This window comes from Narcine bancroftii, chromosome 4 (assembly GCF_036971445.1).
Source record: "Narcine bancroftii isolate sNarBan1 chromosome 4, sNarBan1.hap1, whole genome shotgun sequence".
Taxonomy (NCBI): domain Eukaryota; kingdom Metazoa; phylum Chordata; class Chondrichthyes; order Torpediniformes; family Narcinidae; genus Narcine; species Narcine bancroftii.
In genome coordinates, this window is record NC_091472.1 from 149,250,512 (window position 1) to 149,322,600 (window position 72,089).

A 72,089-nucleotide genomic window follows, 5' to 3' on the forward strand; every position below is an offset into this window, starting at 1 on the left:
CCGCCTCTGTTTCCCCGCCTCTGATTCCCCGCCTCTGATTCCCCATATCTGATTCCCTGCCTCTGATTCCCCAACTCTGATTCCCCGCCTCTGATTCCCCAGCTCTGAATCCCCGCCTCTGATTCCCCGTGTCTGATTCCCTGCCTCTGATTCCCCGCCTTGATTCCCCATCTCTGATTCACAACCTCTGATTCCCCGCCTCTGATTCCCCATCTCTGATTCACCGCCTTTGATTCTCCGCCTCTGATTCTCCATATCTCATTCCCCGCCTCTGAATCCCCATCTCTGATTCCCGGACTCTGATTCCACACCTCTGATTCCCGGCCTCTTATTCCCAGCATCTGATTCCCGGCCTCTGATTCCCGGCCTCTGATTCCCCGCTTCTGATTCTGATTCCCTGCCTCTGATTCCCCATCTCTGATTCCGCACATCTGATTCCCTGCCTCTGATTCCCCACCTCTGATTCCCCATATCTGATTCCCCGCCTCTGTTTCCCCGCCTCTGATTCCCCACCTCTGTTTCCCTATATCTAATTCCCCACCTCTGATGCCCCAACTCTGATTCCCCGCCTCTGTTTCACCAGCTCTGATTCCCCGCCTCTGATTCCCCGCATCCGATTCCCCATATCTGATTCCCCGCCTCTGTTTCCCCGCCTCTGATTCCCCGCCTCTGTTTCCCCATATCTGATTCCCCGCCTCTGATTCCCAACTATGATTCCCCGCCTCTGATTCCCCAGCTCTGATTCCCTGCGTCTGATTCCCTGCGTTCTATTCCCTGCCTCTGATTCCCCGCCTGTGATTCCCCATCACTGATTCACCACCTCTGATTCCCCACCTCTGATTCTCCATATCTAATTCCCCGCCTCTGTTTGCCCGCCTCTGATTCCCCGCCTCTGTTTCCCCATATCTGATTCCCCGTCTCTGAATCCCCAACTCTGATTCCCTGCCTCTGATTCCCCAGCTCTGATTCCCCGCCTTTGATTCCTCCCGTCTGATTCCCAGCCTCTGAATCCCCGTGTCTGATTTCCTGCCTCTGATTCCCCGCCTCTGATTCCCCATCTCTGATTCCTCTGATTCCTCACATCTGATTCCCCATCTCTGATTCCGCACATCCGATTCCCTGCCTCTGATTCCCCAACTCTGATTCCCCACCTCTGATTCCCCAGCTCTGATTCCCCGCCTCAGATTCCCCGCATCTGATTCCCTGCCTCTGATTCCCCGGCTCTGATTCCCCATCTCTGATTCCCCACCTCTGATTCCCCGTGTCTGATTCCCTGCCTCTGATTCCCCGCCTCTGAATCCCAGCCTCTGATTCCCCATATCTGATTCCCCGCCTCTGATTCCCTGCCTCTGATTCCCCAGCTCTGATTCCCCGCCTTTGATTCCCCCCGTCTAATTCCCAGCCTCTGAATCCCCGTGTCTGACTTCCTGCCTCTGATTCCCCGCCTCTGATTCCCCATCTCTGATTCACCGCCTCTGATTCCCCATCTCTGATTCCCCACCTCTGATTCCCCGTGTCTGATTCCCCGTGTCTGATTCCCTGCCTCTGATTCCACGCCTCTGATTCCCCATATCTGATTCCCTGCCACTTATTCCCCGCCTCTGATTCCCCATCTCTGATTCACCACCTCTGATTCCCGGCCTCTGATTGCCCACCTCTGATTCCCCGCCTCTGATTCGCCAGCTCTGATTCCCCGCCTCTGATTCCCCGCATCTGATTCCCTGCCTCTGATTCCCCGCCTCTGATGCCCCATCTCTGATTCCCCGCCTGTGATTCCCCAGCTCTGATTCCCAGCCTCTGATTCCCCGTGTTTGATCCCCTGCCTCTGATTACCTTCCTCTGATTCCCGGCCTCTGATACCCCGCTTCTGATTCTGATTCCCTGCCTCTGATTCCCCATCTCTGATTCACCACATCTAATTCCCTGCCTCTGATTCCACGCCCCTGATTCCCCACCTCTGATTCCCCATATCTGAATCCCCGCCTCTGTTTCCACGCCTCTGATTCCCTGCCTCTGATTCCCAACCTCTGATTCCCCACCCCTGATTCCCCATATCTGATTCCCCGCCTCTGTATCCCTGCCTCTGATTCTCCGCCCCTGTTTCCCCATATCTGATTCCCCGCCTCTGATACCCCAACTCTGATTCCCCACCTCTGATTCCCCAGCTCTGATTCCCCGCCTCTGATTCCCCGTGTTTTATTCCCTGCCTCTGATTCCCCGCCTCTGATTCCCCATCTCTGATTCACCGCCTTTGATTCGACACCTCTGATTCCCCATATCTGATTCCCCACCTCTGTTACCCCGCCTCTGATTCCCCGCCTCTGATTCCCCATATATCATTCCCCGCCTCTGAATCCCCATCTCTGATTCCCGGACTCTGATTCCCCACCTCTGATTCCCGGCCTCTTATTCCCGGCATCTGAATCCCGGCCTCTGATTCCCGGCCTCTGATTCCCCGCTTCTGATTCTGATTCCCTGCCTCTGATTCCCCATCTCTGATTCCGCACATCTGATTCCCTGCCTCTGATTCCCCACCTCTGATTCCCCATATCTGATTCCCTACCTCTGTTTCCCCGCCTCTGATTCCCCGCCTCTGTTTCCCTATATCTAATTCCCCACCTCTGATGCCCAAACTCTGATACCCCGCCTCTGATTCCCCAGCTCTGATTCCCCGCCTCTGATTCCCCGCCTCTGATTCGCCAGCTCTGATTCCCCGCCTCTGATTCCCCGCATCTGATTCCCTGCCTCTGATTCCCCGCCTCTGATTCCCCATCTCTGATTCACCGCCTTTGATTCGCCACCTCTGATTCCCCATATCTGATTCCCCACCTCTGTTTCCCGGCCTCTGATTCCCCGCCTCTGATTCTCCATATCTCATTCCCCGCCTCTGAATCCCCATCTCTGATTCCCGGACTCTGATTCCACACCTCTGATTCCCGGCCTCTTATTCCAAGCATCTGATTCCCGGCCTCTGATTCCCGGCCTCTGATTCCCCGCTTCTGATTCTGATTCCCTGCCTCTGATTCCCCATCTCTGATTCCGCACATCTGATTCCCTGCCTCTGATTCCCCACCTCTGATTCCCCATATCTGATTCCCCGCCTCTGTTTCCCCGCCTCTGATTCCCCACCTCTGTTTCCCTATATCTAATTCCCCACCTCTGATGCCCCAACTCTGATTCCCCGCCTCTGTTTCACCAGCTCTGATTCCCCTACTCTGATTCCCCGCATCCGATTCCCCATATCTGATTCCCCGCCTCTGTTTCCCCGCCTCTGATTCCCCGCCTCTGTTTCCCCATATCTGATTCCCCGCCTCTGATTCCCAACTATGATTCCCCGCCTCTGATTCCCCAGCTCTGATTCCCTGCGTCTGATTCCCTGCGTTCTATTCCCTGCCTCTGATTCCCCGCCTGTGATTCCCCATCACTGATTCACCACCTCTGATTCCCCACCTCTGATTCCCCATATCTAATTCCCCGCCTCTGTTTGCCCGCCTCTGATTCCCCGCCTCTGTTTCCCCATATCTGATTCCCCGTCTCTGAATCCCCAACTCTGATTCCCTGCCTCTGATTCCCCAGCTCTGATTCCCCGCCTTTGATTCCTCCCGTCTGATTCCCAGCCTCTGAATCCCCGTGTCTGATTTCCTGCCTCTGATTCCCCGCCTCTGATTCCCCATCACTGATTCCTCTGATTCCTCACATCTGATTCCCCATCTCTGATTCCGCACATCCGATTCCCTGCCTCTGATTCCCCAACTCTGATTCCCCACCTCTGATTCCCCAGCTCTGATTCCCCGCCTCAGATTCCCCGCGTCTGATTCCCTGCCTCTGATTCCCCGCCTCTGATTCCCCATCTCTGATTCCCCACCTCTGATTCCCCGTGTCTGATTCCCTGCCTCTGATTCCCCGCCTCTGAATCCCAGCCTCTGATTCCCCATATCTGATTCCCCGCCTCTGATTCCCTGCCTCTGATTCCCCAGCTCTGATTCCCCGCCTTTGATTCCCCCCGTCTAATTCCCAGCCTCTGAATCCCCGTGTCTGACTTCCTGCCTCTGATTCCCCTCCTCTGATTCCCCATCTCTGATTCACCGCCTCTGATTCCCCATCTCTGATTCCCCACCTCTGATTCCCCGTGTCTGATTCCCCGTGTCTGATTCCCTGCCTCTGATTCCACGCCTCTGATTCCCCATATCTGATTCCCTGCCACTGATTCCCCGCCTCTGATTCCCCATCTCTGATTCACCACCTCTGATTCCCGGCCTCTGATTGCCCACCTCTGATTCCCCGCCTCTGATTCGCCAGCTCTGATTCCCCGCCTCTGATTCCCCGCATCTGATTCCCTGCCTCTGATTCCCCGCCTCTGATTCCCCATCTCTGATTCCCCGCCTGTGATTCCCCAGCTCTGATTCCCAGCCTCTGATTCCCCGTGTTTGATCCCCTGCCTCTGATTACCTTCCTCTGATTCCCGGCCTCTGATACCCCGCTTCTGATTCTGATTCCCTGCCTCTGATTCCCCATCTCTGATTCACCACATCTAATTCCCTGCCTCTGATTCCACGCCCCTGATTCCCCACCTCTGATTCCCCATATCTGAATCCCCGCCTCTGTTTCCACGCCTCTGATTCCCTGCCTCTGATTCCCAACCTCTGATTCCCCACCCCTGATTCCCCATATCTGATTCCCCGCCTCTGTTTCCCTGCCTCTGATTCTCCGCCCCTGTTTCCCCATATCTGATTCCCCGCCTCTGATTCCCCAACTCTGATTCCCCACCTCTGATTCCCCAGCTCTGATTCCCCGCCTCTGATTCCGCGTGTTTTATTCCCTGCCTCTGATTCCCCGCCTCTGATTCCCCATCTCTGATTCACCACCTTTAATTCGACACCTCTGATTCCCCATATCTGATTCCCCACCTCTGTTACCCCGCCTCTGATTCCCCGCCTCTGATTCCCCATATATCATTCCCCGCCTCTGAATCCCCATCTCTGATTCCCGGACTCTGATTCCCCACCTCTGATTCCCGGCCTCTTATTCCCGGCATCTGAATCCCGGCCTCTGATTCCCGGCCTCTGATTCCCCGCTTCTGATTCTGATTCCCTGCCTCTGATTCCCCATCTCTGATTCCGCACATCTGATTCCCTGCCTCTGATTCCCCACCTCTGATTCCCCATATCTGATTCCCTGCCTCTGTTTACCCGCCTCTGATTCCCCGCCTCTGTTTCCCCATATCTAATTCCCCACCTCTGATGCCCAAACTCTGATACCCCGCCTCTGATTCCCCAGCTCTGATTCCCCGCCTCTGATTCCCCGCATCCGATTCCCCATATCTGATTCCCCGCCTCTGTTTCCCCGCCTTTGATTCCCCGCCTCTGTTTCCCCATATCTGATTCCCCGCCTCTGATTCCCAACTATGATTCCCCGCCTCTGATTCCCCAGCTCTGATTCCCCGCCTCCGATTCCCCGCGTTCTATTCCCTGCCTCTGATTCCCCGCCTGTGATTCCCCATCTCTGATTCACCACCTCTGATTCCCCACCTCTGATTCCCCTTATCTAATTCCCCGCCTCTGTTTGCCCGCCTCTGATTCCCCGCCTCTGTTTCCCCATATCTGATTCCCCGTGTCTGATTCCCTGCCTCTGATTCCCCGCCTCTGATTCCCCGCCTCTGATTCCCTGCCACTGATTCCCTGCCCCTGATACCCCACCTCTGATTCCCCATATCTGATTCCCTGCCTCTGTTTCCCCGCCTCTGATTCCCCGCCTCTGATACCCCGCCTCTGATTCCCCGCCTCTGATTCCCCAACTCTGATTCCCCGCCTCTGATCCCCCAGCTCTGATACCCGCCTCTGATTCCCCGCGTCTGTTTCCCCGCCTCTGATTCCCTGCCTCTGTTTCCCCATATCTAAGTCCCCGACTCTGATTCCCCAACTCTGATTCCCCACCTCTGATTCCCCAGCTCTGCTTCCCCGCCTCTGATTCCCCGCATCTGATTCCCTGCATCTGATTCCCAGCATCTGATTCCCTGCCTCTGATTCCCAACCTCTGATTCCCCACCTCTGATTCCCCATATCTGATTCCCCGCCTCTGTTTCCCCGCCTCTGATTCCCCGCCTCTGTTTCCCCATATCTGATTCCCGGCCTCTGATTCCCCGCCTCTGATTCCCCGCCTCTGATTCCCTGCCTCTGATTCCCCATCTCCGATTCCGCACATCGGATTTCCTGCCTCTGATTCCCCGCTTCTGATTCCCTGCCTCTGATTCCCTGCTTCTGATTCCCAACCTCTGATTCCCCACCTCTGATTCCCCATATCTGATTCCCCGCCTCTGTTTCCCCGCCTCTGATTCTCCGCCTCTGATTCCCCAACTCTGAATCCCCGCCTCTGATTCCCCGCCTCTGTTTCCCCGCCTCTGATTCCCCGCCTCTGATTCCCCAACTCTGAATCCCCGACTCTGATTCCCCAGCTCTGATTCCACGCCTCTGATTCCCCGTGTTTGATTCCCTGCCTCTGATTCCCTGCCCTGATTCCCCATCTCTGATTCACCGCCTTTAATTCGCCACCTCTGATTCCCCATATCTGATTCCCCTCCTCTGTTTCCCCGCCTCTGATTCCCAACCTCTGATTCCACACCTCTGATTCCCCATATCTGATTCCCCGCCTCTGTTTCCCCGCCTCTGATTCCCCGCCCCTGTTTCCCCATATCTGATTCCCCACCTCTGATTCTCCTACTCTGCTTCCCCGCCTCTGATACCCCAGCTCTGATTCCCCGCCTCTGATTCGCCGTTTTTGATTCCCTGCCTCTGATTCCCCGCCTCTGATTCGCCAGCTCTGATTCCCCGCCTCTGATTCCCCGCATCTGATTCCCTGCCTCTGATTCCCCGCCTCTGATTCCCCATCTCTGATTCACCGCCTTTGATTCGCCACCTCTGATTCCCCATATCTGATTCCCCACCTCTGTTTCCCGGCCTCTGATTCCCCGCCTCTGATTCTCCATATCTCATTCCCCGCCTCTGAATCCCCATCTCTGATTCCCGGACTCTGATTCCACACCTCTGATTCCCGGCCTCTTATTCCAAGCATCTGATTCCCGGCCTCTGATTCCCGGCCTCTGATTCCCCGCTTCTGATTCTGATTCCCTGCCTCTGATTCCCCATCTCTGATTCCGCACATCTGATTCCCTGCCTCTGATTCCCCACCTCTGATTCCCCATATCTGATTCCCCGCCTCTGTTTCCCCGCCTCTGATTCCCCACCTCTGTTTCCCTATATCTAATTCCCCACCTCTGATGCCCCAACTCTGATTCCCCGCCTCTGTTTCACCAGTTCTGATTCCCCTACACTGATTCCCCGCATCCGATTCCCCATATCTGATTCCCCGCCTCTGTTTCCCCGCCTCTGATTCCCCGCCTCTGTTTCCCCATATCTGATTCCCCGCCTCTGATTCCCAACTATGATTCCCCGCCTCTGATTCCCCAGCTCTGATTCCCTGCGTCTGATTCCCTGCGTTCTATTCCCTGCCTCTGATTCCCCGCCTGTGATTCCCCATCACTGATTCACCACCTCTGATTCCCCACCTCTGATTCCCCATATCTAATTCCCCGCCTCTGTTTGCCCGCCTCTGATTCCCCGCCTCTGTTTCCCCATATCTGATTCCCCGTCTCTGAATCCCCAACTCTGATTCCCTGCCTCTGATTCCCCAGCTCTGATTCCCCGCCTTTGATTCCTCCCGTCTGATTCCCAGCCTCTGAATCCCCGTGTCTGATTTCCTGCCTCTGATTCCCCGCCTCTGATTCCCCATCACTGATTCCTCTGATTCCTCACATCTGATTCCCCATCTCTGATTCCGCACATCCGATTCCCTGCCTCTGATTCCCCAACTCTGATTCCCCACCTCTGATTCCCCAGCTCTGATTCCCCGCCTCAGATTCCCCGCGTCTGATTCCCTGCCTCTGATTCCCCGCCTCTGATTCCCCATCTCTGATTCCCCACCTCTGATTGCCCGTGTCTGATTCCCTGCCTCTGATTCCCCGCCTCTGAATCCCAGCCTCTGATTCCCCATATCTGATTCCCCGCCTCTGATTCCCTGCCTCTGATTCCCCAGCTCTGATTCCCCGCCTTTGATTCCCCCCGTCTAATTCCCAGCCTCTGAATCCCCGTGTCTGACTTCCTGCCTCTGATTCCCCGCCTCTGATTCCCCATCTCTGATTCACCGCCTCTGATTCCCCATCTCTGATTCCCCACCTCTGATTCCCCGTGTCTGATTCCCCGTGTCTGATTCCCTGCCTCTGATTCCACGCCTCTGATTCCCCATATCTGATTCCCTGCCACTGATTCCCCGCCTCTGATTCCCCATCTCTGATTCACCACCTCTGATTCCCGGCCTCTGATTGCCCACCTCTGATTCCCCGCCTCTGATTCGCCAGCTCTGATTCCCCGCCTCTGATTCCCCGCATCTGATTCCCTGCCTCTGATTCCCCGCCTCTGATTCCCCATCTCTGATTCCCCGCCTGTGATTCCCCAGCTCTGATTCCCAGGCTCTGATTCCCCGTGTTCGATCCCCTGCCTCTGATTACCTTCCTCTGATTCCCGGCCTCTGATACCCCGCTTCTGATTCTGATTCCCTGCCTCTGATTCCCCATCTCTGATTCACCACATCTAATTCCCTGCCTCTGATTCCACGCCCCTGATTCCCCACCTCTGATTCCCCATATCTGAATCCCCGCCTCTGTTTCCACGCCTCTGATTCCCTGCCTCTGATTCCCAACCTCTGATTCCCCACCCCTGATTCCCCATATCTGATTCCCCGCCTCTGTTTCCCTGCCTCTGATTCTCCGCCCCTGTTTCCCCATATCTGATTCCCCGCCTCTGATTCCCCAACTCTGATTCCCCACCTCTGATTCCCCAGCTCTGATTCCCCGCCTCTGATTCCGCGTGTTTTATTCCCTGCCTCTGATTCCCCGCCTCTGATTCCCCATCTCTGATTCACCGCCTTTGATTCGACACCTCTGATTCCCCATATCTGATTCCCCACCTCTGTTACCCCGCCTCTGATTCCCCGCCTCTGATTCCCCATATATCATTCCCCGCCTCTGAATCCCCATATCTGATTCCCGGACTCTGATTCCCCACCTCTGATTCCCGGCCTCTTATTCCCGGCATCTGAATCCCGGCCTCTGATTCCCGGCCTCTGATTCCCGGCTTCTGATTCTGATTCCCTGCCTCTGATTCCCCATCTCTGATTCCGCACATCTGATTCCCTGCCTCTGATTCCCCACCTCTGATTCCCCATATCTGATTCCCTACCTCTGTTTCCCCGCCTCTGATTCCCCGCCTCTGTTTCCCCATATCTAATTCCCCACCTCTGATGCCCAAACTCTGATACCCCGCCTCTGATTCCCCAGCTCTGATTCCCCGCCTCTGATTCCCCGCATCCGATTCCCCATATCTGATTCCCCGCCTCTGTTTCCCCGCCTTTGATTCCCCGCCTCTGTTTCCCCATATCTGATTCCCCGCCTCTGATTCCCAACTATGATTCCCCGCCTCTGATTCCCCAGCTCTGATTCCCCGCCTCCGATTCCCCGCGTTCTATTCCCTGCCTCTGATTCCCCGCCTGTGATTCCCCATCTCTGATACACCACCTCTGATTCCCCACCTCTGATTCCCCTTATCTAATTCCCCGCCTCTGTTTGCCCGCCTCTGATTCCCCGCCTCTGTTTCCCCATATCTGATTCCCCGTGTCTGATTCCCTGCCTCTGATTCCCCGCCTCTGATTCCCCGCCTCTGATTCCCTGCCACTGATTCCCTGCCCCTGATACCCCACCTCTGATTCCCCATATCTGATTCCCTGCCTCTGTTTCCCCGCCTCTGATTCCCCGCCTCTGATACCCCGCCTCTGATTCCCCGCCTCTGATTCCCCAACTCTGATTCCCCGCCTCTGATCCCCCAGCTCTGATACCCGCCTCTGATGCCCCGCGTCTGTTTCCCCGCCTCTGATTCCCTGCCTCTGTTTCCCCATATCTAAGTCCCCGACTCTGATTCCCCAACTCTGATTCCCCACCTCTGATTCCCCAGCTCTGCTTCCCCGCCTCTGATTCCCCGCATCTGATTCCCTGCATCTGATTCCCAGCATCTGATTCCCTGCCTCTGATTCCCAACCTCTGATTCCCCACCTCTGATTCCCCATATCTGATTCCCCGCCTCTGTTTCCCCGCCTCTGATTCCCCGCCTCTGTTTCCCCATATCTGATTCCCGGCCTCTGATTCCCCGCCTCTGATTCCCCGCCTCTGATTACCTGCCTCTGATTCCCCATCTCCGATTCCGCACATCGGATTTCCTGCCTCTGATTCCCCGCTTCTGATTCCCTGCCTCTGATTCCCTGCTTCTGATTCCCAACCTCTGATTCCCCACCTCTGATTCCCCATATCTGATTCCCCGCCTCTGTTTCCCCGCCTCTGATTCTCCGCCTCTGATTCCCCAACTCTGAATCCCCGCCTCTGATTCCCCGCCTCTGTTTCCCCGCCTCTGATTCCCCGCCTCTGATTCCCCAACTCTGAATCCCCGACTCTGATTCCCCAGCTCTGATTCCACGCCTCTGATTCCCCGTGTTTGATTCCCTGCCTCTGATTCCCTGCCCTGATTCCCCATCTCTGATTCACCGCCTTTAATTCGCCACCTCTGATTCCCCATATCTGATTCCCCTCCTCTGTTTCCCCGCCTCTGATTCCCAACCTCTGATTCCACACCTCTGATTCCCCATATCTGATTCCCCGCCTCTGTTTCCCCGCCTCTGATTCCCCGCCCCTGTTTCCCCATATCTGATTCCCCACCTCTGATTCTCCTACTCTGCTTCCCCGCCTCTGATACCCCAGCTCTGATTCCCCGCCTCTGATTCCCCGTTTTTGATTCCCTGCCTCTGATTCCCCGCCTCTGATTCCCCATCTCTGATTCACCGCCTTTGATTCGCCACCTCTGTTTCCCCATATCTGATTCCCCACCTCTGTTTCCCCGCCTCTGATTCCCCGCCTCTGATTCCCCATATCTGATTCCCCGCCTCTGATTGCCCACCTCTGATTCCCCGCCTCTGATTCGCCAGCTCTGATTCCTCGCCTCTGATTCCCCGCATCTGATTCCCTGCCTCTGATTCCCCGCCTCTGATTCCCCATCTCTGATTCACCGCCTTTGATTGGCCACCTCTGATTCCCCATATCTGATTCCCCACCTCTGTTTCCAGGCCTCTGATTCCCCGCCTCTGATTCTCCATATCTCATTCCCCGCCTCTGAATCCCCATCGCTGATTCCCGGACTCTGATTCGCCACCTCTGATTCCCGGCCTCTTCTTCCCAGCATCTGATTCCCGGCCTCTGATTCCCGGCCTCTGATTCCCCGCTTCTGATTCTGATTCCCTGCCTCTGATTCCCCATCTCTGATTCCACACATCTGCTTCCCTGCCTCTGATTCCCCACCTCTGATTCCCCATATCTGATTCCCCGCCTCTGTTTCCCCGCCTCTGATTCCCCGCCTCTGTTTCCCTATATCTAATTCCCCACCTCTGATGCCCCAACTCTGATTCCCCACCTCTGATTCCCCAGCTCTGAATCCCCGCCTCTGATTCCCCGCATCCGATTCCCCATATCTGATTCCCTGCCTCTGTTTCCCCGCCTCTGATTCCCCGCCTCTGTTTCCCCATATCTGATTCCCCGCCTCTGATTCCCAACTATGAATCCCCGCCTCTGATTCCCCAGCTCTGATTCCCTGCCTCTGATTCCCTGCGTTCTATTCCCTGCCTCTGATTCCCCGCCTGTGATTCCCCATCACTGATTCACCACCTCTGATTCCCCACATCTGATTCCCCATATCTAATTCCCCGCCTCTGTTTGCCCGCCTCTGATTCCCCGCCTCTGTTTCCCCATATCTGATTCCCCGTCTCTGAATCCCCAACTCTGATTCCCTGCCTCTGATTCCCCAGCTCTGATTCCCCGCCTTTGATTCCCCCCGTCTGATTCCCAGCCTCTGAATCCCCGTGTCTGATTTCCTGCCTCTGATTCCCCGCCTCTGATTCCCCATCTCTGATTCACCGCCTCTGATTCCCCACCTCTGATTCCCCATCTCTGATTCCGCACATCCGATTCCCTGCCTCTGATTCCCCAACTCTGATTCCCCGCCTCTGATTCCCCATCTCTGATTCCCCACCTCTGATTCCCCGTGTCTGATTCCCTGCCTCTGATTCCCCGCCTCTGAATACCAGCCTCTGATTCCCCATATCTGATTCCCCGCCTCTGATTCCCTGCCTCTGATTCCCCAGCTCTGATTCCCCGCCTTTGATTCCCCCCGTCTGATTCCCAGCCTCTGAATCCCCGTGTCTGATTTCCTGCCTCTGATTCCCCGCCTCTGATTCCCCATCTCTGATTCACCGCCTCTGATTCCCCATCTCTGATTCCCCACCTCTGATTCCCCGTGTCTGATTCCCCGTGTCTGATTCCCTGCCTCTGATTCCACGCCTCTGATTCCCCATATCTGATTCCCTGCCACTGATTCCCCGCCTCTGATTCCCCATCTCTGATTCACCACCTCTGATTCCCGGCCTCTGATTGCCCACCTCTGATTCCCCGCCTCTGATTCGCCAGCTATGATTCCCCCCCTCTGATTCCCCGCGTCTGATTCCCCGGCTCTGATTCCCCAACTCTAATACCCCGCCTCTGATTCCCCAGCTCTGATTCCCCTCCTCTGATTCCCCGCATCTGATTCCCTGCCTCTGATTCCCCGCCTCTGATTCCAGGCCTCTGATTCCCAACCTCTGATTCCCAACCTCTGATTCCCAATATCTGATTCCCCGCCTCTGTTTCACCGCCTCTGATTCCCCGCCTCTGTTTCCCCATATCTGATTCCCCGCCTCTGATTCCCCAACTCTGATTCCCCGCCTGTGATTCCCCAGCTCTGATTCCCCGCATCTGATTCCCCATATCTGATTCCCATCCTCTGATTGCCCACCTCTGATTCCCCGCCTCTGATTCGCCAGCTCTGATTCCCCGCCTCTGATTCCCCGCATCTGATTCCCTGCCTCTGATTCCCCGCCTCTGATTTCCCATCTCTGATTCCCCGCCTGTGATTCCCCAGCTCTGATTCCCCGCCTCTGATTCCCCAGCTCTGATTCCCAGCCTCTGATTCCCCGTGTTTGATCCCCTGCCTCTGATTACCTTCCTCTGATTCCCGGCCACTGATACCCCGCTTCTGATTCTGATACCCTGCCTCTGATTCCCCATCTCTGATTCACCACATCTAATTTCCTGCCTCTGATTCCACGCCCATGATTCCCCACCTCTGATTCCCCATATCTGAATCCCCGCCTCTGTTTCCACGCCACTGATTCCCTGCCTCTGATTCCCAACCTCTGATTCCCCACCCCTGATTCCCCATATCTGATTCCCCGCCTCTGTTTCCCTGCCTCTGATTCCCCGCCCCTGTTTCCCCATATCTGATTCCCCGCCTCTGATTCCCCAACTCTGATTCCCCGCCTCTGATTCCCCAGCTCTGATTCCCCGCCTCAGATTCCCCGTGTTTGATTCCCTGCCTCTGATTCCCCGCCTCTGATTCCCCATCTCTGATTCACCGCCTTTGATTCGCCACCTCTGATTCCCCATATCTGATTCCCCACCTCTGTTACCCCGCCTCTGATTCCCCGCCTCTGATTCCACATATATCATTCCCCGCCTCTGAATCCCCATCTCTGATTCCCGGACTCTGATTCCCCACCTCTGATTCCCGGCCTCTTATTCCCGGCATCTGAATCCCGGCCTCTGATTCCCGGCCTCTGATTCCCCGCTTCTGATTCTGATTCCCTGCCTCTGATTCCCCATCTCTGATTCCGCACATCTGATTCCCTGCCTCTGATTCCCCACCTCTGATTCCCCATATCTGATTCCTCGCCTCTGTTTCCCCGCCTCTGATTCCCCGCCTCTGTTTCCCCATATCTAATTCCCCACCTCAGATGCCCCAACTCTGATACCCCGCCTCTGATTCCCCAGCTCTGATTCCCCGCCTCTGATTCCCCGCATCCGATTCCCCATATCTGATTCCCCGCCTCTGTTTCCCCGCCTTTGATTCGCCGCCTCTGTTTCCCCATATCTGATTCCCCGCCTCTGATTCCCAACTATGATTCCCCGCCTCTGATTCCCCAGCTCTGATTCCCCGCCTCTGATTCCACACGTTCTATTCCCTGCCTCTGATTCCCCGCCTGTGATTCCCAATCTCTGATTCACCACCTCTGATTCCCCACCTCTGATTCCCCATATCTAATTCCCCGCCTCTGTTTGCCCGCCTCTGATTCCCCGCCTCTGTTTCCCCATATCTGATTCCCCGTGTCTGATTCCCTGCCTCTGATTCCCCGCCTCTGATTCCCCGCCTCTGATTCCCTTCCACTGATTCCCTGCCCCTGATACCCCACCTCTGATTCCCCATATCTGATTCCCTGCCTCTGTTCCCCGCCTCTGATTCCCCGCCTCTGATTCCCCATATCTGATTCCCCGCCTCTGATTCCCCAACTCTGATTCCCCGCCTCTGATTCCCCAGCTCTGAATCCCCGCCTCTGATTCCCCGCGTCTGTATCCCCGCCTCTGATTCCCCACCTCTGTTTCGCCATATCTAAGTCCCCGACTCTGATTCCCCAACTCTGATTCCCCACCTCTGATTCCCCAGCTCTGATTCCCCGCCTCTGATTCCCCGCATCTGATTCCCTGCATCTGATTCCCAGCCTCTGATTCCCTGCCTCTGATTCCCAACCTCTGATTCCCCACCTCTGATTCCCCATATCTGATTCCCCGCCTCTGTTTCCCCGCCTCTGATTCCCCGCCTCTGTTTCCCCATATCTGATTCCCGGCCTCTGATTCTCCGCCTCTGATTCCCCGCCTCTGATTCCCTGCCTCTGATTCCCCATCTCCGATTCCGCACATCGGATTCCCTGCCTCTGATTCCCCTCCTCTGATTCCCCGCCTCTGATTCCCTGCTTCTGATTCCCAACCTCTGATTCCCCACCTCTGATTCCCCATATCTGATTCCCCGCCTCTGTTTCCCCGCCTCTGATTCCCCGCCTCTGATTCCCCAACTCTGAATCCCCCCCTCTGATTCCCCAGCTCTGATTCCCCGCCTCCGATTCCCCGCATCTGATTCCCTGCCTCTGATTCCCCGCCTCTGATTCCAGGCCTCTGATTCCCAGCATCTGATTCCGGCCTCTGATTCCCGGCCTCTGATTCCCTGCTTCTGATTCTGATTCCCTGCCTCTGATTCCCCATCTCTGATTCCGCACATCTGATTGCTTGCCTCTGATTCCCCTCCTCTGATTCCCCATATCTGATTCCACGCCTGGGTTTCCCCGCCTCTGATTCCCCGCCTCTGTTTCCCAACCTCTGATTCCCCGCGTCTGATTCCCCAAATCTGATTCCCCACCTCTGTTTCCCCGCCTCGGATTCCCCGCCTCTGTTTACCCATATCTGATTCCCGGCCTCTGATTCCCCGCCTCTGATTCCCCGCCTCTGATTCCCTGCCTCTGATTCCCCATCTCCGATTCCGCACATCTGATTCCCTTCCTCTGATTCCCCGCCTCTGATTTTCCGCCTCTGATTCTCTGCCTATGATTCCCAACCTCGGATTCCCCACCTCTGATTCCCCATATCTGATTCCCCGCCTCTGTTTCCCCGCCTCTGATTCCCCGCCTCTGATTCCCAACTCTGATAACCCGCCTCTGATTCCCCAGCTCTGATTCCCCGTGTTTGATTCCCTGCCTCTGATTCCCTGCCCTGATTCCCCATCTCTGTTTCACCGCCTTTGATTCGCCACCTCTGATTCCCCATATCTGATTCCCCGCCTCTGTTTCCCCGACTCTGATTCCCTGCCTCTGATTCCCAACCTCTGATTCCACACCTCTGATTCCCCATATCTGATTCCCCGCCTCTATTTCCCCATATCTGATTCCCCGCCTCTGATTCCCCAACTCTGAATCCCCGCCTCTGATTCCCCAGCTCTGATTCCCCGACTCTGATTCCCGGCATCCGATTCCCTGCATCTGATTCCCCGCCTCTGATTCCCCATCTCTGATTCCCCGCCTCTGATTCGCCGTGTCTGATTCCCTGCCTTTGATTCCCCGCCTCTGATTCCCCGCCTCTGATTCCCTGCCACTGATTCCCTGCCCCTGATTCCCCACCTCTGATTCCCCACATCTGATTCCCCGCCTCTGTTTCCCCGCCTCTGATTCCCCGCCTCTGATTCCCCATATCTGATTCCCTGCCTCTGATTCCCCAACTCTGATTCCCCGCCTCTGATTCCCCAGCTCTGAATCCCCGCCTCTGATTCCCCGCGTCTGATTCCCTGCCTCTGATTCCCCGCCTTGATTCCCCATCTCTGATTCACAACCTCTGATTACCCACCTCTGATTCCCTATATTTGATTCCCCGCCTCTGTTTCCCCGCCTCTGATTCCCCGCCTCTGATTCCCCATATCTGATTCCCCGCCTCTGATTGCCCACCTCTGATTCCCAGCCTCTGATTCGCCAGCTCTGATTCCCCGCCTCTGATTCCCCGCATCTGATTCCCTGCCTCTGATTCCCCGCCTCTGATTCCCCATCTCTGATTCACCGCCTTTGATTCGCCACCTCTGATTCCCCATATCTGATTCCCCACCTCTGATTCCCGGCCTCTTATTCCCAGCATCTGATTCCCGGCCTCTGATTCCCGGCCTCTGATTCCCCGCTTCTGATTCTGATTCCCTGCCTCTTATTCCCCATCTCTGATTCCGCACATCTGATTCCCTGCCTCTGATTCCCCACCTCTGATTCCCCATATCTGATTCCCCGCCTCTGTTTCCCCGCCTCTGATTACCCGCCTCTGTTTCCCTATATCTAATTCCCCACCTCTGATGCCCCAACTCTGATTCCCCGCCTCTGATTCCCCAGCTCTGATTCCCCGCCTCTGATTCCCTGCATCCGATTCCCCATATCTGATTCCCCGCCTCTGTTTCACCGCCTCTGATTCCCCGCCTCTGATTCCCCGCCTCTGTTTCCCCATATCTAATTCCCCACCTCAGATGCCCCAACTCTGATACCCCGCCTCTGATTCCCCAGCTCTGATTCCCCGCCTCTGATTCCCCGCATCCGATTCCCCATATCTGATTCCCCGCCTCTGTTTCCCCGCCTTTGATTCGCCGCCTCTGTTTCCCCATATCTGATTCCCCGCCTCTGATTCCCAACTATGATTCCCCGCCTCTGATTCCCCAGCTCTGATTCCCCGCCTCTGATTCCCCGCGTTCTATTCCCTGCCTCTGATTCCCCGCCTGTGATTCCCCATCTCTGATTCACCACCTCTGATTCCCCACCTCTGATTCCCCATATCTAATTCCCCGCCTCTGTTTGCCCGCCTCTGATTCCCCGCCTCTGTTTCCCCATATCTGATTCCCCGTGTCTGATTCCCTGCCTCTGATTCCCCGCCTCTGATTCCCCGCCTCTGATTCCCTGCCACTGATTCCCTGCCCCTGATACCCCACCTCTGATTCCCCATATCTGATTCCCTGCCTCTGTTTCCCCGCCTCTGATTCCCCGCCTCTGATTCCCCATATCTGATTCCCCGCCTCTGATTCCCCAACTCTGATTCCCCGCCAATGATTCCCCAGCTCTGAATCCCCGCCTCTGATTCCCCGCGTCTGTATCCCCGCCTCTGATTCCCCGCCTCTGTTTCCCCATATCTAAGTCCCCGACTCTGATTCCCCAACTCTGATTCCCCACCTCTGATTCCCCAGCTCTGATTCCCCGCCTCTGATTCCCCGCATCTGATTCCCTGCATCTGATTCCCAGCCTCTGATTCCCTGCCTCTGATTCCCAACCTCTGATTCCCCACCTCTGATTCCCCGCCTCTGTTTCCCCGCCTCTGATTCCCCGCCTCTGATTCCCCAACTCTGAATCCCCCCCTCTGATTCCCCAGCTCTGATTCCCCGCCTCCGATTCCCCGCATCTGATTCCCTGCCTCTGATTCCCCGCCTCTGATTCCAGGCCTCTGATTCCCAGCATCTGATTCCGGCCTCTGATTCCCGGCCTCTGATTCCCTGCCTCTGATTCTGATTCCCTGCCTCTGATTCCCCATCTCTGATTCCGCACATCTGATTCCTTGCCTCTGATTCCCCACCTCTGATTCCCCATATCTGATTCCCCGCCTGGGTTTCCCCGCCTCTGATTCCCCGCCTCGGTTTCCCAATATCTAAGTCCCCGCCTCTGATTCCCCAAATCTGATTCCCCACCTCTGATTCCCCAGCTCTGATTCCCCGCCTCTGATTCCCCGCATCTGATTCCCTGCATCTGATTCCAAGCCTCTGATTCCCTGCCTCTGATTCCCAACCTCTGATTCCCCACCTCTGCTTCCCCATATCTGATTCCCCGCCTCTGTTTCCCCGCCTCGGATTCCCCGCCTCTGTTTACCCATATCTGATTCCCGGCCTCTGATTCCCCGCCTCTGATTCCCCGCCTCTGATTCCCTGCCTCTGATTCCCCATCTCCGATTCCGCACATCTGATTCCCTTCCTCTGATTCCCCGCCTCTGATTTTCCGCCTCTGATTCTCTGCCTCTGATTCCCAACCTCGGATTCCCCACCTCTGATTCCCCATATCTGATTCCCCGCCTCTGTTTCCCCGCCTCTGATTCCCCGCCTCTGATTCCCAACTCTGATAACCCGCCTCTGATTCCCCAGCTCTGATTCCCCGTGTTTGATTCCCTGCCTCTGATTCCCTGCCCTGATTCCCCATCTCTGTTTCACCGCCTTTGATTCGCCACCTCCGATTCCCCATATCTGATTCCCCGCCTCTGTTTCCCCGACTCTGATTCCCTGCCTCTGATTCCCAACCTCTGATTCCACACCTCTGATACCCCATATCTGATTCCCCGCCTCTATTTCCCCATATCTGATTCCCCGCCTCTGATTCCCCAACTCTGGTTCCCCGCCTCTGATTCCCCAGCTCTGATTCCCCGACTCTGATTCCCGGCATCCGATTCCCTGCATCTGATTCCCCGCCTCTGATTCCCCATCTCTGATTCCCCGCCTCTGATTCGCCGTGTCTGATTCCCTGCCTTTGATTCCCCGCCTCTGATTCCCCGCCTCTGATTCCCTGCCACTGATTCCCTGCCCCTGATTCCCCACCTCTGATTCCCCACATCTGATTCCCCGCCTCTGTTTCCCCGCCTCTGATTCCCCGCCTCTGATTCCCCATATCTGATTCCCTGCCTCTGATTCCCCAACTCTGATTCCCCGCCTCTGATTCCCCAGCTCTGAATCCCCGCCTCTGATTCCCCGCGTCTGATTCCCTGCCTCTGATTCCCCGCCTTGATTCCCCATCTCTGATTCACAACCTCTGATTCCCCACCTCTGATTCCCTATATTTGATTCCCCGCCTCTGTTTCCCCGCCTCTGATTCCCCGCCTCTGATTCCCCATATCTGATTCCCCGCCTCTGATTGCCCACCTCTGATTCCCAGCCTCTGATTCGCCAGCTCTGATTCCCCGCCTCTGATTCCCCGCATCTGATTCCCTGCCTCTGATTCCCCGCCTCTGATTCCCCATCTCTGATTCACCGCCTTTGATTCGCCACCTCTGATTCCCCATATCTGATTCCCCACCTCTGATTCCCGGCCTCTTATTCCCAGCATCTGATTCCCGGCCTCTGATTCCCGGCCTCTGATTCCCCGCTTCTGATTCTGATTCCCTGCCTCTTATTCCCCATCTCTGATTCCGCACATCTGATTCCCTGCCTCTGATTCCCCACCTCTGATTCCCCATATCTGATTCCCCGCCTCTGTTTCCCCGCCTCTGATTCCCCGCCTCTGTTTCCCTATATCTAATTCCCCACCTCTGATGCCCCAACTCTGATTCCCCGCCTCTGATTCCCCAGCTCTGATTCCCCGCCTCTGATTCCCTGCATCCGATTCCCCATATCTGATTCCCCGCCTCTGTTTCACCGTCTCTGATTCACCACATCTAATTCCCTGCCTCTGATTCCACATCTCTGATTCACCACATCTAATTCCCTGCCTCTGATTCCACGCCCCTGATTCCCCACCTCTGATTCCCCATATCTGAATCCCCGCCTCTGTTTCCACGCCTCTGATTCCCTGCCTCTGATTCCCAACCTCTGATTCCCCACCCCTGATTCCCCATATCTGATTCCCCGCCTCTGTTTCCCTGCCTCTGATTCTCCGCCCCTGTTTCCCCATATCTGATTCCCCGCCTCTGATTCCCCAACTCTGATTCCCCACCTCTGATTCCCCAGCTCTGATTCCCCGCCTCTGATTCCGCGTGTTTTATTCCCTGCCTCTGATTCCCCGCCTCTGATTCCCCATCTCTGATTCACCGCCTTTAATTCGACACCTCTGATTCCCCATATCTGATTCCCCACCTCTGTTACCCCGCCTCTGATTCCCCGCCTCTGATTCCCCATATATCATTCCCCGCCTCTGAATCCCCATCTCTGATTCCCGGACTCTGATTCCCCACCTCTGATTCCCGGCCTCTTATTCCCGGCATCTGAATCCCGGCCTCTGATTCCCGGCCTCTGATTCCCCGCTTCTGATTCTGATTCCCTGCCTCTGATTCCCCATCTCTGATTCCGCACATCTGATTCCCTGCCTCTGATTCCCCACCTCTGATTCCCCATATCTGATTCCCTGCCTCTGTTTACCCGCCTCTGATTCCCCGCCTCTGTTTCCCCATATCTAATTCCCCACCTCTGATGCCCAAACTCTGATACCCCGCCTCTGATTCCCCAGCTCTGATTCCCCGCCTCTGATTCCCCGCATCCGATTCCCCATATCTGATTCCCCGCCTCTGTTTCCCCGCCTTTGATTCCCCGCCTCTGTTTCCCCATATCTGATTCCCCGCCTCTGATTCCCAACTATGATTCCCCGCCTCTGATTCCCCAGCTCTGATTCCCCGCCTCCGATTCCCCGCGTTCTATTCCCTGCCTCTGATTCCCCGCCTGTGATTCCCCATCTCTGATTCACCACCTCTGATTCCCCACCTCTGATTCCCCTTATCTAATTCCCCGCCTCTGTTTGCCCGCCTCTGATTCCCCGCCTCTGTTTCCCCATATCTGATTCCCCGTGTCTGATTCCCTGCCTCTGATTCCCCGCCTCTGATTCCCCGCCTCTGATTCCCTGCCACTGATTCCCTGCCCCTGATACCCCACCTCTGATTCCCCATATCTGATTCCCTGCCTCTGTTTCCCCGCCTCTGATTCCCCGCCTCTGATACCCCGCCTCTGATTCCCCGCCTCTGATTCCCCAACTCTGATTCCCCGCCTCTGATCACCCAGCTCTGATACCCGCCTCTGATTCCCCGCGTCTGTTTCCCCGCCTCTGATTCCCTGCCTCTGTTTCCCCATATCTAAGTCCCCGACTCTGATTCCCCAACTCTGATTCCCCACCTCTGATTCCCCAGCTCTGCTTCCCCGCCTCTGATTCCCCGCATCTGATTCCCTGCATCTGATTCCCAGCATCTGATTCCCTGCCTCTGATTCCCAACCTCTGATTCCCCACCTCTGATTCCCCATATCTGATTCCCCGCCTCTGTTTCCCCGCCTCTGATTCCCCGCCTCTGTTTCCCCATATCTGATTCCCGGCCTCTGATTCCCCGCCTCTGATTCCCCGCCTCTGATTCCCTGCATCTGATTCCCCATCTCCGATTCCGCACATCGGATTTCCTGCCTCTGATTCCCCGCTTCTGATTCCCTGCCTCTGATTCCCTGCTTCTGATTCCCAACCTCTGATTCCCCACCTCTGATTCCCCATATCTGATTCCCCGCCTCTGTTTCCCCGCCTCTGATTCTCCGCCTCTGATTCCCCAACTCTGAATCCCCGCCTCTGATTCCCCGCCTCTGTTTCCCCGCCTCTGATTCCCCGCCTCTGATTCCCCAACTCTGAATCCCCGACTCTGATTCCCCAGCTCTGATTCCACGCCTCTGATTCCCCGTGTTTGATTCCCTGCCTCTGATTCCCTGCCCTGATTCCCCATCTCTGATTCACCGCCTTTAATTCGCCACCTCTGATTCCCCATATCTGATTCCCCTCCTCTGTTTCCCCGCCTCTGATTCCCAACCTCTGATTCCACACCTCTGATTCCCCATATCTGATTCCCCGCCTCTGTTTCCCCGCCTCTGATTCCCCGCCCCTGTTTCCCCATATCTGATTCCCCACCTCTGATTCTCCTACTCTGCTTCCCCGCCTCTGATACCCCAGCTCTGATTCCCCGCCTCTGATTCCCCGTTTTTGATTCCCTGCCTCTGATTCCCCGCCTCTGATTCGCCAGCTCTGATTCCCCGCCTCTGATTCCCCGCATCTGATTCCCTGCCTCTGATTCCCCGCCTCTGATTCCCCATCTCTGATTCACCGCCTTTGATTCGCCACCTCTGATTCCCCATATCTGATTCCCCACCTCTGTTTCCCGGCCTCTGATTCCCCGCCTCTGATTCTCCATATCTCATTCCCCGCCTCTGAATCCCCATCTCTGATTCCCGGACTCTGATTCCACACCTCTGATTCCCGGCCTCTTATTCCAAGCATCTGATTCCCGGCCTCTGATTCCCGGCCTCTGATTCCCCGCTTCTGATTCTGATTCCCTGCCTCTGATTCCCCATCTCTGATTCCGCACATCTGATTCCCTGCCTCTGATTCCCCACCTCTGATTCCCCATATCTGATTCCCCGCCTCTGTTTCCCCGCCTCTGATTCCCCACCTCTGTTTCCCTATATCTAATTCCCCACCTCTGATGCCCCAACTCTGATTCCCCGCCTCTGTTTCACCAGTTCTGATTCCCCTACTCTGATTCCCCGCATCCGATTCCCCATATCTGATTCCCCGCCTCTGTTTCCCCGCCTCTGATTCCCCGCCTCTGTTTCCCCATATCTGATTCCCCGCCTCTGATTCCCAACTATGATTCCCCGCCTCTGATTCCCCAGCTCTGATTCCCTGCGTCTGATTCCCTGCGTTCTATTCCCTGCCTCTGATTCCCCGCCTGTGATTCCCCATCACTGATTCACCACCTCTGATTCCCCACCTCTGATTCCCCATATCTAATTCCCCGCCTCTGTTTGCCCGCCTCTGATTCCCCGCCTCTGTTTCCCCATATCTGATTCCCCGTCTCTGAATCCCCAACTCTGATTCCCTGCCTCTGATTCCCCAGCTCTGATTCCCCGCCTTTGATTCCTCCCGTCTGATTCCCAGCCTCTGAATCCCCGTGTCTGATTTCCTGCCTCTGATTCCCCGCCTCTGATTCCCCATCACTGATTCCTCTGATTCCTCACATCTGATTCCCCATCTCTGATTCCGCACATCCGATTCCCTGCCTCTGATTCCCCAACTCTGATTCCCCACCTCTGATTCCCCAGCTCTGATTCCCCGCCTCAGATTCCCCGCGTCTGATTCCCTGCCTCTGATTCCCCGCCTCTGATTCCCCATCTCTGATTCCCCACCTCTGATTCCCCGTGTCTGATTCCCTGCCTCTGATTCCCCGCCTCTGAATCCCAGCCTCTGATTCCCCATATCTGATTCCCCGCCTCTGATTCCCTGCCTCTGATTCCCCAGCTCTGATTCCCCGCCTTTGATTCCCCCCGTCTAATTCCCAGCCTCTGAATCCCCGTGTCTGACTTCCTGCCTCTGATTCCCCGCCTCTGATTCCCCATCTCTGATTCACCGCCTCTGATTCCCCATCTCTGATTCCCCACCTCTGATTCCCCGTGTCTGATTCCCCGTGTCTGATTCCCTGCCTCTGATTCCACGCCTCTGATTCCCCATATCTGATTCCCTGCCACTGATTCCCCGCCTCTGATTCCCCATCTCTGATTCACCACCTCTGATTCCCGGCCTCTGATTGCCCACCTCTGATTCCCCGCCTCTGATTCGCCAGCTCTGATTCCCCGCCTCTGATTCCCCGCATCTGATTCCCTGCCTCTGATTCCCCGCCTCTGATTCCCCATCTCTGATTCCCCGCCTGTGATTCCCCAGCTCTGATTCCCAGGCTCTGATTCCCCGTGTTTGATCCCCTGCCTCTGATTACCTTCCTCTGATTCCCGGCCTCTGATACCCCGCTTCTGATTCTGATTCCCTGCCTCTGATTCCCCATCTCTGATTCACCACATCTAATTCCCTGCCTCTGATTCCACGCCCCTGATTCCCCACCTCTGATTCCCCATATCTGAATCCCCGCCTCTGTTTCCACGCCTCTGATTCCCTGCCTCTGATTCCCAACCTCTGATTCCCCACCCCTGATTCCCCATATCTGATTCCCCGCCTCTGTTTCCCTGCCTCTGATTCTCCGCCCCTGTTTCCCCATATCTGATTCCCCGCCTCTGATTCCCCAACTCTGATTCCCCACCTCTGATTCCCCAGCTCTGATTCCCCGCCTCTGATTCCGCGTGTTTTATTCCCTGCCTCTGATTCCCCGCCTCTGATTCCCCATCTCTGATTCACCGCCTTTGATTCGACACCTCTGATTCCCCATATCTGATTCCCCACCTCTGTTACCCCGCCTCTGATTCCCCGCCTCTGATTCCCCATATATCATTCCCCGCCTCTGAATCCCCATCTCTGATTCCCGGACTCTGATTCCCCACCTCTGATTCCCGGCCTCTTATTCCCGGCATCTGAATCCCGGCCTCTGATTCCCGGCCTCTGATTCCCGGCTTCTGATTCTGATTCCCTGCCTCTGATTCCCCATCTCTGATTCCGCACATCTGATTCCCTGCCTCTGATTCCCCACCTCTGATTCCCCATATCTGATTCCCTACCTCTGTTTCCCCGCCTCTGATTCCCCGCCTCTGTTTCCCCATATCTAATTCCCCACCTCTGATGCCCAAACTCTGATACCCCGCCTCTGATTCCCCAGCTCTGATTCCCCGCCTCTGATTCCCCGCATCCGATTCCCCATATCTGATTCCCCGCCTCTGTTTCCCCGCCTTTGATTCCCCGCCTCTGTTTCCCCATATCTGATTCCCCGCCTCTGATTCCCAACTATGATTCCCCGCCTCTGATTCCCCAGCTCTGATTCCCCGCCTCCGATTCCCCGCGTTCTATTCCCTGCCTCTGATTCCCCGCCTGTGATTCCCCATCTCTGATACACCACCTCTGATTCCCCACCTCTGATTCCCCTTATCTAATTCCCCGCCTCTGTTTGCCCGCCTCTGATTCCCCGCCTCTGTTTCCCCATATCTGATTCCCCGTGTCTGATTCCCTGCCTCTGATTCCCCGCCTCTGATTCCCCGCCTCTGATTCCCTGCCACTGATTCCCTGCCCCTGATACCCCACCTCTGATTCCCCATATATGATTCCCTGCCTCTGTTTCCCCGCCTCTGATTCCCCGCCTCTGATACCCCGCCTCTGATTCCCCGCCTCTGATTCCCCAACTCTGATTCCCCGCCTCTGATCCCCCAGCTCTGATACCCGCCTCTGATTCCCCGCGTCTGTTTCCCCGCCTCTGATTCCCTGCCTCTGTTTCCCAATATCTAAGTCCCCGACTCTGATTCCCCAACTCTGATTCCCCACCTCTGATTCCCCAGCTCTGCTTCCCCGCCTCTGATTCCCCGCATCTGATTCCCTGCATCTGATTCCCAGCATCTGATTCCCTGCCTCTGATTCCCAACCTCTGATTCCCCACCTCTGATTCCCCATATCTGATTCCCCGCCTCTGTTTCCCCGCCTCTGATTCCCCGCCTCTGTTTCCCCATATCTGATTCCCGGCCTCTGATTCCCCGCCTCTGATTCCCCGCCTCTGATTCCCTGCCTCTGATTCCCCATCTCCGATTCCGCACATCGGATTTCCTGCCTCTGATTCCCCGCTTCTGATTCCCTGCCTCTGATTCCCTGCTTCTGATTCCCAACCTCTGATTCCCCACCTCTGATTCCCCATATCTGATTCCCCGCCTCTGTTTCCCCGCCTCTGATTCTCCGCCTCTGATTCCCCAACTCTGAATCCCCGCCTCTGATTCCCCGCCTCTGTTTCCCCGCCTCTGATTCCCCGCCTCTGATTCCCCAACTCTGAATCCCCGACTCTGATTCCCCAGCTCTGATTCCACGCCTCTGATTCCCCGTGTTTGATTCCCTGCCTCTGATTCCCTGCCCTGATTCCCCATCTCTGATTCACCGCCTTTAATTCGCCACCTCTGATTCCCCATATCTGATTCCCCTCCTCTGTTTCCCCGCCTCTGATTCCCAACCTCTGATTCCACACCTCTGATTCCCCATATCTGATTCCCCGCCTCTGTTTCCCCGCCTCTGATTCCCCGCCCCTGTTTCCCCATATCTGATTCCCCACCTCTGATTCTCCTACTCTGCTTCCCCGCCTCTGATACCCCAGCTCTGATTCCCCGCCTCTGATTCCCCGTTTTTGATTCCCTGCCTCTGATTCCCCGCCTCTGATTCCCCATCTCTGATTCACCGCCTTTGATTCGCCACCTCTGTTTCCCCATATCTGATTCCCCACCTCTGTTTCCCCGCCTCTGATTCCCCGCCTCTGATTCCCCATATCTGATTCCCCGCCTCTGATTGCCCACCTCTGATTCCCCGCCTCTGATTCGCCAGCTCTGATTCCTCGCCTCTGATTCCCCGCATCTGATTCCCTGCCTCTGATTCCCCGCCTCTGATTCCCCATCTCTGATTCACCGCCTTTGATTGGCCACCTCTGATTCCCCATATCTGATTCCCCACCTCTGTTTCCAGGCCTCTGATTCCCCGCCTCTGATTCTCCATATCTCATTCCCCGCCTCTGAATCCCCATCGCTGATTCCCGGACTCTGATTCGCCACCTCTGATTCCCGGCCTCTTATTCCCAGCATCTGATTCCCGGCCTCTGATTCCCGGCCTCTGATTCCCCGCTTCTGATTCTGATTCCCTGCCTCTGATTCCCCATCTCTGATTCCACACATCTGCTTCCCTGCCTCTGATTCCCCACCTCTGATTCCCCATATCTGATTCCCCGCCTCTGTTTCCCCGCCTCTGATTCCCCGCCTCTGTTTCCCTATATCTAATTCCCCACCTCTGATGCCCCAACTCTGATTCCCCACCTCTGATTCCCCAGCTCTGAATCCCCGCCTCTGATTCCCCGCATCCGATTCCCCATATCTGATTCCCTGCCTCTGTTTCCCCGCCTCTGATTCCCCGCCTCTGTTTCCCCATATCTGATTCCCCGCCTCTGATTCCCAACTATGAATCCCCGCCTCTGATTCCCCAGCTCTGATTCCCTGCCTCTGATTCCCTGCGTTCTATTCCCTGCCTCTGATTCCCCGCCTGTGATTCCCCATCACTGATTCACCACCTCTGATTCCCCACATCTGATTCCCCATATCTAATTCCCCGCCTCTGTTTGCCCGCCTCTGATTCCCCGCCTCTGTTTCCCCATATCTGATTCCCCGTCTCTGAATCCCCAACTCTGATTCCCTGCCTCTGATTCCCCAGCTCTGATTCCCCGCCTTTGATTCCCCCCGTCTGATTCCCAGCCTCTGAATCCCCGTGTCTGATTTCCTGCCTCTGATTCCCCGCCTCTGATTCCCCATCTCTGATTCACCGCCTCTGATTCCCCACATCTGATTCCCCATCTCTGATTCCGCACATCCGATTCCCTGCCTCTGATTCCCCAACTCTGATTCCCCGCCTCTGATTCCCCATCTCTGATTCCCCACCTCTGATTCCCCGTGTCTGATTCCCTGCCTCTGATTCCCCGCCTCTGAATACCAGCCTCTGATTCCCCATATCTGATTCCCCGCCTCTGATTCCCTGCCTCTGATTCCCCAGCTCTGATTCCCCGCCTTTGATTCCCCCCGTCTGATTCCCAGCCTCTGAATCCCCGTGTCTGATTTCCTGCCTCTGATTCCCCGCCTCTGATTCCCCATCTCTGATTCACCGCCTCTGATTCCCCATCTCTGATTCCCCACCTCTGATTCCCCGTGTCTGATTCCCCGTGTCTGATTCCCTGCCTCTGATTCCACGCCTCTGATTCCCCATATCTGATTCCCTGCCACTGATTCCCCGCCTCTGATTCCCCATCTCTGATTCACCACCTCTGATTCCCGGCCTCTGATTGCCCACCTCTGATTCCCCGCCTCTGATTCGCCAGCTATGATTCCCCCCCTCTGATTCCCCGCGTCTGATTCCCCGGCTCTGATTCCCCAACTCTAATACCCCGCCTCTGATTCCCCAGCTCTGATTCCCCTCCTCTGATTCCCCGCATCTGATTCCCTGCCTCTGATTCCCCGCCTCTGATTCCAGGCCTCTGATTCCCAACCTCTGATTCCCAACCTCTGATTCCCAATATCTGATTCCCCGCCTCTGTTTCACCGCCTCTGATTCCCCGCCTCTGTTTCCCCATATCTGATTCCCCGCCTCTGATTCCCCAACTCTGATTCCCCGCCTGTGATTCCCCAGCTCTGATTCCCCGCATCTGATTCCCCATATCTGATTCCCATCCTCTGATTGCCCACCTCTGATTCCCCGCCTCTGATTCGCCAGCTCTGATTCCCCGCCTCTGATTCCCCGCATCTGATTCCCTGCCTCTGATTCCCCGCCTCTGATTTCCCATCTCTGATTCCCCGCCTGTGATTCCCCAGCTCTGATTCCCCGCCTCTGATTCCCCAGCTCTGATTCCCAGCCTCTGATTCCCCGTGTTTGATCCCCTGCCTCTGATTACCTTCCTCTGATTCCCGGCCACTGATACCCCGCTTCTGATTCTGATACCCTGCCTCTGATTCCCCATCTCTGATTCACCACATCTAATTTCCTGCCTCTGATTCCACGCCCATGATTCCCCACCTCTGATTCCCCATATCTGAATCCCCGCCTCTGTTTCCACGCCACTGATTCCCTGCCTCTGATTCCCAACCTCTGATTCCCCACCCCTGATTCCCCATATCTGATTCCCCGCCTCTGTTTCCCTGCCTCTGATTCCCCGCCCCTGTTTCCCCATATCTGATTCCCCGCCTCTGATTCCCCAACTCTGATTCCCCGCCTCTGATTCCCCAGCTCTGATTCCCCGCCTCAGATTCCCCGTGTTTGATTCCCTGCCTCTGATTCCCCGCCTCTGATTCCCCATCTCTGATTCACCGCCTTTGATTCGCCACCTCTGATTCCCCATATCTGATTCCCCACCTCTGTTACCCCGCCTCTGATTCCCCGCCTCTGATTCCACATATATCATTCCCCGCCTCTGAATCCCCATCTCTGATTCCCGGACTCTGATTCCCCACCTCTGATTCCCGGCCTCTTATTCCCGGCATCTGAATCCCGGCCTCTGATTCCCGGCCTCTGATTCCCCGCTTCTGATTCTGATTCCCTGCCTCTGATTCCCCATCTCTGATTCCGCACATCTGATTCCCTGCCTCTGATTCCCCACCTCTGATTCCCCATATCTGATTCCTCGCCTCTGTTTCCCCGCCTCTGATTCCCCGCCTCTGTTTCCCCATATCTAATTCCCCACCTCAGATGCCCCAACTCTGATACCCCGCCTCTGATTCCCCAGCTCTGATTCCCCGCCTCTGATTCCCCGCATCCGATTCCCCATATCTGATTCCCCGCCTCTGTTTCCCCGCCTTTGATTCGCCGCCTCTGTTTCCCCATATCTGATTCCCCGCCTCTGATTCCCAACTATGATTCCCCGCCTCTGATTCCCCAGCTCTGATTCCCCGCCTCTGATTCCACACGTTCTATTCCCTGCCTCTGATTCCCCGCCTGTGATTCCCAATCTCTGATTCACCACCTCTGATTCCCCACCTCTGATTCCCCATATCTAATTCCCCGCCTCTGTTTGCCCGCCTCTGATTCCCCGCCTCTGTTTCCCCATATCTGATTCCCCGTGTCTGATTCCCTGCCTCTGATTCCCCGCCTCTGATTCCCCGCCTCTGATTCCCTTCCACTGATTCCCTGCCCCTGATACCCCACCTCTGATTCCCCATATCTGATTCCCTGCCTCTGTTCCCCGCCTCTGATTCCCCGCCTCTGATTCCCCATATCTGATTCCCCGCCTCTGATTCCCCAACTCTGATTCCCCGCCTCTGATTCCCCAGCTCTGAATCCCCGCCTCTGATTCCCCGCGTCTGTATCCCCGCCTCTGATTCCCCACCTCTGTTTCGCCATATCTAAGTCCCCGACTCTGATTCCCCAACTCTGATTCCCCACCTCTGATTCCCCAGCTCTGATTCCCCGCCTCTGATTCCCCGCATCTGATTCCCTGCATCTGATTCCCAGCCTCTGATTCCCTGCCTCTGATTCCCAACCTCTGATTCCCCACCTCTGATTCCCCATATCTGATTCCCCGCCTCTGTTTCCCCGCCTCTGATTCCCCGCCTCTGTTTCCCCATATCTGATTCCCGGCCTCTGATTCTCCGCCTCTGATTCCCCGCCTCTGATTCCCTGCCTCTGATTCCCCATCTCCGATTCCGCACATCGGATTCCCTGCCTCTGATTCCCCTCCTCTGATTCCCCGCCTCTGATTCCCTGCTTCTGATTCCCAACCTCTGATTCCCCACCTCTGATTCCCCATATCTGATTCCCCGCCTCTGTTTCCCCGCCTCTGATTCCCCGCCTCTGATTCCCCAACTCTGAATCCCCCCCTCTGATTCCCCAGCTCTGATTCCCCGCCTCCGATTCCCCGCATCTGATTCCCTGCCTCTGATTCCCCGCCTCTGATTCCAGGCCTCTGATTCCCAGCATCTGATTCCGGCCTCTGATTCCCGGCCTCTGATTCCCTGCTTCTGATTCTGATTCCCTGCCTCTGATTCCCCATCTCTGATTCCGCACATCTGATTGCTTGCCTCTGATTCCCCTCCTCTGATTCCCCATATCTGATTCCACGCCTGGGTTTCCCCGCCTCTGATTCCCCGCCTCTGTTTCCCAACCTCTGATTCCCCGCGTCTGATTCCCCAAATCTGATTCCCCACCTCTGTTTCCCCGCCTCGGATTCCCCGCCTCTGTTTACCCATATCTGATTCCCGGCCTCTGATTCCCCGCCTCTGATTCCCCGCCTCTGATTCCCTGCCTCTGATTCCCCATCTCCGATTCCGCACATCTGATTCCCTTCCTCTGATTCCCCGCCTCTGATTTTCCGCCTCTGATTCTCTGCCTATGATTCCCAACCTCGGATTCCCCACCTCTGATTCCCCATATCTGATTCCCCGCCTCTGTTTCCCCGCCTCTGATTCCCCGCCTCTGATTCCCAACTCTGATAACCCGCCTCTGATTCCCCAGCTCTGATTCCCCGTGTTTGATTCCCTGCCTCTGATTCCCTGCCCTGATTCCCCATCTCTGTTTCACCGCCTTTGATTCGCCACCTCTGATTCCCCATATCTGATTCCCCGCCTCTGTTTCCCCGACTCTGATTCCCTGCCTCTGATTCCCAACCTCTGATTCCACACCTCTGATTCCCCATATCTGATTCCCCGCCTCTATTTCCCCATATCTGATTCCCCGCCTCTGATTCCCCAACTCTGAATCCCCGCCTCTGATTCCCCAGCTCTGATTCCCCGACTCTGATTCCCGGCATCCGATTCCCTGCATCTGATTCCCCGCCTCTGATTCCCCATCTCTGATTCCCCGCCTCTGATTCGCCGTGTCTGATTCCCTGCCTTTGATTCCCCGCCTCTGATTCCCCGCCTCTGATTCCCTGCCACTGATTCCCTGCCCCTGATTCCCCACCTCTGATTCCCCACATCTGATTCCCCGCCTCTGTTTCCCCGCCTCTGATTCCCCGCCTCTGATTCCCCATATCTGATTCCCTGCCTCTGATTCCCCAACTCTGATTCCCCGCCTCTGATTCCCCAGCTCTGAATCCCCGCCTCTGATTCCCCGCGTCTGATTCCCTGCCTCTGATTCCCCGCCTTGATTCCCCATCTCTGATTCACAACCTCTGATTCCCCACCTCTGATTCCCTATATTTGATTCCCCGCCTCTGTTTCCCCGCCTCTGATTCCCCGCCTCTGATTCCCCATATCTGATTCCCCGCCTCTGATTGCCCACCTCTGATTCCCAGCCTCTGATTCGCCAGCTCTGATTCCCCGCCTCTGATTCCCCGCATCTGATTCCCTGCCTCTGATTCCCCGCCTCTGATTCCCCATCTCTGATTCACCGCCTTTGATTCGCCACCTCTGATTCCCCATATCTGATTCCCCACCTCTGATTCCCGGCCTCTTATTCCCAGCATCTGATTCCCGGCCTCTGATTCCCGGCCTCTGATTCCCCGCTTCTGATTCTGATTCCCTGCCTCTTATTCCCCATCTCTGATTCCGCACATCTGATTCCCTGCCTCTGATTCCCCACCTCTGATTCCCCATATCTGATTCCCCGCCTCTGTTTCCCCGCCTCTGATTACCCGCCTCTGTTTCCCTATATCTAATTCCCCACCTCTGATGCCCCAACTCTGATTCCCCGCCTCTGATTCCCCAGCTCTGATTCCCCGCCTCTGATTCCCTGCATCCGATTCCCCATATCTGATTCCCCGCCTCTGTTTCACCGCCTCTGATTCCCCGCCTCTGATTCCCCGCCTCTGTTTCCCCATATCTAATTCCCCACCTCAGATGCCCCAACTCTGATACCCCGCCTCTGATTCCCCAGCTCTGATTCCCCGCCTCTGATTCCCCGCATCCGATTCCCCATATCTGATTCCCCGCCTCTGTTTCCCCGCCTTTGATTCGCCGCCTCTGTTTCCCCATATCTGATTCCCCGCCTCTGATTCCCAACTATGATTCCCCGCCTCTGATTCCCCAGCTCTGATTCCCCGCCTCTGATTCCCCGCGTTCTATTCCCTGCCTCTGATTCCCCGCCTGTGATTCCCCATCTCTGATTCACCACCTCTGATTCCCCACCTCTGATTCCCCATATCTAATTCCCCGCCTCTGTTTGCCCGCCTCTGATTCCCCGCCTCTGTTTCCCCATATCTGATTCCCCGTGTCTGATTCCCTGCCTCTGATTCCCCGCCTCTGATTCCCCGCCTCTGATTCCCTGCCACTGATTCCCTGCCCCTGATACCCCACCTCTGATTCCCCATATCTGATTCCCTGCCTCTGTTTCCCCGCCTCTGATTCCCCGCCTCTGATTCCCCATATCTGATTCCCCGCCTCTGATTCCCCAACTCTGATTCCCCGCCAATGATTCCCCAGCTCTGAATCCCCGCCTCTGATTCCCCGCGTCTGTATCCCCGCCTCTGATTCCCCGCCTCTGTTTCCCCATATCTAAGTCCCCGACTCTGATTCCCCAACTCTGATTCCCCACCTCTGATTCCCCAGCTCTGATTCCCCGCCTCTGATTCCCCGCATCTGATTCCCTGCATCTGATTCCCAGCCTCTGATTCCCTGCCTCTGATTCCCAACCTCTGATTCCCCACCTCTGATTCCCCGCCTCTGTTTCCCCGCCTCTGATTCCCCGCCTCTGATTCCCCAACTCTGAATCCCCCCCTCTGATTCCCCAGCTCTGATTCCCCGCCTCCGATTCCCCGCATCTGATTCCCTGCCTCTGATTCCCCGCCTCTGATTCCAGGCCTCTGATTCCCAGCATCTGATTCCGGCCTCTGATTCCCGGCCTCTGATTCCCTGCCTCTGATTCTGATTCCCTGCCTCTGATTCCCCATCTCTGATTCCGCACATCTGATTCCTTGCCTCTGATTCCCCACCTCTGATTCCCCATATCTGATTCCCCGCCTGGGTTTCCCCGCCTCTGATTCCCCGCCTCGGTTTCCCAATATCTAAGTCCCCGCCTCTGATTCCCCAAATCTGATTCCCCACCTCTGATTCCCCAGCTCTGATTCCCCGCCTCTGATTCCCCGCATCTGATTCCCTGCATCTGATTCCAAGCCTCTGATTCCCTGCCTCTGATTCCCAACCTCTGATTCCCCACCTCTGCTTCCCCATATCTGATTCCCCGCCTCTGTTTCCCCGCCTCGGATTCCCCGCCTCTGTTTACCCATATCTGATTCCCGGCCTCTGATTCCCCGCCTCTGATTCCCCGCCTCTGATTCCCTGCCTCTGATTCCCCATCTCCGATTCCGCACATCTGATTCCCTTCCTCTGATTCCCCGCCTCTGATTTTCCGCCTCTGATTCTCTGCCTCTGATTCCCAACCTCGGATTCCCCACCTCTGATTCCCCATATCTGATTCCCCGCCTCTGTTTCCCCGCCTCTGATTCCCCGCCTCTGATTCCCAACTCTGATAACCCGCCTCTGATTCCCCAGCTCTGATTCCCCGTGTTTGATTCCCTGCCTCTGATTCCCTGCCCTGATTCCCCATCTCTGTTTCACCGCCTTTGATTCGCCACCTCCGATTCCCCATATCTGATTCCCCGCCTCTGTTTCCCCGACTCTGATTCCCTGCCTCTGATTCCCAACCTCTGATTCCACACCTCTGATTCCCCATATCTGATTCCCCGCCTCTATTTCCCCATATCTGATTCCCCGCCTCTGATTCCCCAACTCTGATTCCCCGCCTCTGATTCCCCAGCTCTGATTCCCCGACTCTGATTCCCGGCATCCGATTCCCTGCATCTGATTCCCCGCCTCTGATTCCCCATCTCTGATTCCCCGCCTCTGATTCGCCGTGTCTGATTCCCTGCCTTTGATTCCCCGCCTCTGATTCCCCGCCTCTGATTCCCTGCCACTGATTCCCTGCCCCTGATTCCCCACCTCTGATTCCCCACATCTGATTCCCCGCCTCTGTTTCCCCGCCTCTGATTCCCCGCCTCTGATTCCCCATATCTGATTCCCTGCCTCTGATTCCCCAACTCTGATTCCCCGCCTCTGATTCCCCAGCTCTGAATCCCCGCCTCTGATTCCCCGCGTCTGATTCCCTGCCTCTGATTCCCCGCCTTGATTCCCCATCTCTGATTCACAACCTCTGATTCCCCACCTCTGATTCCCTATATTTGATTCCCCGCCTCTGTTTCCCCGCCTCTGATTCCCTGCCTCTGATTCCCCATATCTGATTCCCCGCCTCTGATTGCCCACCTCTGATTCCCAGCCTCTGATTCGCCAGCTCTGATTCCCCGCCTCTGATTCCCCGCATCTGATTCCCTGCCTCTGATTCCCCGCCTCTGATTCCCCATCTCTGATTCACCGCCTTTGATTCGCCACCTCTGATTCCCCATATCTGATTCCCCACCTCTGATTCCCGGCCTCTTATTCCCAGCATCTGATTCCCGGCCTCTGATTCCCGGCCTCTGATTCCCCGCTTCTGATTCTGATTCCCTGCCTCTTATTCCCCATCTCTGATTCCGCACATCTGATTCCCTGCCTCTGATTCCCCACCTCTGATTCCCCATATCTGATTCCCCGCCTCTGTTTCCCCGCCTCTGATTCCCCGCCTCTGTTTCCCTATATCTAATTCCCCACCTCTGATGCCCCAACTCTGATTCCCCGCCTCTGATTCCCCAGCTCTGATTCCCCGCCTCTGATTCCCTGCATCCGATTCCCCATATCTGATTCCCCGCCTCTGTTTCACCGTCTCTGATTCCCCGCCTCTGTTTCCCCATATCTGATTCCCGCCTCTGATTCCCAACTATGAATCCCCTCCTCTGATTCCCCAGCTCTGATTCCCTGCCTCTGATTCCCCGCGTTCTATTCCCTGCCTCTGATTCCCCGCCTGTGATTCCCCATCACTGATTCACCACCTCTGATTCCCTACCTCTGATTCCCCATATCTAATTCCCCGCCTCTGTTTGCCCGCCTCTGATTCCCCGCCTCTGTTTCCCCATATCTGATTCCCCGCCTCTGAATCCCCAACTCTGATTCCCTGCCTCAGATTCCCCAGCTCTGATTCCCCGCCTTTGATTCCCCCCGTCTGATTCCCAGCCTCTGAATCCCCGTGTCTGATTTCCTGCCTCTGATTCCCCGCCTCTGATTCCCCATCTCTGATTCACCGCCTCTGATTCCCCACCTCTGATTCCCCCTCTCTGATTCCGCACATCCAATTCCCTGCTACTGATTCCCCAACTCTGATTCCCCACCTCTGATTCCCCAGCTCTGATTCCCCGCCTCAGATTCCCCGCGTCTGATTCCCAACCTCTGATTCCCCGCCTCTGATTCCCTGCCTCTGATTCCCCATATCTGATTCCCCGCCTCTGATTCCCCAACTCTGATTCCCCGCTTCAGATTCCCCAGCTCTGAATCCCCGCCTCTGATTCCCCGCGTCTGATTCCCTGCCTCTGATTCCCCGCCTCTGATTCCCCATCTGTGATTCACAACCTCTGATGCCCCACCTCTGATTCCCCATATCTGATTCCCGGCCTCTGTTTCCCCGCCTCTGATTCCCCACCTCTGTTTCCCCATATCTGATTCCCCGCCTCTGATTCCCCAACTCTAATACCCCACCTCTGATTCCCCAGCTCTGATTCCCCGCCTCTGATTCCCCGCATCTGATTCCCTGCCTCTGATTCCCCGCCTCTGATTCCAGGCCTCTGATTCCCAGCATCTGATTCCGGCCTCTGATTCCCGGCCTCTGATTCCCTGCTTCTGATTCTGATTCCCTGCCTCTGATTCCCCATCTCTGATTCCGCACATCTGATTCCCTGCCTCTGATTCCCCACCTCTGATTCCCCAGCTCTGATTCCCCGCCTCTGATTCCCCGCATCTGATACCCTGCATCTGATTCCAAGCCTCTGATTCCCTGCCTCTGATTCCCAACCTCTGATTCCCCACCTCTGATTCCCCATATCTGATTCCCCGCCTCTGTTTCCCCGCCTCGGATTCCCCGCCTCTGTTTCCCCATATCTGTTTCCCGGCCTCTGATTCCCCGCCTCTGATTCCCCATATCTGATTCCCTGCCTCTTATTCCCCAACTCTGATTCCCCGCCTCTGATTCCCCAGCTCTGAATCCCCGCCTCTGATTCCCCGCGTCTGATTCCCTGCCTCTGATTACCCGCTTTGTTTCCCCATCTCTGATTCACAACCTCTGATTCCCCACCTCTGATTCCCTATATTAGATTCCCCGCCTCTGTTTCCCCGCCTCTGATTCCCCGCCTCTGATTCCCCATATCTGATTCCCCGCCTCTGATTGCCCACCTCTGATTCCCAGCCTCTGATTCGCCAGCTCTGATTCCCCGCCTCTGATTCCCCGCATCTGATTCCCTGCCTCTGATTCCCCGCCTCTGATTCTCCATCTCTGATTCACCGCCTTTGATTCGCCACCTCTGATTTCCCATATCTGATTCCCCACCTCTGTTTCCCCGCCTCTGATTCCCCGCCTCTGATTCTCCATATCTCATTCCCCGCCTCTGAATCCCCATCTCTGATTCCCGGACTCTGATTCCCCTCCTCTGATTCCCGGCCTCTTATTCCCATCATCTGATTCCCGGCCTCTGATTCCCGGCCTCTGATTCCCCGCTTCTGATTCCCTGCCTCTGATTCCCCATCTCTGATTCCGCACATCTGATTCCCTGCCTCTGATTCCCCACCTCTGATTCCCCATATCTGATTCCGCACATCTTATTCCCTGCCTCTGATTCCCCGCCTCTGAATCCCAGCCTCTTATTCCCCGCATCTGATTCCCTGCCTCTGATTCCCCGCTTTGATTCCCCATCTCTGATTCACAACCTCTGATTCCCCACCTCTGATTCCCTATATTTGATTCCCCGCCTCTGTTTCCCCGCCTCTGATTCCCCGCTTCTGATTCCCCATATCTGATTCCCCGCCTCTGATTGCCCACCTCTGATTCCCAGCCTCTGATTCGCCAGCTCTGATTCCCCGCCTCTGTTTCCCCGCATCTGATTCCCTGCCTCTGATTCCCCGCCTCTGATTCCCCATCTCTGATTCACCGCCTTTGATTCGCCACCTCTGATTCCCAATATCTGATTCCCCACCTCTGTTTCCCCGCCTCTGATTCCCCGCCTCTGATTCTCCATATCTCATTCCCCGCCTCTGAATCCCCATCTCTGATTCCCGGACTCTGATTCCCCTCCTCTGATTCCCGGCCTCTTATTCCCATCATCTGATTCCCGGCCTCTGATTCCCGGCCTCTGATTCCCCGCTTCTGATTCCCTGCCTCTGATTCCCCATCTCTGATTCCGCACATCTGATTCCCTGCCTCTGATTCCCCGCCTCTGAATCCCAGCCTCTGATTCCCCATATCTGATTCCCCGCCTCTGATTCCCTGCCTCTGATTCCCCAGCTCTGATTCCCCGCCTTTGATTCCCCCCGTCTAATTCTCAGCCTCTGAATCCCCGTGTCTGACTTCCTGCCTCTGATTCCCCGCCTCTGATTCCCCATCTCTGATTCACCGCCTCTGATTCCCCATCTCTGATTCCCCACCTCTGATTCCCCGTGTCTGATTCCCCGTGTCTGATTCCCTGCCTCTGATTCCACGCCTCTGATTCCCCATATCTGATTCCCTGCCACTGATTCCCCGCCTCTGATTCCCCATCTCTGATTCACCACCTCTGATTCCCGGCCTCTGATTGCCCACCTCTGATTCCCCGCCTCTGATTCGCCAGCTCTGATTCCCCGCCTCTGATTCCCCGCATCTGATTCCCTGCCTCTGATTCCCCGCCTCTGATTCCCCATCTCTGATTCCCCGCCTGTGATTCCCCAGCTCTGATTCCCAGCCTCTGATTCCCCGTGTTTGATCCCCTGCCTCTGATTACCTTCCTCTGATTCCCGGCCTCTGATACCCCGCTTCTGATTCTGATTCCCTGCCTCTGATTCCCCATCTCTGATTCACCACATCTAATTCCCTCCCTCTGATTCCACGCCCCTGATTCCCCACCTCTGATTCCCCATATCTGAATCCCCGCCTCTGTTTCCACGCCTCTGATTCCCTGCCTCTGATTCCCAACCTCTGATTCCCCACCCCTGATTCCCCATATCTGATTCCCCGCCTCTGTTTCCCTGCCTCTGATTCTCCGCCCCTGTTTCCCCATATCTGATTCCCCGCCTCTGATTCCCCAACTCTGATTCCCCACCTCTGATTCCCCAGCTCTGATTCCCCGCCTCTGATTCCCCGTGTTTTATTCCCTGCCTCTGATTCCCCTCCTCTGATTCCCCATCTCTGATTCACCGCCTTTGATTCGACACCTCTGATTCCCCATATCTGATTCCCCACCTCTGTTACCCCGCCTCTGATTCCCCGCCTCTGATTCCCCATATATCATTCCCCGCCTCTGAATCCCCATCTCTGATTCCCGGACTCTGATTCCCCACCTCTGATTCCCGGCCTCTTATTCCCGGCATCTGAATCCCGGCCTCTGATTCCCGGCCTCTGATTCCCCGCTTCTGATTCTGATTCCCTGCCTCTGATTCCCCATCTCTGATTCCGCACATCTGATTCCCTGCCTCTGATTCCCCACCTCTGATTCCCCATATATGATTCCCTACCTCTGTTTCCCCGCCTCTGATTCCCCGCCTCTGTTTCCCCATATCTAATTCCCCACCTCTGATGCCCAAACTCTGATACCCCGCCTCTGATTCCCCAGCTCTGATTCCCCGCCTCTGATTCCCCGCATCCGATTCCCCACATCTGATTCCCCGCCTCTGTTTCCCCGCCTTTGATTCCCCGCCTCTGTTTCCCCATATCTGATTCCCCGCCTCTGATTCCCAACTATGATTCCCCGCCTCTGATTCCCCAGCTCTGATTCCCCGCCTCCGATTCCCCGCGTTCTATTCCCTGCCTCTGATTCCCCGCCTGTGATTCCCCATCTCTGATTCACCACCTCTGATTCCCCACCTCTGATTCCCCTTATCTAATTCCCCGCCTCTGTTTGCCCTCCTCTGATTCCCCGCCTCTGTTTCCCCATATCTGATTCCCCGTGTCTGATTCCCTGCCTCTGATTCCCCGCCTCTGATTCCCCGCCTCTGATTCCCTGCCACTGATTCCCTGCCCCTGATACCCCACCTCTGATTCCCCATATCTGATTCCCTGCCTCTGTTTCCCCGCCTCTGATTCCCCGCCTCTGATACCCCGCCTCTGATTCCCCGCCTCTGATTCCCCAACTCTGATTCCCCGCCTCTGATTCCCCAGCTCTGATACCCGCCTCTGATTCCCCGCGTCTGTTTCCCCGCCTCTGATTCCCTGCCTCTGTTTCCCCATATCTAAGTCCCCGACTCTGATTCCCCAACTCTGATTCCCCACCTCTGATTCCCCAGCTCTGCTTCACCGCCTCTGATTCCCCGCATCTGATTCCCTGCATCTGATTCCCAGCCTCTGATTCCCTGCCTCTGATTCCCAACCTCTGATTCCCCACCTCTGATTCCCCATATCTGATTCCCCGCCTCCGTTTCCCCGCCTCTGATTCCCCGCCTCTGTTTCCCCATATCTGATTCCCGGCCTCTGATTCCCCGCCTCTGATTCCCCGCCTCTGATTCCCTGCCTCTGATTCCCCATCTCCGATTCCGCACATCGGATTTCCTGCCTCTGATTCCCCGCCTCTAATTCCCCGCCTCTGATTCCCTGCTTCTGATTCCCAACCTCTGATTCCCCACCTCTGATTCCCCAACTCTGAATCCCCGCCTCTGATTCCCCGCCTCTGTTTCCCCGCCTCTGATTCCCCGCCTCTGATTCCCCAACTCTGAATCCCCGACTCTGATTCCCCAGCTCTGATTCCACGCCTCTGATTCCCCGTGTTTGATTCCCTGCCTCTGATTCCCTGCCCTGATTCCCCATCTCTGATTCACCGCCTTTAATTCGCCACCTCTGATTCCCCATATCTGATTCCCCTCCTCTGTTTCCCCGCCTCTGATTCCCAACCTCTGATTCCACACCTCTGATTCCCCATATCTGATTCCCCGCCTCTGTTTCCCCGCCTCTGATTCCCCGCCCCTGTTTCCCCATATCTGATTCCCCACCTCTGATTCTCCTACTCTGCTTCCCCGCCTCTGATTCCCCAGCTCTGATTCCCCGCCTCTGATTCCCCGTTTTTGATTCCTTGCCTCTGATTCCCCGCCTCTGATTCCCCATCTCTGATTCACCGCCTTTGATTCACCACCTCTGTTTCCCCATATCTGATTCCCCACCTCTGTTTCCCCGCCTCTGATTCCCCGCCTCTGATTCCCCATATCTGATTCCCCGCCTCTGATTGCCCACCTCTGATTCCCCGCCTCTGATTCGCCAGCTCTGATTCCCCGCCTCTTATTCCCCGCATCTGATTCCCTGCCTCTGATTCCCCGCCTCTGATTCCCCATCTCTGATTCACCGCCTTTGATTCGCCACCTCTGATTCCCCATATCTGATTCCCCACCTCTGTTTCCAGGCCTCTGATTCCCCGCCTCTGATTCTCCATATCTCATTCCCCGCCTCTGAATCCCCATCGCTGATTCCCGGACTCTGATTCGCCACCTCTGATTCCCGGCCTCTTATTCCCAGCATCTGATTCCCGGCCTCTGATTCCCGGCCTCTGATTCCCCGCTTCTGATTCTGATTCCCTGCCTCTGATTCCCCATCTCTGATTCCGCACATCTGCTTCCCTGCCTCTGATTCCCCACCTCTGATTCCCCATATCTGATTCCCCGCCTCTGTTTCCCCGCCTCTGATTCCCCGCCTCTGTTTCCCTATATCTAATTCCCCACCTCTGATGCCCCAACTCTGATTCCCCACCTCTGATTCCCCAGCTCTGAATCCCCGCCTCTGATTCCCCGCATCCGATTCCCCATATCTGATTCCCCGCCTCTGTTTCCCCGCCTCTGATTCCCCGCCTCTGTTTCCCCATATCTGATTCCCCGCCTCTGATTCCCAACTATGAATCCCCGCCTCTGATTCCCCAGCTCTGATTCCCTGCCTCTGATTCCCTGCGTTCTATTCCCTGCCTCTGATTCCCCGCCTGTGATTCCCCATCACTGATTCACCACCTCTGATTCCCCACATCTGATTCCCCATATCTAATTCCCCGCCTCTGTTTGCCCGCCTCTGATTCCCCGCCTCTGTTTCCCCATATCTGATTCCCCGTCTCTGAATCCCCAACTCTGATTCCCTGCCTCTGATTCCCCAGCTCTGATTCCCCGCCTTTGATTCCCCCCGTCTGATTCCCAGCCTCTGAATCCCCGTGTCTGATTTCCTGCCTCTGATTCCCCGCCTCGGATTCCCCATCTCTGATTCACCGCCTCTGATTCCCCACCTCTGATTCCCCATCTCTGATTCCGCACATCCGATTCCCTGCCTCTGATTCCCCAACTCTGATTCCCCGCCTCTGATTCCCCATCTCTGATTCCCCACCTCTGATTCCCCGTGTCTGATTCCCTGCCTCTGATTCCCCGCCTCTGAATACCAGCCTCTGATTCCCCATATCTGATTCCCCGCCTCTGATTCCCTGCCTCTGATTCCCCAGCTCTGATTCCCCGCCTTTGATTCCCCCCGTCTGATTCCCAGCCTCTGAATCCCCGTGTCTGATTTCCTTCCTCTGATTCCCCGCCTCTGATTCCCCATCTCTGATTCACCGCCTCTGATTCCCCATCTCTGATTCCCCACCTCTGATTCCCCGTGTCTGATTCCCCGTGTCTGATTCCCTGCCTCTGATTCCACGCCTCTGATTCCCCATATCTGATTCCCTGCCACTGATTCCCCGCCTCTGATTCCCCATCTCTGATTCACCACCTCTGATTCCCGGCCTCTGATTGCCCACCTCTGATTCCCCGCCTCTGATTCGCCAGCTATGATTCCCCCCCTCTGATTCCCCGCGTCTGATTCCCCGCCTCTGATTCCCCAACTCTAATACCCCGCCTCTGATTCCCCAGCTCTGATTCCCCTCCTCTGATTCCCCGCATCTGATTCCCTGCCTCTGATTCCCCGCCTCTGATTCCAGGCCTCTGATTCCCAACCTCTGATTCCCCACCTCTGATTCCCAATATCTGATTCCCCGCCTCTGTTTCACCGCCTCTGATTCCCCGCCTCTGTTTCCCCATATCTGATTCCCCGCCTCTGATTCCCCAACTCTGATTCCCCGCCTGTGATTCCCCAGCTCTGATTCCCCGCATCTGATTCCCCATATCTGATTCCCATCCTCTGATTGCCCACCTCTGATTCCCCACCTCTGATTCGCCAGCTCTGATTCCCCGCCTCTGATTCCCCGCATCTGATTCCCTGCCTCTGATTCCCTGCCTCTGATTCCCCATATCTGATTCCCCGCCTCTGATTCCCAACTATGATTCCCCGCCTCTGATTCCCCAGCTCTGATTCCCCGCCTCCGATTCCCCGCGTTCTATTCCCTGCCTCTGATTCCCCGCCTGTGATTCCCCATCTCTGATTCACCACCTCTGATTCCCCACCTCTGATTCCCCTTATCTAATTCCCCGCCTCTGTTTGCCCTCCTCTGATTCCCCGCCTCTGTTTCCCCATATCTGATTCCCCGTGTCTGATTCCCTGCCTCTGATTCCCCGCCTCTGATTCCCCGCCTCTGATTCCCTGCCACTGATTCCCTGCCCCTGATACCCCACCTCTGATTCCCCATATCTGATTCCCTGCCTCTGTTTCCCCGCCTCTGATTCCCCGCCTCTGATACCCCGCCTCTGATTCCCCGCCTCTGATTCCCCAACTCTGATTCCCCGCCTCTGATTCCCCAGCTCTGATACCCGCCTCTGATTCCCCGCGTCTGTTTCCCCGCCTCTGATTCCCTGCCTCTGTTTCCCCATATCTAAGTCCCCGACTCTGATTCCCCAACTCTGATTCCCCACCTCTGATTCCCCAGCTCTGCTTCACCGCCTCTGATTCCCCGCATCTGATTCCCTGCATCTGATTCCCAGCCTCTGATTCCCTGCCTCTGATTCCCAACCTCTGATTCCCCACCTCTGATTCCCCATATCTGATTCCCCGCCTCCGTTTCCCCGCCTCTGATTCCCCGCCTCTGTTTCCCCATATCTGATTCCCGGCCTCTGATTCCCCGCCTCTGATTCCCCGCCTCTGATTCCCTGCCTCTGATTCCCCATCTCCGATTCCGCACATCGGATTTCCTGCCTCTGATTCCCCGCCTCTGATTCCCCGCCTCTGATTCCCTGCTTCTGATTCCCAACCTCTGATTCCCCACCTCTGATTCCCCAACTCTGAATCCCCGCCTCTGATTCCCCGCCTCTGTTTCCCCGCCTCTGATTCCCCGCCTCTGATTCCCCAACTCTGAATCCCCGACTCTGATTCCCCAGCTCTGATTCCACGCCTCTGATTCCCCGTGTTTGATTCCCTGCCTCTGATTCCCTGCCCTGATTCCCCATCTCTGATTCACCGCCTTTAATTCGCCACCTCTGATTCCCCATATCTGATTCCCCTCCTCTGTTTCCCCGCCTCTGATTCCCAACCTCTGATTCCACACCTCTGATTCCCCATATCTGATTCCCCGCCTCTGTTTCCCCGCCTCTGATTCCCCGCCCCTGTTTCCCCATATCTGATTCCCCACCTCTGATTCTCCTACTCTGCTTCCCCGCCTCTGATTCCCCAGCTCTGATTCCCCGCCTCTGATTCCCCGTTTTTGATTCCCTGCCTCTGATTCCCCGCCTCTGATTCCCCATCTCTGATTCACCGCCTTTGATTCACCACCTCTGTTTCCCCATATCTGATTCCCCACCTCTGTTTCCCCGCCTCTGATTCCCCGCCTCTGATTCCCCATATCTGATTCCCCGCCTCTGATTGCCCACCTCTGATTCCCCGCCTCTGATTCGCCAGCTCTGATTCCCCGCCTCTGATTCCCCGCATCTGATTCCCTGCCTCTGATTCCCCGCCTCTGATTCCCCATCTCTGATTCACCGCCTTTGATTCGCCACCTCTGATTCCCCATATCTGATTCCCCACCTCTGTATCCAGGCCTCTGATTCCCCGCCTCTGATTCTCCATATCTCATTCCCCGCCTCTGAATCCCCATCGCTGATTCCCGGACTCTGATTCGCCACCTCTGATTCCCGGCCTCTTATTCCCAGCATCTGATTCCCGGCCTCTGATTCCCGGCCTCTGATTCCCCGCTTCTGATTCTGATTCCCTGCCTCTGATTCCCCATCTCTGATTCCGCACATCTGCTTCCCTGCCTCTGATTCCCCACCCCTGATTCCCCATATCTGATTCCCCGCCTCTGTTTCCCCGCCTCTGATTCCCCGCCTCTGTTTCCCTATATCTAATTCCCCACCTCTGATGCCCCAACTCTGATTCCCCACCTCTGATTCCCCAGCTCTGAATCCCCGCCTCTGATTCCCCGCATCCGATTCCCCATATCTGATTCCCCGCCTCTGTTTCCCCGCCTCTGATTCCCCGCCTCTGTTTCCCCATATCTGATTCCCCGCCTCTGATTCCCAACTATGAATCCCCGCCTCTGATTCCCCAGCTCTGATTCCCTGCCTCTGATTCCCTGCGTTCTATTCCCTGCCTCTGATTCCCCGCCTGTGATTCCCCATCACTGATTCACCACCTCTGATTCCCCACATCTGATTCCCCATATCTAATTCCCCGCCTCTGTTTGCCCGCCTCTGATTCCCCGCCTCTGTTTCCCCATATCTGATTCCCCGTCTCTGAATCCCCAACTCTGATTCCCTGCCTCTGATTCCCCAGCTCTGATTCCCCGCCTTTGATTCCCCCCGTCTGATTCCCAGCCTCTGAATCCCCGTGTCTGATTTCCTGCCTCTGATTCCCCGCCTCTGATTCCCCATCTCTGATTCACCGCCTCTGATTCCCCACCTCTGATTCCCCATCTCTGATTCCGCACATCCGATTCCCTGCCTCTGATTCCCCAACTCTGATTCCCCGCCTCTGATTCCCCATCTCTGATTCCCCACCTCTGATTCCCCGCCTCTGAATACCAGCCTCTGATTCCCCATATCTGATTCCCCGCCTCTGATTCCCTGCCTCTGATTCCAAAGCTCTGATTCCCCGCCTTTGATTCCCCCCGTCTGATTCCCAGCCTCTGAATCCCCGTGTCGGATTTCCTTCCTCTGATTCCCCGCCTCTGATTCCCCATCTCTGATTCACCGCCTCTGATTCCCCATCTCTGATTCCCCACCTCTGATTCCCCGTGTCTGATTCCCCGTGTCTGATTCCCTGCCTCTGATTCCACGCCTCTGATTCCCCATATCTGATTCCCTGCCACTGATTCCCCGCCTCTGATTCCCCATCTCTGATTCACCACCTCTGATTCCCGGCCTCTGATTGCCCACCTCTGATTCCCCGCCTCTGATTCGCCAGCTATGATTCCCCCCCTCTGATTCCCCGCGTCTGATTCCCCGCCTCTGATTCCCCAACTCTAATACCCCGCCTCTGATTCCCCAGCTCTGATTCCCCTCCTCTGATTCCCCGCATCTGATTCCCTGCCTCTGATTCCCCGCCTCTGATTCCAGGCCTCTGATTCCCAACCTCTGATTCCCCACCTCTGATTCCCAATATCTGATTCCCCGCCTCTGTTTCACCGCCTCTGATTCCCCGCCTCTGTTTCCCCATATCTGATTCCCCGCCTCTGATTCCCCAACTCTGATTCCCCGCCTGTGATTCCCCAGCTCTGATTCCCCGCATCTGATTCCCCATATCTGATTCCCATCCTCTGATTGCCCACCTCTGATTCCCCACCTCTGATTCGCCAGCTCTGATTCCCCGCCTCTGATTCCCCGCATCTGATTCCCTGCCTCTGATTCCCTGCCTCTGATTCCCCATCTCTGATTCCCCGCCTGTGATTCCCCAGCTCTGATTCCCCGCCTCTGATTCCCCAGCTCTGATTCCCAGCCTCTGATTCCCCGTGTTTGATCCCCTGCCTCTGATTACCTTCCTCTGATTCCCGGCCACTGATACCCCGCTTCTGATTCTGATTCCCTGCCTCTGATTCCCCATCTCTGATTCACCACATCTAATTTCCTGCCTCTGATTCCACGCCCCTGATTCCCCACCTCTGATTCCCCATATCTGAATCCCCGCCTCTGTTTCCACGCCACTGATTCCCTGCCTCTGATTCCCAACCTCTGATTCCCCACCCCTGATTCCCCATATCTGATTCCCCGCCTCTGTTTCCCTGCCTCTGATTCCCCGCCCCTGTTTCCCCATATCTGATTCCCCGCCTCTAATTCCCCAACTCTGATTCCCCGCCTCTGATTCCCCAGCTCTGATTCCCCGCCTCAGATTCCCCGTGTTTGATTCCCTGCCTCTGATTCCCCGCCTCTGATTCCCCATCTCTGATTCACCGCCTTTGATTCGCCACCTCTGATTCCCCATATCTGATTCCCCACCTCTGTTACCCCGAATCTGATTCCCCGCCTCTGATTCCCCATATATCATTCCCCGCCTCTGAATCCCCATCTCTGATTCCCGGACTCTGATTCCCCACCTCTGATTCCCGGCCTCTTATTCCCGGCATCTGAATCCCGGCCTCTGATTCCCGGCCTCTGATTCCCCGCTTCTGATTCTGATTCCCTGCCTCTGATTCCCCATCTCTGATTCCGCACATCTGATTCCCTGCCTCTGATTCCCCACCTCTGATTCCCCATATCTGATTCCTCGCCTCTGTTTCCCCGCCTCTGATTCCCCGCCTCTGTTTCCCCATATCTAATTCCCCACCTCAGATGCCCCAACTCTGATACCCCGCCTCTGATTCCCCGCCTCTGATTCACCGCCTCTGATTCCCCGCCTCTGATTCCCTGCCTCTGATTCCCCGCCTATGTTTACCCGCCTCTGTTTACCCGCCTGTTTCCCCGCCTCTGATTCCCTGCCTCTGATTCCCTGCATCTGAATGCCCATCTCTGATTCTCAACCTCTGATACCCCGCCTCTGATTCCCCACCTCTGTTTCCCCGCTTCTGATTCCCCGCCTCTGATTCCCCGCCTCAGATTCCCCGCCTCTGATTCCCCGCCTCTGATTCCCCACCTCTGATTCACTGCCTCCCTTTCCGCTCAACTTTCCTGGCCTACGTTTCCCCACATATCTTTCCCCGCCTCTGATTCCCTGCCTCTGATTCCCCGCCTCTGATTCCCCGCCTCTGATTCCCCACCACTGTCTCTACGCCTCTCTTTTGCCTGCACTCTTTCCCCTCCACTCTTTCCGTGCCTCTCTTTCCCTCCCTCAATTTCAACAACTCTGTTTGATCTGTTCTGTGTAACTCATTTTCAACATACAAGTTCCAACCACTATGTTTCGCCCATCTCTTTCGCCGCCTCTATTTATGCACCTATGTTTACCCGCTTCTGTTTACCCGCCTGTTTCCCCACATCTCTTTCCCCACCTCTGATTCCACGCCTCTGATTCGCCGCCTCTGATTGCCCCCCTCTGATTCCCTGCCTCTGATTCCGCGCCTCTGATTCCCCGCCTCTGATTCACCGCCTCCCTTTCCGTGCATCTTTCCTGGCCTACGTTTCCCCACATCTCTTTCCCCACCTCTGATTCCACGCCTCAGATTCGCCGTCTCTGATTTCCCGCCTCTGATTCCCTGCCTCTGATTCCCCGCCTCTGATTCCCCGCTTCTGATTCCCCCCTCTGATTCCCCGCCTCTGATTCCCCGCCTCTGATTCCCCGCCTCTGATTCCCCGCCTCTGATTCCCAACTCTGATTCCCCGCCTCTGATTCCCCAGCTCTGATTCCCCGTGTTTGATTCCCTGCCTCTGATTCCCTGCCCTGATTCCCCATCTCTGTTTCACCGCCTTTGATTCGCCACCTCTGATTCCACATATCTGATTCCCCGCCTCTGTTTCCCCGACTCTGATTCCCTTCCTCTGATTCCCAACCTCTGATTCCACACCTCTGATTCCCCCATCTGATTCCCCGCCTCTGATTCCCCGCCTCTGATTCCCCACCTCTGATTCCCCGCCTCTGATTCCCTGCCTCTCTTTCCCTGCCTCTATTTCCGTGCCTCTTTCTCTGCATCTCGTTTCCCAAATCTCATTTCCCCCTTCTGATAACCCTCATCAGATTCCCTGCCACAGATTCCCTGCCTCAGATTCCCTGCCTCAGATTCCCTGCATCAGAGTCCCTTCATCTGATTCCCTGCCTCAGATTCCCTGCATCAGAGTCCCTTCATCTGATTCCCTGCCTCTGATTCCCCGCCTCTGATTCCCCACCTCTGACTCCCTGCCTCAGATTCCCTGCCTCTGATTCCCTGCCTCTGATTCCCTGCCTCTGATTTCCTGAATCTGATTGCCCGCCTATGATTCTCCGCCTCTGATTCCCCGCCTCTGATTCCCCACCTCTCATTCTCCGCCTCTGATTCCACGCCTCTGATTCCCCGCATCTGATTCCCACCCTCTGATAACCTGCCTCTGATTCCCTGCCTCTGATTCCCTGCCTCTGAGTCCCCACCTCTGATTCCCCGCGTCCGATTCCGCACCCATGTTTCACCGCCTCTGTTGCTATGCTTCTGATTTCCCGGCTCAGATTCACCGGCTCTGATTCCGCACCTCTGATTCCACGCCTCTCTTTCTGTGTCTCTGATTCCCCGCCTCTGATTCCACGCCTCTGATTACCCGCCTCTGATACCCTGCCTCTCTTTCCCTGCCTCTATTTCCGTGCCTCTTTCGCTGCATCTCGTTTCCCACATCTCATTTCCCCCTTCTGATAACCCGCATCAGATTTTCTGCCACAGATTCCCTGCCTCAGATTCCCTGCCTAAGATTCCCTGCATCAGATTCCCTTCATCTGATTCCCTGCCTCTGATTCCCCGCGGCTGATTCCCTGCCTCTGATTCCCAGCCTCTGTTTACCCGCCTGTTTCCCCGCCTCTGATTCACTACCTCATATTCGCCCCCTCAGATTCCCTGCCTCTGATTCCCTGCCTCTGATTCCCTGCATCTGATTGCCCGCCTCTGATTCCCTGCCTCTGATTCCCCGCCTCTGATTCCCCGCCTCTGATTCCCCGCCTCTGATTCCCCACCTCTGATTCCCCACTTCTGATTCCCCGCCTCTGATTCCCCGCCTCTGATTCCCCGCCTCTGATTCCCCGCCTCTGATTCCGCACCTCTGATTCACTGCCTCCATTTCCGCTCAACTTTCCTGGCCTACGTTTCCCCACATATCTTTCCCCGCCTCTGAATTCCCGCCTCTGATTCCACGCCTCTGATTCCCCGCCTCTGATTCCCCGCCTCTGATTCCCCGCCTCTGATTCCCCTCCTCTGATACCCCGCTTCTGATTCCCCACCTCTGATTCCCCGCATCTGATTCCCCGCATCTGATTCCCCGCCTCTGATTCCCCGCCTCTGATTCCCCGCTTCTGATTCCCCGCCTCTGATTCCCCGCCTCTGATTCCCCGCCTATGTTTACCCGCCTCTGTTTACCCGCCTGTTTCCCCGCCTCAGATTCCCTGCCTCAGATTCCCTGCATCAGATTCCCTTCATCTGATTCCCTGCCTCTGATTCCCTGCCTCTGATTCCCCGCCTCTGATTCCCCGCCTCTGATTCCCCACCTCAGATTCCCCCCTCTGATTCCCCGCCTCTGATTCCCCGCCTCTGATTCCCCGCCTCTGAATCCCCCCTCTGATTCCCCGCCTCTGATTCCCCGCCTCTGATTCCCCACATCAGATTCCCTGCCTCCGATTCCCTGCCTCAGATGCCCTGCCTCAGATTCCCTGCATCAGATTCCCTTCATCTGATTCCCTGTCTCTGATTCCACGCCTCTGATTCCCCGCCACTGATTCGCCACCTCTGTCTCTACGCCTCTATTTTGCCTGCACTCTTTCCCCTCCACTCTTTCCGTGCCTCTCTTTCCCTCCCTCAATTTCAACAACTCTGTTTGATCTGTTCTGTGTAACTCATTTTCAACATACAAGTTCCAACCACTATGTTTCGCCCATCTCTTTCGCCGCCTCTATTTATGCACCTATGTTTACCCGCTTCTGTTTACCCGCCTGTTTCCCCACATCTCTTTCCACACCTCTGATTCCACGCCTCTAATTCGCCGCCTCTGATTCACCGCCTCCCTTTCCGCGCAACTTTCCTGGCCTACGTTTCCCCACATCTCTTTCCCCACCTCTGATTCCACGCCTCAGATTCGCCGTCTCTGATTTCCCGCCTCTGATTCCCTGCCTCTGATTCCCCGCCTCTGATTCCCTGCCTCTGATTCCCCGCCTCTAATTCCCCGCCTCTGATTCACCGCCTCCCTTTCCGCGCAACTTTCCTGGCCTACGTTTCCCCACATCTCTTTCCCCACCTCTGATTCCGCGCCTCAGATTCGCCGTCTCTGATTTCCCGCCTCTGATTCCCTGCCTCTGATTCCCCGCCTCTGATTCCCTGCCTCTGATTCCCCCCTCTGATTCCCCGCCTCTGATTCCCCACCTCTGATTCCCCGCCTCTGATTCGCTGCCTCTCTTTCCCTGCCTCTATTTCCGTGCCTCTTTCTCTGCATCTCGTTTCCCAAATCTCATTTCCCCCTTCTGATAACCCTCATCAGATTCCCTGCCACAGATTCCCTGCCTCAGATTCCCTGCCTCAGATTCCCTGCATCAGATTCCCTTCATCTGATTCCCTGCCTCTGATTCCCCGCCTCTGATTCCCCACCTCTGACTCCCTGCCTCAGATTCCCTGCCTCTGATTCCCTGCCTCTGATTCCCTGCCTCTGATTTCCTGCATCTGATTGCCTGCCTATGATTCTCCGCCTCTGATTCCCCGCCTCTGATTCCCCGCCTCTGATTCCCCGCCTCTGATTCCCCGCCTCTGATTCCCCGCATCAGATTCCCTGCCTCTGATAACCTGCCTCTGATTCCCTGCCTCTGATTCCCTGCCTCTGAGTCCCCACCTCTGATTCCCCGCGTCCTATTCCGCACCCATGTTTCACCGCCTCTGTTGCTATGCTTCTGATTTCCCGGCTCAGATTCACCGGCTCTGATTCCGCACCTCTGATTCCACGCCTCTCTTTCTGTGTCTCTGATTCCCCGCCTCTGATTCCACGCCTCTGATTACCCGCCTCTGATACCCTGCCTCTCTTTCCCTGCCTCTATTTCCGTGCCTCTTTCTCTGCATCTCGTTTCCCACATCTCATTTCCCCCTTCTGATAACCCGCATCAGATTTTCTGCCACAGATTCCCTGCCTCAGATTCCCTGCCTCAGATTCCCTGCATCAGATTCCCTGCCTCAGATTCCCTGCATCTGATTGCCCGCCTCTGATTCCCTGCCTCTGATTCCCTGCATCTGATTGCCCGCCTTTGATTCCCTGCCTCTGATTCCCCGCCTCTGATTCCCCACCTCTGATTCCCCGCCTCTGATTCCCCACCTCTGATTCCCCACTTCTGATTCCCCGCCTCTGATTCCCCGCCTCTGATTCCCCGCCTCTGATTCCCCGCCTCTGATTCCCCACCTCTGATTCACTGCCTCCATTTCCGCTCAACTTTCCTGGCCTACGTTTCCCCACATATCTTTCCCCACCTCTGAATTCCCGCCTCTGATTCCACGCCTCTGATTCCCCGCCTCTGATTCCCCACCTCTGATTCCCCGCCTCTGATTCCCCTCCTCTGATACCCCGCTTCTGATTCCCCACCTCTGATTCCCCGCATCTGATTCCCCGCATCTGATTCCCCGCCTCTGATTCCCCGCCTCTGATTCCCCGCCTCTGATTCCCCGCCTCTGATTCCGCACCTCTGATTCCCCGCCTCTGTTTCCCCGCCTCTGATTCCCCACCTCTGATTCCCCATATCTGATTCCCCGCCTCTGATTGCCCACCTCTGATTCCCCGCCTCTGATTCGCCAGCTCTGATTCCCCGCCTCTGATTCCCCGCATCTGATTCCCTGCCTCTGATTCCCCGCCTCTGATTCCCCATCTCTGATACACCGCCTTTGATTCGCCACCTCTGATTCCCCATATCTGATTCCCCACCTCTGTTTCCCGGCCTCTGATTCCCCGCCTCTGATTCTCCATATCTCATTCCCCGCCTCTGAATCCCCATCTCTGATTCCCGGACTCTGATTCCCCACCTCTGATTCCCGGCCTCTTATTCCCAGCATCTGATTCCCGGCCTCTGATTCCCGGCCTCTGATTCCCCGCTTCTGATTCTGATTCCCTGCCTCTGATTCCCCATCTCTGATTCCGCACATCTGATTCCCTGCCTCTGATTCCCCACCTCTGATTCCCCATTTCTTATTCCCCGCCTCTGTTTCCCCGCCTCTGATTCCCCGCCTCTGTTTCCCTATATCTAATTCCCCACCTCTGATGCCCCAACTCTGATTCCCCGCCTCTGATTCCCCAGCTCTGATTCCCCGCCTCTGATTCCCCGCATCCAATTCCCCATATCTTATTCCCCGCCTCTGTTTCCCCGCCTCTGATTCCCCGCCTCTGTTTCCCCATATCTGATTCCCCGCCTCTGATTCCCAACTATGATTCCCCGCCTCTGATTCCCCAGCTCTGATTCCCTGCGTCTGATTCCCTGCGTTCTATTCCCTGCCTCTGATTCCCCGCCTGTGATTCCCCATCACTGATTCACCACCTCTGATTCCCCACCTCTGATTCCCCATATCTAATTCCCCGCCTCTGTTTGCCCACCTCTGATTCCCCGCCTCTGTTTCCCCATATCTGATTCCCCGTCTCTGAATCCCCAACTCTGATTCCCTGCCTCTGATTCCCCAGCTCTGATTCCCCGCCTTTGATTCCCCCCGTCTGATTCCCAGCCTCTGAATACCCGTGTCTGATTTCCTGCCTCTGATTCCCCGCCTCTGATTCCCCATCTCTGATTCCTCTGATTCCCCACATCTGATTCCTCATCTCTGATTCCGCACATCCGATTCCCTGCCTCTGATTCCCAAACTCTGATTCCCCACCTCTGATTCCTCAGCTCTGATTCCCCGCCTCAGATTCCCCATCTCTGATTCCCCACCTCTGATTCCCCGTGTCTGATTCCCTGCCTCTGATTCCCCGCCTCTGAATCCCAGCCTCTGATTCCCCGCCTCTGATTCCCTGCCTCTGATTCCCCGCCTCTGAATCCCAGCCTCTGATTCCCCGCCTTTGATTCCCCCCGTCTGATTCCCAGCCTCTGAATCCCCGTGTCTGATTTCCTGCCTCTGATTTCCTGCCTCTGATTCCCCGCCTCTGATTCCCCATCTCTGATTCACCGCCTCTGATTCCCCATCTCTGATTCCCCACCTCTGATTCCCCATATCTGATTCCCTGCCTCTGTTTCCCCGCCTCTGATTCCCCACCTCTGTATCCCCATATCTGATTCCCCGCCTCTGATTCCCCAACTCTAATACCCCGCCTCTGATTCCCCAGCCCTGATTCCCTGCCTCTGATTCCCCGCCTCTGATTCCAGGCCTCTGATTCCCAGCATCTGATTCCGGCCTCTGATTCCCGGACTCTGATTCCCTGCTTCTGATTCTGATTCCCTGCCTCTGATTCCCCATCTCTGATTCCGCACATCTGATTCCTTGCCTCTGATTCCCCACCTCTGATTCCCCATATCTGATTACCCGCCTGGGTTTCCCCGCCTCTGATTCCCCGCCTCTGTCTCCCAATATCTAAGTCCCCGCCTCTGATTCCCCAAATCTGATTCCCCACCTCTAATTCCCCAGCTCTGATTCCCCGCCTCTGATTCCCCGCATCTGATTCCCTGCATCTGATTCCAAGCCTCTGATTCCCTGCCTCTGATTCCCAACCTCTGATTCCCCACCTCTGATTCCCCATATCTGATTCCCCGCCTCTGTTTCCCCGTCTCGGATTCCCCGCCTCTGTTTCCCCATATCTGATTCCCGGCCTCTGATTCCCCGCCTCTGATTCCCCGCCTCTGATTCCCTGCCTCTGATTCCCCATCTCCGATTCCCCTCGTCTAATACCCCGCCTCTGATTCTCTGCCACTGATTCACCGCATCTGATTCCACGCCTCTGATTCCCCCCCTCTGATTCCCCGCCTGTGATTCCCCGCCTCTGATTCCCCGCCTCTGATTCCCCGCCTATGTTTACCCGCCTCTGATTCCCCGCCTCTGATTCCACGCCTCTGATTCCCCGCCTCTGATTCCCCGCCTCTAATTCCCCGCCTCTGATACCGCACCTCTGATGTCCCGCATCTGATTCCCTGCATCTGATTCCCCGCCTCAGATTCCCCGCCTCTGATTTCCCGGCTCTGATTCCCCGCCTCTGATTCCCCACCTATGTTTACCCGCCTCTGTTTACTCGCCTGTTTTCCCGCCTCTGGTTCCCCAACACAGATTCCCTGCCTCAGATTCCCTGCCTCTGATTCCCCACTTCTGAATCCCCGCCTCTGATTCACCGCCTCTGTTTCCCCGCCTCTGATTCCCCGCCTCTGATTCCCCACTTCTGATTGCCCGCCTCTGATTCCCTGCCTCTGATTCCCCGCCTCTGATTCCCCACATCTGATTCCCCACTTCTGATTCCCCGCCTCTGATTCCCCGCCTCTGATTCCACGCCTCTGATTCCCCGCCTCTGATTCCCCGCCTCTGATTCCCCGCCTCTGATTCCCCTCATCTAATACCCCACCTCTGATTCCCCGCCTCTGATTCCCCGCATCTTATTCCCCGCCTCTGATTCCCCGCCTCTGATTCACCGCCTCTGATTCCCCGCCTCTGATTCCCTGCCTCTGATTCCCCGCCTATGTTTACCCGCCTCTGTTTACCCGCCTGTTTCCCCGCCTCTGATTCCCTGCCTCTGATTCCCTGCATCTGAATGCCCATCTCTGATTCTCAACCTCTGATACCCCGCCTCTGATTCCCCACCTCTGTTTCCCCGCTTCTGATTCCCCGCCTCTGATTCCCCGCCTCAGATTCCCCGCCTCTGATTCCCCGCCTCTGATTCCCCACCTCTGATTCACTGCCTCCCTTTCCGCTCAACTTTCCTGGCCTACGTTTCCCCACATATCTTTCCCCGCCTCTGATTCCCTGCCTCTGATTCCCCGCCTCTGATTCCCCGCCTCTGATTCCCCACCACTGTCTCTACGCCTCTCTTTTGCCTGCACTCTTTCCCCTCCACTCTTTCCGTGCCTCTCTTTCCCTCCCTCAATTTCAACAACTCTGTTTGATCTGTTCTGTGTAACTCATTTTCAACATACAAGTTCCAACCACTATGTTTCGCCCATCTCTTTCGCCGCCTCTATTTATGCACCTATGTTTACCCGCTTCTGTTTACCCGCCTGTTTCCCCACATCTCTTTCCCCACCTCTGATTCCACGCCTCTGATTCGCCGCCTCTGATTGCCCCCCTCTGATTCCCTGCCTCTGATTCCGCGCCTCTGATTCCCCGCCTCTGATTCACCGCCTCCCTTTCCGTGCATCTTTCCTGGCCTACGTTTCCCCACATCTCTTTCCCCACCTCTGATTCCACGCCTCAGATTCGCCGTCTCTGATTTCCCGCCTCTGATTCCCTGCCTCTGATTCCCCGCCTCTGATTCCCCGCTTCTGATTCCCCCCTCTGATTCCCCGCCTCTGATTCCCCGCCTCTGATTCCCCGCCTCTGATTCCCCGCCTCTGATTCCCAACTCTGATTCCCCGCCTCTGATTCCCCAGCTCTGATTCCCCGTGTTTGATTCCCTGCCTCTGATTCCCTGCCCTGAATCCCCATCTCTGTTTCACCGCCTTTGATTCGCCACATCTGATTCCACATATCTGATTCCCCGCCTCTGTTTCCCCGACTCTGATTCCCTTCCTCTGATTCCCAACCTCTGATTCCACACCTCTGATTCCCCATATCTGATTCCCCGCCTCTATTTCCCCATATCTGAATCCCCGCCTCTGATTCCCCAACTCTGATACCCCGCCTCTGATTCCCCAGCTCTGATTCTCCGACTCTGATTCCCGGCGTCCGATTCCCTGCCTCTGATTCCCCGCCTCTGATTCCCCATCTCTGATTCTCCATATCTCATTCCCCGCCTCTGAATCCCCATCTCTGATTCCCGGACTCTGATTCCCCGCCTCTGATTCCCTGACACTGAATCCCTTCCCCTGATTCCCCACCTCTGATTCCCCATATCTGATTCCCCGCCTCTGTTTCCCCGCCTCTGATTCCCCGCCTCTGATTCCCCATATCTGATTCCCTGCCTCTGATTCCCCAACTCTGATTCCCCGCCTCTGATTCCCCAGCTCTGAATCCCCGCCTCTGATTCCCCGTGTCTGATTCCCTGCCTCTGATCCTCCGCCTTGATTCCCCATCTCTGATTCACAACCTCTGATTCCCCACCTCTGATTCCCTATATTTGATTCCCCGCCTCTGTTTCCCCGCCTCTGATTCCCCGCCTCTGATTCCCCATATCTGATTCCCCGCCTCTGATTGCCCACCTCTGATTCCCCGCCTCTGATTCCCCACATCTGATTCCCCACTTCTGATTCCCCGCCTCTGATTCCCCGCCTCTGATTCCACGCCTCTGATTCCCCGCCTCTGATTCCCCGCCTCTGATTCCCCGCCTCTGATTCCCCTCATCTGATTCCCCGCCTCTGATTCCCCTCATCTAATACCCCACCTCTGATTCCCCGCCTCTGATTCCCCGCATCTGATTCCCCGCCTCTGATTCCCCGCCTCTGATTCACCGCCTCTGATTCCCCGCCTCTGATTCCCTGCCTCTGATTCCCCGCCTATGTTTACCCGCCTCTGTTTACCCGCCTGTTTCCCCACCTCTGATTCCCCACCTCAGATTCCCTACCTCAGATTCCGTGACTCTGATTCCCTGCCTCTGATTCCCTGCCTCTGATTCCCTGCATCTGAATGCCCATCTCTGATTCTCAAGCTCTGATACCCCGCCTCTGATTCCCCACCTCTGATTCCCCGCTTCTGATTCGCCGCCTCTGATTCCCCGCCTCTGATTTCCCGCCTCTGATTCCCCGCCTCTGATTCCCCACCTCTGATTCACTGCCTCCCTTTCCGCTCAACTTTCCTGGCCTACGTTTCCCCACATATCTTTCCCCGCCTCTGATTCCCTGCCTCTGATTCCCCGCCTCTGATTCCCCGCCTCTGATTCCCCACCACTGTCTCTACGCCTCTCTTTTGCCTGCACTCTTTCCCCTCCACTCTTTCCGTGCCTCTCTTTCCCTCCCTCAATTTCAACAACTCTGTTTGATCTGTTCTGTGTAACTCATTTTCAACATACAAGTTCCAACCACTATGTTTCGCCCATCTCTTTCGCCGCCTCTATTTATGCACCTAAGTTTACCCGCTTCTGTTTACCCGCCTGTTTCCCCACATCTCTTTCCCCACCTCTGATTCCACGCCTCTGATTGCCCCCCTCTGATTCCCTGCCTCTGATTCCCCGCCTATGATTCCCCGCCTCTGATTCACCGCCTCCCTTTCCGTGCATCTTTCCTGGCCTACGTTTCCCCACATCTCTTTCCCCACCTCTGATTCCACGCCTCAGATTCGCCGTCTCTGATTTCCCGCCTCTGATTCCCTGCCTCTGATTCCCCGCCTCTGATTCCCCGCCTCTGATTCCCCCCTCTGATTCCCCGCCTCTGATTCCCCGCCTCTGATTCCCCACCTCTGATTCCCCGCCTCTGATTCCCTGCCTCTCTTTCCCTTCCTCTATTTCCGTGCCTCTTTCTCTGCATCTCGTTTCCCAAATCTCATTTCCCCCTTCTGATAACCCTCATCAGATTCCCTGCCACAGATTCCCTGCCTCAGATTCCCTGCCTCAGATTCCCTGCATCAGAGTCCCTTCATCTGATTCCCTGCCTCAGATTCCCTGCATCAGAGTCCCTTCATCTGATTCCCTGCCTCTGATTCCCCGCCTCTGATTCCCCACCTCTGACTCCCTGCCTCAGATTCCCTGCCTCTGATTCCCTGCCTCTGATTCCCTGCCTCTGATTTCCTGAATCTGATTGCCCGCCTATGATTCTCCGCCTCTGATTCCCCGCCTCTGATTCCCCACCTCTCATTCTCCGCCTCTGATTCCACGCCTCTGATTCCCCGCATCTGATTCCCACCCTCTGATAACCTGCCTCTGATTCCCTGCCTCTGATTCCCTGCCTCTGAGTCCCCACCTCTGAATCCCCGCGTCCGATTCCGCACCCATGTTTCACCGCCTCTGTTGCTATGCTTCTGATTTCCCGGCTCAGATTCACCGGCTCTGATTCCGCACCTCTGATTCCACGCCTCTCTTTCTGTGTCTCTGATTCCCCGCCTCTGATTCCACGCCTCTGATTACCCGCCTCTGATACCCTGCCTCTCTTTCCCTGCCTCTATTTCCGTGCCTCTTTCTCTGCATCTCGTTTCCCACATCTCATTTCCCCCTTCTGATAACCCGCATCAGATTTTCTGCCACAGATTCCCTGCCTCAGATTCCCTGCCTAAGATTCCCTGCATCAGATTCCCTTCATCTGATTCCCTGCCTCTGATTCCCCGCGGCTGATTCCCTGCCTCTGATTCCCAGCCTCTGTTTACCCGCCTGTTTCCCCGCCTCTGATTCACTACCTCATATTCGCCCCCTCAGATTCCCTGCCTCTGATTCCCTGCCTCTGATTCCCTGCCTCTGATTCCCTGCATCTGATTGCCCGCCTCTGATTCCCTGCCTCTGATTCCCCGCCTCTGATTCCCCGCCTCTGATTCCCCGCCTCTGATTCCCCACCTCTGATTCCCCACTTCTGATTCCCCGCCTCTGATTCCCCGCCTCTGATTCCCCGCCTCTGATTCCCCTCCTCTGATTCCCCACCTCTGATTCACTGCCTCCATTTCCGCTCAACTTTCCTGGCCTACGTTTCCCCACATATCTTTCCCCGCCTCTGAATTCCCGCCTCTGATTCCACGCCTCTGATTCCCCGCCTCTGATTCCCCGCCTCTGATTCCCCGCCTCTGATTCCCCTCCTCTGATACCCCGCTTCTGATTCCCCACCTCTGATTCCCCGCATCTGATTCCCCGCATCTGATTCCCTGCCTCTGATTCCCCGCCTCTGATTCCCCGCTTCTGATTCCCCGCCTCTGATTCCCCGCCTCTGATTCCCCGCCTATGTTTACCCGCCTCTGTTTACCCGCCTGTTTCCCCGCCTCAGATTCCCTGCCTCAGATTCCCTGCATCAGATTCCCTTCATCTGATTCCCTGCCTCTGATTCCCTGCCTCTGATTCCCCGCCTCTGATTCCCCGCCTCTGATTCCCCACCTCAGATTCCCCCCTCTGATTCCCCGCCTCTGATTCCCCGCCTCTGATTCCCCGCCTCTGAATCCCCCCTCTGATTCCCCGCCTCTGATTCCCCGCCTCTGATTCCCCACATCAGATTCCCTGCCTCCGATTCCCTGCCTCAGATTCCCTGCCTCAGATTCCCTGCATCAGATTCCCTTCATCTGATTCCCTGCCTCTGATTCCACGCCTCTGATTCCCCGCCACTGATTCGCCACCTCTGTCTCTACGCCTCTATTTTGCCTGCACTCTTTCCCCTCCACTCTTTCCGTGCCTCTCTTTCCCTCCCTCAATTTCAACAACTCTGTTTGATCTGTTCTGTGTAACTCATTTTCAACATACAAGTTCCAACCACTATGTTTCGCCCATCTCTTTCGCCGCCTCTATTTATGCACCTATGTTTACCCGCTTCTGTTTACCCGCCTGTTTCCCCACATCTCTTTCCACACCTCTGATTCCACGCCTCTGATTCGCCGCCTCTGATTGCCCCCTCTGATTCCCTGCCTCTGATTCCCCGCCTCTAATTCGCCGCCTCTGATTCACCGCCTCCCTTTCCGCGCAACTTTCCTGGCCTACGTTTTCCCACATCTCTTTCCCCACCTCTGATTCCACGCCTCAGATTCGCCGTCTCTGATTTACCGCCTCTGATTCCCTGCCTCTGATTCCCCGCCTGTGATTCCCTGCCTCTGATTCCCCCCTCTGATTCCCCGCCTCTGATTCCCCACCTCTGATTCCCCGCCTCTGATTCGCTGCCTCTCTTTCCCTGCCTCTATTTCCGTGCCTCTTTCTCTGCATCTCGTTTCCCAAATCTCATTTCCCCCTTCTGATAACCCTCATCAGATTCCCTGCCACAGATTCCCCACCTCTGACTCCCTGCCTCAGATTCCCTGCCTCTGATTCCCTGCCTCTGATTCCCTGCCTCTGATTTCCTGCATCTGATTGCCCGCCTATGATTCTCCGCCTCTGATTCCCCGCCTCTGATTCCCCGCCTCTGATTCCCTGCCTCTGATTCCCCGCCTCTGATTCCCCGCATCAGATTCCCTGCCTCTGATAACCTGCCTCTGATTCCCTGCCTCTGATTCCCTGCCTCTGAGTCCCCACCTCTGATTCCCCGCGTCCTATTCCGCACCCATGTTTCACCGCCTCTGTTGCTATGCTTCTGATTTCCCGGCTCAGATTCACCGGCTCTGATTCCGCACCTCTGATTCCACGCCTCTCTTTCTGTGTCTCTGATTCCCCGCCTCTGATTCCACGCCTCTGATTACCCGCCTCTGATACCCTGCCTCTCTTTCCCTGCCTCTATTGCCGTGCCTCTTTCTCTGCATCTCGTTTCCCACATCTCATTTCCCCCTTCTGATAACCCGCATCAGATTTTCTGCCACAGATTCCCTGCCTCAGATTCCCCACCTCTGATTCCCCGCTTCTGATTCGCCGCCTCTGATTCCCCGCCTCTGATTTCCCGCCTCTGATTCCCCGCCTCTGATTCCCCACCTCTGATTCACTGCCTCCCTTTCCGCTCAACTTTCCTGGCCTACGTTTCCCCACATATCTTTCCCCGCCTCTGATTCCCTGCCTCTGATTCCCCGCCTCTGATTCCCCGCCTCTGATTCCCCACCACTGTCTCTACGCCTCTCTTTTGCCTGCACTCTTTCCCCTCCACTCTTTCCGTGCCTCTCTTTCCCTCCCTCAATTTCAACAACTCTGTTTGATCTGTTCTGTGTAACTCATTTTCAACATACAAGTTCCAACCACTATGTTTCGCCCATCTCTTTCGCCGCCTCTATTTATGCACCTATGTTTACCCGCTTCTGTTTACCCGCCTGTTTCCCCACATCTCTTTCCCCACCTCTGATTCCACGCCTCTGATTCGCCGCCTCTGATTGCCCCCCTCTGATTCCCTGCCTCTGATTCCCCGCCTCTGATTCCCCGCCTCTGATTCACCGCCTCCCTTTCCGTGCATCTTTCCTGGCCTACGTTTCCCCACATCTCTTTCCCCACCTCTGATTCCACGCCTCAGATTCGCCGTCTCTGATTTCCCGCCTCTGATTCCCTGCCTCTGATTCCCCGCCTCTGATTCCCCGCCTCTGATTCCCCCCTCTGATTCCCCGCCTCTGATTCCCCGCCTCTGATTCCCCACCTCTGATTCCCCGCCTCTGATTCCCTGCCTCTCTTTCCCTTCCTCTATTTCCGTGCCTCTTTCTCTGCATCTCGTTTCCCAAATCTCATTTCCCCCTTCTGATAACCCTCATCAGATTCCCTGCCACAGATTCCCTGCCTCAGATTCCCTGCCTCAGATTCCCTGCATCAGAGTCCCTTCATCTGATTCCCTGCCTCAGATTCCCTGCATCAGAGTCCCTTCATCTGATTCCCTGCCTCTGATTCCCCGCCTCTGATTCCCCACCTCTGACTCCCTGCCTCAGATTCCCTGCCTCTGATTCCCTGCCTCTGATTCCCTGCCTCTGATTTCCTGAATCTGATTGCCCGCCTATGATTCTCCGCCTCTGATTCCCCGCCTCTGATTCCCCACCTCTCATTCTCCGCCTCTGATTCCACGCCTCTGATTCCCCGCATCTGATTCCCACCCTCTGATAACCTGCCTCTGATTCCCTGCCTCTGATTCCCTGCCTCTGAGTCCCCACCTCTGAATCCCCGCGTCCGATTCCGCACCCATGTTTCACCGCCTCTGTTGCTATGCTTCTGATTTCCCGGCTCAGATTCACCGGCTCTGATTCCGCACCTCTGATTCCACGCCTCTCTTTCTGTGTCTCTGATTCCCCGCCTCTGATTCCACGCCTCTGATTACCCGCCTCTGATACCCTGCCTCTCTTTCCCTGCCTCTATTTCCGTGCCTCTTTCTCTGCATCTCGTTTCCCACATCTCATTTCCCCCTTCTGATAACCCGCATCAGATTTTCTGCCACAGATTCCCTGCCTCAGATTCCCTGCCTAAGATTCCCTGCATCAGATTCCCTTCATCTGATTCCCTGCCTCTGATTCCCCGCGGCTGATTCCCTGCCTCTGATTCCCAGCCTCTGTTTACCCGCCTGTTTCCCCGCCTCTGATTCACTACCTCATATTCGCCCCCTCAGATTCCCTGCCTCTGATTCCCTGCCTCTGATTCCCTGCCTCTGATTCCCTGCATCTGATTGCCCGCCTCTGATTCCCTGCCTCTGATTCCCCGCCTCTGATTCCCCGCCTCTGATTCCCCGCCTCTGATTCCCCACCTCTGATTCCCCACTTCTGATTCCCCGCCTCTGATTCCCCGCCTCTGATTCCCCGCCTCTGATTCCCCTCCTCTGATTCCCCACCTCTGATTCACTGCCTCCATTTCCGCTCAACTTTCCTGGCCTACGTTTCCCCACATATCTTTCCCCGCCTCTGAATTCCCGCCTCTGATTCCACGCCTCTGATTCCCCGCCTCTGATTCCCCGCCTCTGATTCCCCGCCTCTGATTCCCCTCCTCTGATACCCCGCTTCTGATTCCCCACCTCTGATTCCCCGCATCTGATTCCCCGCATCTGATTCCCCGCCTCTGATTCCCCGCCTCTGATTCCCCGCTTCTGATTCCCCGCCTCTGATTCCCCGCCTCTGATTCCCCGCCTATGTTTACCCGCCTCTGTTTACCCGCCTGTTTCCCCGCCTCAGATTCCCTGCCTCAGATTCCCTGCATCAGATTCCCTTCATCTGATTCCCTGCCTCTGATTCCCTGCCTCTGATTCCCCGCCTCTGATTCCCCGCCTCTGATTCCCCACCTCAGATTCCCCCCTCTGATTCCCCGCCTCTGATTCCCCGCCTCTGATTCCCCACATCAGATTCCCTGCCTCCGATTCCCTGCCTCAGATTCCCTGCCTCAGATTCCCTGCATCAGATTCCCTTCATCTGATTCCCTGCCTCTGATTCCACGCCTCTGATTCCCCGCCACTGATTCGCCACCTCTGTCTCTACGCCTCTATTTTGCCTGCACTCTTTCCCCTCCACTCTTTCCGTGCCTCTCTTTCCCTCCCTCAATTTCAACAACTCTGTTTGATCTGTTCTGTGTAACTCATTTTCAACATACAAGTTCCAACCACTATGTTTCGCCCATCTCTTTCGCCGCCTCTATTTATGCACCTATGTTTACCCGCTTCTGTTTACCCGCCTGTTTCCCCACATCTCTTTCCACACCTCTGATTCCACGCCTCTGATTCGCCGCCTCTGATTGCCCCCTCTGATTCCCTGCCTCTGATTCCCCGCCTCTAATTCGCCGCCTCTGATTCACCGCCTCCCTTTCCGCGCAACTTTCCTGGCCTACGTTTCCCCACATCTCTTTCCCCACCTCTGATTCCACGCCTCAGATTCGCCGTCTCAGATTTACCGCCTCTGATTCCCTGCCTCTGATTCCCCGCCTGTGATTCCCTGCCTCTGATTCCCCCCTCTGATTCCCCGCCTCTGATTCCCCACCTCTGATTCCCCGCCTCTGATTCGCTGCCTCTCTTTCCCTGCCTCTATTTCCGTGCCTCTTTCTCTGCATCTCGTTTCCCAAATCTCATTTCCCCCTTCTGATAACCCTCATCAGATTCCCTGCCACAGATTCCCCACCTCTGACTCCCTGCCTCAGATTCCCTGCCTCTGATTCCCTGCCTCTGATTCCCTGCCTCTGATTTCCTGCATCTGATTGCCCGCCTATGATTCTCCGCCTCTGATTCCCCGCCTCTGATTCCCCGCCTCTGATTCCCCGCCTCTGATTCCCCGCCTCTGATTCCCCGCATCAGATTCCCTGCCTCTGATAACCTGCCTCTGATTCCCTGCCTCTGATTCCCTGCCTCTGAGTCCCCACCTCTGATTCCCCGCGTCCTATTCCGCACCCATGTTTCACCGCCTCTGTTGCTATGCTTCTGATTTCCCGGCTCAGATTCACCGGCTCTGATTCCGCACCTCTGATTCCACGCCTCTCTTTCTGTGTCTCTGATTCCCCGCCTCTGATTCCACGCCTCTGATTACCCGCCTCTGATACCCTGCCTCTCTTTCCCTGCCTCTATTGCCGTGCCTCTTTCTCTGCATCTCGTTTCCCACATCTCATTTCCCCCTTCTGATAACCCGCATCAGATTTTCTGCCACAGATTCCCTGCCTCAGATTCCCTGCCTCAGATTCCCTGCATCAGATTCCCTGCCTCAGATTCCCTGCATCTGATTGCCCGCCTCTGATTCCCTGCCTCTGATTCCCTGCATCTGATTGCCCGCCTTTGATTCCCTGCCTCTGATTCCCCGCCTCTGATTCCCCACCTCTGATTCCCCGCCTCTGATTCCCCACCTCTGATTCCCCACTTCTGATTCCCCGCCTCTGATTCCCCGCCTCTGATTCCCCGCCTCTGATTCCCCGCCTCTGATTCCCCACCTCTGATTCACTGCCTCCATTTCCGTTCAACTTTCCTGGCCTACGTTTCCCCACATATCTTTCCCCACCTCTGAATTCCCGCCTCTGATTCCACGCCTCTGATTCCCCGCCTCTGATTCCCCACCTCTGATTCCCCGCCTCTGATTCCCCTCCTCTGATACCCCGCTTCTGATTCCCCACCTCTGATTCCCCGCATCTGATTCCCCGCATCTGATTCCCCGCCTCTGATTCCCCGCCTCTGATTCCCCGCCTCTGATTCCCCGCCTCTGATTCCCCGCCTCTGATTCCCCGCCTATGTTTACCCGCCTCTGTTTACCCGCCTGTTTCCCCGCCTCAGATTCCCTGCCTCAGATTCACTGCATCAGATTCCCTTCATCTGATTCCCTGCCTCTGATTCCCCGCCTCTGTTTACCCGACTGTTTCCCCGCCTCTGATTCACCACCTCATATTCGCCATCTCAGGTTCCCTGCCTCAGATTCCCTGCCTCAGATTCCCTGCATCAGATTCCCTTCATTTGATTCCCTGCGTCTGATTCCCTGCCTCTGATTCCCTGCATCTGATTGCCAGCCTCTGATTCCCCGCCTCTGATTCCCCGCCTCTGATTCCCCACCTCTGATTCCCCACTTCTGATTCCCCGCCTCTGATTCCCCGCCTCTGATACCCCGCCTCTGATTCACCGCCTCTGATTCCCCGCCTCTGATTCCCCACCTCTGATTCCCCACTTCTGATTGCCCGCCTCTGATTCCACGCCTCTGATTCCCCGCCTCTGATTCCCCACCTCTGATTCCCCACTTCTGATTCCCCACCTCTGATTCCCCGCCTCTGATTCCACGCCTCTGATTCCCCACTTCTGAATCCACACCTCTGATTCTCCGCCTCTGATACCCTGCCTCTGATAACTTTTTACTGATTCCCTGCCTCAGATTCCCTGCCTCCGATTCCCTGCCTCAGATTCCCTGCCTCAGATTCCCTGCATCAGATTCCCTTCATCTCATTCCCCGCCTCTGATTCCCCACCTCTGTCTCTACGCCTCTATTTTGCCTGCACTCTTTCCCCTCCACTCTTTCTGTGCCTCTCTTTCCCTCCCTCAATTTCAACAACTCTGTTTGATCTGTTCTGTGTACCTAATTTTCAACACACAAGTTCCAACCACTATGTTTCGCCCATCTCTTTCGCTGCCTCTATTTATGCAGCTATGTTTACCCGCTTCTGTTTACCCGCCTGATTCCCCACATCTCTTTCCCCACCTCTGATTCCACGCCTCTGATTCCCCGCCTCTGATTCCCCGCCTCAGATTCCCCGCCTCTGATTCACCGCCTTCCTTTCCGTGCAACTTTCCTGGCCTACGTTTCCCCACATCTCTTTCCCCACCTCTGATTCCACGCCTCAGATTCGCCGCCTCTGATTTCCCACCTCTGATTCCCTGCCTCTGATTCCCTGCCTCTGATTCCCCACCTCTGATTCCCCCCTCTGATTCCCCGCCTCTGATTCCCAGCCTCTGATTCCCCACCTCTGATTCCCCGCCTCTGATTCCCTGCCTGTCTTTCCCTGCCTCTATTTCCGTGCCTCTTTCTCTGCATCTCGTTTCCCACATCTCATTTCCCCCTTCTGATAACCCGCATCAGATTCCCTGCCACAGATTCCCTGCCTCAGATTCCCTGCCTCAGATTCCCTGCATCAGATTCCCTTCATCTGATTCCCTGCCTCTGATTCCCCGCCTCTGATTCCCCACCTCTGATTCCCTGCCTCAGATTCCCTGCCTCTGATTCCCTGCCTCTGATTCCCTGCCTCTGATTTCCTGCATCTGATTGCCCGCCTCTGATTCTCCGCCTCTGATTCCCCGCCTCTGATTCCCCGCCTCTGATTCGCCGCCTCTGATTCCCCGCCTCTGATTTCCCACCTCTGATTCCCTGCCTCTGATAACCTGCCTCTGATTCCCTGCCTCTGATTCCCGGCCTCTGAGTCCCCACCTCTGATTCCCCGTGTCCGATTCCGCACCCATGTTTCACCACCTCTGTTGCTCTGCTTCTGATTTCCCGGCTCAGATTCACCGGCTCTGATTCCGCACCTCTGATTCCACGCCTCTCTTTCTGTGTCTCTGATTCCCCGCCTCTGATTCCACGCCTCTGATTACCCGCCTCTGATACCCTGCCTCTCTTTCCCTGCCTCTATTTCCGTGCCTCTTTCTCTGCATCTCGTTTCCCACATCTCAATTCCCCCTTCTGATAACCCGCATCAGATTCCCTGCCACAGATTCCCTGCCTCAGATACCCTGCCTCAGATTCCCTGCATCAGATTCCCTTCATCTGATTCCCTGCCTCTGATTCCCCACGGCTGATTCCCTGCCTCTGATTCCCCGCCTCTGTTTACCCGACTGTTTCCCCGCCTCTGATTCACCACCTCATATTCGCAATCTCAGGTTCCCTGCCTCTGATTCCCTGCCTCTGATTCCCTGCCTCTGATTCCCTGCATCTGATTGCCCGCCTCTGATACCCTGCCTCTGATTCCCCGCCTCTGATACCCCGCCTCTGATTCCCAGCCTCTGATTTCCCACCTCTGATTCCCCACTTCTGATTCCCCGCCTCTGATTCCCCGTCTCTGATTCCACGCCTCTGATTCCCCGCCTCTGATTCCGCGCCTCTGATTCCCCGCCTCTGATACCCCGCCTCTGATTCCCCGCCTCTGATTCCCTGCATCTGATTCCCCGCCTCAGATTCCCCGCCTCTGATTCCCCGACTCTGATTCCCCGCCTCTGATTCCCCGCCTCTGATTCCCCGCCTCTGATTCCCCGCCTATGTTTACCCGCCTCTGTTTACCCGCCTGTTTTCCCACCTCTGATTGCCCACCTCAGATTCCCTGCCTCAGATTCCCTGCCTCAGATTCCCTGCCTCTGATTCCCTGCCTCTGATTCCCTGCATCTGATTGCCCGCCTCTGATTACCTGCCTCTGATTCCCCGCCTCTGATTCCCCACCTCTGATTCCCCACTTCTGATTCCCCGCCTCTGATTCCCCGCGTCTGATTCCCCGCCTCTGATTCACCTCCTCTGATTCCCCGCCTCTGATTCCCCGCCTCTGATTCCCCACCTCTGATTGCCCCGCCTCTGATTCGCTGATTCAGATTCCCCGGCTCTGATTCCCCACCTCTGATTCCCCACTTCTGATTCCCCACCTCTGATTCCCCGCCTCTGATTGCACGCCTCTGATTCCCCGCCTCTGATTCCCCGCCTCTGATTCCCCGCCTCTGATTCCCCTCCTCTGATACCCCGCCTCTGATTCCCCACCTCTGATTCCCCGCATCTGATTCCCCGCCTCTGATTCCCCGCCTCTGATTCCCTGCCTCTGATTCCCCACCTCTGATTCCGCGCCTCTGATTCCCCGCCTATGTTTACCCGCCTCTGTTTACCCACCTGTTTCCCCGCCTCTGATTCCCCACCTCAGATTCCCTGCCTCAGATTCCCTGCCTCTGATACCCTGCCTCTGATTCCCTGCCTCTGATTCCCTGCATCTGATTGCCCGCCTCTGATTCTCCGCCTCTGATTCCCCGCCTCTGATTCCCAACCTCTGATTACCCGCTTCTGATTCCCTGCCTCTGATTCCCCGCCTCTGATTCCCCGCCTCTGATTCCCCGCCTCTGATTCCCCACCGCTGATTCAATGCCTCCCTTTCCGCTCAACTTTCCTGGCCTACTTTTCCCCACATATCTTTCCCCGCCTCTGATTTCCCGCCTCTGATTCCACGCCTCTGAATCCCCGCCTATGTTTACCCGCCTCTGTTTAACCGCCTGTTTTTCCGCCACTGATTCCCCACCACAGATTCCCTCCCTCAGATTCCCTGCCTCAGATTCCCTGCATCAGATTCCCTTCATTTGATTCCCTGCGTCTGGTTCCCTGCCTCTGATTCCCTGCCTCTGATTCCCTGCATCTGATTGCCCGCCTCTGATTCCCCGCCTCTGATTCCCCACCTCTGATTCCCCACTTCTGATTCCCCGCCTCTGATTCCCCGCCTCTGATTCCCCGCATCTGATTCACCACCTCTGATTCCCCACCTCTGATTCCCCGCCTCTGATTCCCCACTTCTGATTGCCCGCCTCTGATTCCACGCCTCTGATTCCCCGCCTCTGATTCCCCACCTCTGATTCCCCACTTCTGATTCCCCACCTCTGATTCCCCGCCTCTGATTCCACGCCTCTGATTCCCCACCTCTGATTCCACACTTCTGATTCCCCACCTCTGATTCTCCGCCTCTGATACCCTGCCTCTGATAACTTTTTACTGATTCCCTGCTTCAGATTCCCTGCCTCCGATTCCCTGCCTCAGATTCCCTGCCTCAGATTCCCTGCATTAGATTCCCTTCATCTGATTCCCTGCCTCTGATTCCCCTCTCTGATTTCCCGCCTCTGATTCCCCGCCTCTGATTCCACGCCTCTGATTACCCGCCTCTGATACCCTGCCTCTCTTTCCCTGCCTCTATTTCCGTGCCTCTTTCTCTGCATCTCGTTTCCCACATCTCATTTCCCCCTTCTGATAACCCGCATCAGATTTCCTGCCACAGATTCCCTGCCTCAGATTCCCTGCCTCAGATTCCCTGCATCAGATTCCCTTCATCTGATTCCCTGCCTCTGATTCCCCGCCTCTGATTCCCCGCCTATGTTTACCCGCCACTGATTCCCTGCCTCTGATTCCCCGCCTCTGATTCCCCGCCTCTGATTCCCCGCCTCTGATTCCCCACCTCTGATTCCCCACTTCTGATTCCCCGCCTCTGATTCCCCGCCTCTGATTCCCCGCCTCTGATTCCCCTCCTCTGATTCCCCACCTCTGATTCACTGCCTCCATTTCCGCTCAACTTTCCTGGCCTACGTTTCCCCACATATCTTTCCCCGCCTCTGAATTCCCGCCTCTGATTCCACGCCTCTCATTACCCGCCTCTGATTCCCCGCCTCTGATTCCCCGCCTCTGATTCCCCTCCTCTGATACCCCGCTTCTGATTCCCCACCTCTGATTCCCCGCATCTGATTCCCCGCATCTGATTCCCCGCCTCTGATTCCCCGCCTCTGATTCCCCGCTTCTGATTCCCCGCCTCTGATTCCCCGCCTCTGATTCCCCGCCTATGTTTACCCGCCTCTGTTTACCCGCCTGTTTCCCCGCCTCAGATTCCCTGCCTCAGATTCCCTGCATCAGATTCCCTTCATCTGATTCCCTGCCTCTGATTCCCTGCCTCTGATTCCCCGCCTCTGATTCCCCGCCTCTGATTCCCCACCTCAGATTCCCCCCTCTGATTCCCCGCCTCTGATTCCCCGCCTCTGATTCCCCGCCTCTGAATCCCCCCTCTGATTCCCCGCCTCTGATTCCCCGCCTCTGATTCCCCACATCAGATTCCCTGCCTCCGATTCCCTGCCTCAGATTCCCTGCCTCAGATTCCCTGCATCAGATTCCCTTCATCTGATTCCCTGCCTCTGATTCCACGCCTCTGATTCCCCGCCACTGATTCGCCACCTCTGTCTCTACGCCTCTATTTTGCCTGCACTCTTTCCCCTCCACTCTTTCCGTGCCTCTCTTTCCCTCCCTCAATTTCAACAACTCTGTTTGATCTGTTCTGTGTAACTCATTTTCAACATACAAGTTCCAACCACTATGTTTCGCCCATCTCTTTCGCCGCCTCTATTTATGCACCTATGTTTACCCGCTTCTGTTTACCCGCCTGTTTCCCCACATCTCTTTCCACACCTCTGATTCCACGCCTCTGATTCGCCGCCTCTGATTGCCCCCCTCTGATTCCCTGCCTCTGATTCCCCGCCTCTAATTCGCCGCCTCTGATTCACCGCCTCCCTTTCCGCGCAACTTTCCTGGCCTACGTTTCCCCACATCTCTTTCCCCACCTCTGATTCCACGCCTCAGATTCGCCGTCTCTGATTTACCGCCTCTGATTCCCTGCCTCTGATTCCCCGCCTCTGATTCCCTGCCTCTGATTCCCCCCTCTGATTCCCCGCCTCTGATTCCCCACCTCTGATTCCCCGCCTCTGATTCGCTGCCTCTCTTTCCCTGCCTCTATTTCCGTGCCTCTTTCTCTGCATCTCGTTTCCCAAATCTCATTTCCCCCTTCTGATAACCCTCATCAGATTCCCTGCCACAGATTCCCCACCTCTGACTCCCTGCCTCAGATTCCCTGCCTCTGATTCCCTGCCTCTGATTCCCTGCCTCTGATTTCCTGCATCTGATTGCCCGCCTATGATTCTCCGCCTCTGATTCCCCGCCTCTGATTCCCCGCCTCTGATTCCCCGCCTCTGATTCCCCGCCTCTGATTCCCCGCATCAGATTCCCTGCCTCTGATAACCTGCCTCTGATTCCCTGCCTCTGATTCCCTGCCTCTGAGTCCCCACCTCTGATTCCCTGCGTCCTATTCCGCACCCATGTTTCACCGCCTCTGTTGCTATGCTTCTGATTTCCCGGCTCAGATTCACCGGCTCTGATTCCGCACCTCTGATTCCACGCCTCTCTTTCTGTGTCTCTGATTCCCCGCCTCTGATTCCACGCCTCTGATTACCCGCCTCTGATACCCTGCCTCTCTTTCCCTGCCTCTATTTCCGTGCCTCTTTCTCTGCATCTCGTTTCCCACATCTCATTTTCCCCTTCTGATAACCCGCATCAGATTTTCTGCCACAGATTCCCTGCCTCAGATTCCCTGCCTCAGATTCCCTGCATCAGATTCCCTGCCTCAGATTCCCTGCATCTGATTGCCCGCCTCTGATTCCCTGCCTCTGATTCCCTGCATCTGATTGCCCGCCTTTGATTCCCTGCCTCTGATTCCCCGCCTCTG